Source organism: Salmo salar, chromosome 03 (genome assembly GCF_965601325.2).
Source record: "Salmo salar chromosome 03, fSalSal1, whole genome shotgun sequence".
NCBI classification, from domain to species: Eukaryota; Metazoa; Chordata; class Actinopteri; order Salmoniformes; family Salmonidae; genus Salmo; species Salmo salar.
In genome coordinates this window covers 2018620-2090708 of record NC_138293.1, presented here as the reverse complement: position 1 = coordinate 2090708, position 72089 = coordinate 2018620, and the positions used below count along the sequence as shown (strand labels likewise).

General features: G+C 42.3%; 1 protein-coding gene across 1 annotated transcript; it reads right to left on the bottom strand.

Annotated features, from left to right (window-relative positions):
• Nucleotides 1-15820: 15820 nt before the first annotated feature.
• LOC106596196 (macrophage mannose receptor 1) lies at nucleotides 15821-68957 on the bottom strand. Its single transcript, XM_082973171.1, has 32 exons — nucleotides 68826-68957; nucleotides 65008-65343; nucleotides 64041-64214; nucleotides 63302-63457; nucleotides 62196-62309; nucleotides 59196-59333; nucleotides 58245-58421; nucleotides 58016-58158; nucleotides 54907-55020; nucleotides 51549-51664; nucleotides 50266-50414; nucleotides 47474-47673; nucleotides 44351-44472; nucleotides 42998-43082; nucleotides 41633-41783; nucleotides 36218-36256; nucleotides 35394-35557; nucleotides 34632-34696; nucleotides 32236-32336; nucleotides 31799-31941; nucleotides 31477-31585; nucleotides 31039-31166; nucleotides 28950-28994; nucleotides 26880-26915; nucleotides 26597-26690; nucleotides 26207-26439; nucleotides 25366-25531; nucleotides 24408-24578; nucleotides 23340-23456; nucleotides 20525-20686; nucleotides 18062-18088; nucleotides 15821-17768 (listed from the first exon to the last, which is right to left on the bottom strand). The coding sequence occupies exons 1-32, from the start codon at nucleotides 68890-68892 to the stop codon at nucleotides 17494-17496; spliced, it is 4317 nt and encodes a 1438-aa protein (XP_082829297.1). The 5' UTR covers nucleotides 68893-68957; the 3' UTR covers nucleotides 15821-17493.
• Nucleotides 68958-72089: the final 3132 nt, after the last annotated feature.

The following is a 72089-nucleotide window of genomic DNA, read 5'->3' as shown; positions in this document are numbered from 1 at the left end:
GTTCGTATATACGGGGTTGCTGTGTCACCTCGCAGGGCCTAACAGGGGTTGTTTTGGAATTTCAAGAGAGCGGCATTAGCTCTACTGTGGTACAAAACCACAATCTTGATGTTCAGAAAGTTTTCAAATTTGACTATGTCAGAGAATGCCACAGCATCCTGCATGCCCAGACCGACAGCATTTTGAAGCTCTCTAGCCTTTTGTAACGCCTCTTGATCCGTACATCCAGGGTTTAGTAAATGTGCTAGGCCTATTGCAAAGCATAGCTTATTACCGTGATTGTGAACGTTTATGAGGCATGCCCTTTTATTGTTTATGATTTCTGATTGCATTAGGTTATCTAGCTTCCTTCTCTGCCCCCCACCACCCAGGGGTTGCAGTATTATTTGCACTACATGCTCTAGCAACCTATCGGCTATGACGGATAAATTTGATTGAACAAGTCGTTCCAGCAGGGCTATAAATTGTTCAAGATCTGCTTCACCATTGGGTAAAATAAGAGATACAGTGTTTTGCATGCTATCTCCACAAATTTCCAACTGTAAGACATCACGAGGTTCACCATAATCTCTTGCCCTGTCTAACAGTTCGTTCAGTGTCCAAAATCATCACGTAAAAAAAAAACCCACATAGAGATTTTGATTCAACCATGTGAAATTGAAAAACTGTCTAATCACTGTATTGCTGAATTTATTTCTGTACACAACCCTGACACTTCTATCAAGACCATCTCCCTCCTGATTTATTAGACAATTTTCCAATTCCTCAAAAACATATTGCGTTACAGACTGTTCTGACATGGGCGTTAATGGCGGGGTGTCACGATCGTCTAAAGGAGTAGACCAAGGCGCAGCATGCTTAGAGTTCCACATGTTTAATAAATATGAAAACTCACCAAAACAATACAGATGAAGACGGAGCGTGACGTTCTGCTCACAGGCAGCTACACAAACACAAGATCCCACAAAGCACAGGTGGGAAAAGGCTGCCTAAGTATGATTCCTAATCAGAGACAACGATAGACAGCTGCCTCTGATTAGGAACCCTACTCGGCCCAAAACAAAGAAATACAAAAACATAGAAAAAGGAACATAGAACGCCCACCCATGTAACACCCTGGCCTAACCAAAATAAAGAACAAAAAACCCCTCTCTATGGCCAGGGCATTACACGGGGTGTGTGCGTGTTCCGGTGTAGAAGATCTCATTCTCTCGTTCATCTGGTTTATTATAAAAAACTAGGGCGGGCGGGATTTGCGATAAATGGTTTTCATAGGTTGTTCCTGACTAGTTCATATGTTTAATTATTTCAATCAGGTCGGCGGAAATCTGGGATAACAGCTTTCGTCTATCGGAATTATGTCCGTTACCCCATCCTCGTTCATCCGTTCAATTAAAGCTTTTAGATCGGGTGGTATTTGGGCCAACAGGCTTTCAACTGTCTCAATTATGTCTATTGGCTCGTCCATTTCGGTAACTACTGATGTTGGTTCTTGGCGTATTCAGGAAAGATCCATGTTACATATAGGTTTTTTTAGCGCCTGTATTTTCGTTTTTTAAACGGTTTGTTGCTTAATCAGAACAACAATTTTCAGCTGTGCTAACATAATTGCATAAGGGTTAGCCTTTTAAAATGATAAACTTGGAGAATATAAAATATAGAATATATTTTCATTTGTTTAACACTTTTGTTTTTGGTTACTACATGATTCCATATGAGTTATTTCATAGTTTTGATGTCTCCACTATTATTCTACAATGTAGACAATAGTTAAAATAAATAAAAAACATTGAATTTGTAGGTGTGCCCAAACAATTGACCGGTACTATATATGCATTGTGGAGGAGAACTGATCCTAGATCTGTACAAAGGCATAACATCGACAGCAGAAACAACTGTCTCTGTGTTAAAGTTATTACCCCCCTAAACAGGAATGTGAAATTACATTTATGATCTTTCTTACCACTATTACTTTGGGGTTCTAATCGCCCTCTTTTAGAATCCTATTACTTTGGGGTTCTAATCGCCCTCTTTCAGAATCCTATTACTTTGGGGTTCTAATCTCCCTCTTTCAAAATCTTATTACTTTGGGGTTCTAATCGCCCTCTTTCAGAATCCTATTACTTTGGGGTTCTAATCGCCCTCTTTCAGAATCCTATTACTTTGGGGTTCTAATCGCCCTCTTTCAGAATCCTATTACTTTGGGGTTCTAATCGCCCTCTTTTAGAATCCTATTACTTTGGGGTTCTAATCGCCCTCTTTTAGAATGCTATTACTTTGGGGTTCTAATCGCCCTCTTTCAAAATCGTATTACTTTGGGGTTCTAATCGCCCTCTTTCAGAATCCTATTACTTTGGGGTTCTAATCGCCCTCTTTTAGAATGCTATTACTTTGGGGTTCTAATCGCCCTCTTTCAAAATCCCCACTGTGACCAAATCTGTAACATTCATGATCCTTCCCATATAGTTTAACCCTAAACCTCCCACAATAACTATTGTCTATTGTTAGTCTCAGTGACCTTACTGACAATATCAACGTTTTATACATATCTAAATACATTGTTGGAGACAGTTTTCATGTCTTTCATTATGCAGACATTTGTTAGATTATATTTCTCATTAAGAATACTGTTGTTTTAATTCTATATGGGTCCTGCTTTGCCTTGGTCCCGTGTTCTCTTAGGGGTCCTTGTTTTTAATTACAATATAGAAATTATGTTCTCGGCTCAATTACTTATAAGGTGGTTGTGGTCCCAGCCCTCCAGTGTGTTCCCAGGTCCATATTTGGGAACCCCCTATACTTTCAGGATGTAAGGCTTACTAGTTATGTCAAATGTTAGGTAGACCTGTTGGTTGTAACAAAAACAAAACAAAACATTACAAAAAATACATTTGACCCCATCTTTTCACATACTTTTTATTTGGGTCTTTTTAATTTAGCCTGCTGTTTGGCTCCAGCCACTTGGAGGCTCTGTGCATGTGCAAAGAAAAAAGCTCCCAATTCAACCATTGATGGATTGGAGCTAAAATAATGACAATGCATGTAGTCATGTTAAGGTTTTCATTGTTTTCTTGTCGGAGTTCTATGGTTTTGCATATGACTATGCATTATATTCCAGTGTTTTACTTGCTATATTGTATTTACTCTGCCACCATGGCCTTTTTTGCCTTTACCTCCCTTATCTCACCTCATTTGCTCACATTGTATATAAACTTATTCCAAATTCCAAATTGAGCAGCAGCTGAAAAATGAGCTCCTACAAATATTGAAATTTACATGGTTTTTAGAGTGAAGTACATCGGAAAAAAGCAAAAGAAAACTGCAAGACTGAATAGGAGACAAAACAAGCAACAAACAAAGAAGATAGGCTTTTGAAAAAGTAACTATTTTTCATAAAATTGTACAGTTATCTTAGCTAGCTGAATTGTTTACCAGTTGCTAAGCAGTTGCTAGGGCCTCTACTGGAAGAAGCTAGCTAGCTAACGAAGAATAACAAATAATATCTAGTTAACAGAAGAAAAGAAAGACAAAATCAGGACAGAAGAAAAAGGACATCAAAGTGAAACAGTCCTCTAAAGACACAAGAGACAATAATACAAGAAACAAGGCTTCTATTGCAACATTGTGGCCAACATCACCAGCGTTGCTATGGAAATTGTTTACCCACCAGACATCCAAACAGAGAAAGCTAAGAAAAGTTTCAAAGGTTTGTTGATGAGACAGAACCATGAATGCCTGTTTGCAGATCTTACCAGTTGCAAAACAAGAGCAAATTTAATTTTTAATACCAAACGAGGGCACATATGGAAAAGGGTTATTTGCAACCATTTCCCTTTCTCAAAAAAAGAGAGGCATCAGCCAAGCATTTGCATCAGCATTTTTGAAGAAGCTGACCAGAGCAACACGTATCAAACAGTGAACTTATATAATAATGGAACTGTATTGATACAAGGCAATGATTCAAGCCTCCAGGCCTTTGAGAATAGGTTTGTTACCCTAAAAGCAGAAGCCCTCAGTGTCCCTCTACCTACCTCACCTGCAGCAGACAGAGCCAAGGACATGCCTACAACACCAAGAACACCTGCTATGCAACGTTTCCACAACACCCTCTCTCTAGTCGAAGCAGAGGTCATAGAACTCAGAGAGAACAAGCTTCAAGAGGAGGACACTGTCCAGAAACTAATAGAAGAGATGAAACAGTTCAGGGAGGAGAGCAGAGCATCTATTGCTAAATTACAAAGCAGAACGGACAAACTGAGTCAGACAAATGATGACCTCAGAGACCTTCTGAGCACAACGAGAGAGGAGCTAGAACAAAGAGAGAGGTACATTGACACCCTCAACCACCAGCTAGTCATTATGTCCTCTGCATCTAGAGAACATGTCGACCAGCTTGGGATAACACAAGCAGAACCTGAGACCAGCATGGCCTCCACCACACAGCCTGATGACACTGCACCAGTCTCCCAGTCTGCTCCAGCCCAACCAACCAGCCTCCCAGTCTGCTCCAGCACAGGTCAGAATACCAGCCTCTCAGTCTGCTCCAGCCCAGGTCAGAATACCAGCCTCCCAGTTTGCTCCAGCCCAGACAATCACCCACAACTGCAATCCTTATTGATTCAAATGGGAAGTTCTTAGTCCAGGGAAGATGATTCCCTAGACACCAGGTGTATAAGTTCTGGTGTCCTACAACTGACAGGGCAATGCAGCTACTCAGTCAGACCAGGATTGACACCCCCGACAACATCATCATCCACACTGGCACAAACGACCTTCATGCCAAAAGTGAAAATGTATCTGGGGCAGTGAGAAGAGTGGCAGAACGGGCACAGGCTCGGTTCCCAACAACCAATATAGTTGTGTCAAACCCTCCTACCAAGAAAAGACTTCCCAGGACAGTTGAACAACTGGCAGTAAATTTCCAAAAAACGAAAATCATGATTTTCCAAAAGAAAACCAGATGTCAGAAACACAAATATAAATTCACCCTGAACAACACCATAATTGAACACACTAAAAATTACACCTACCTTGGTCTGATCATATCTGCATCGGGAAACTTTAATATGGCAGTGAACGCACTCAAAGAAAAAGCCCGCAGAGCATTGTATGCAATAAAAATGAAATTATTCAAAATCAACATCCCAATTAGAATTTGGACCAAAATATTTGACAGTGTAATCATACCAATAGCTCTTTACGGAAGTGAGGTTTGGGGGCCACTCAATAAACTGGACTTTAAAATGTGGGACAAACATCCAATTGAAGCCCTACATGCAGAATTCTGTCGGAAAATCCTACAAGTCCAGAGAAATACACCAACTAATGCATGTAGGGCAGAATTGGGCCGATTTCCAGTAATAATGAAAATACAGAAAAGATCATAAAAATGTTGGCTACATCTAAATTCAAGTCCAAATTCAGGTCTGCAATTTAAAGCACTCCAAACCCAAGAGCTGAGCCCAGAAACGAGCGCTCTCAGTCAGCTGGTGTTGGACCTCACCAACCAAGCTGACACCAGCACTGCTTCAAAAGAAAGAATTCAAATAAAGAAAATCATGAACCAATCAAAGGACTCATATTTACATTTACATTACATTTTAGTCATTTAGCAGACGCTCTTATCCAGAGCGACTTACAGTAGTGAATGCATACATTTCATACATTTTTCCCCCCGTACTGGTCCCCCGTGGGAAACAAACCCACAACCCTGGTGTTGCAAACACCATGCTCTACCAACTGAGCCACACGGGACCAGAGATACGAAGCAGAGACAGATTCTTACCAAGTACAGGCTGAGTGACCACCGATTGGCAATAGAAATCGGCAGACATAAAAAGACATGGCTACCCAAAGAGGAGCGTGTATGTGGTCACTGCACGACATGGGAGGTAGAGACAGAGATGCACTTTCTCCTTTACTGTGATAAATATTCCTCACAAAGAGATTCATTATTCACAGAAATGACTACATTTATTCCAAATTTGAACTTATTAAACCCAGAGGAAAAACTAAAAATACTCATGTGCGAAGGAGCAATGGCTCCTCTTGCAGCCAAATATGTATTTGCCTGCCACAGCCTGAGGGACACTGAATAATAACATCTGCATAGTAAGCAGTAACTTACTGATAATTATTGATAATTGCCTAAAATTGTATGTCATTGTCTTTCATAAATGTTGCAATACCGAATGTTGAAACGTTGTTAAATATTTGCTACTTTGGTATACATTGAGTGAAAGGGTATACATTGAGTGAAAGGGTATACATTGAGTGAAAGGGTATACATTGAGTGAAAGGGTATACATTGAGTGAAAGGGTATACATTGAGTGAAAGGGTATACATTGAGTGAAAGGGTATACATTGAGTGAAAGGGTATACATTGAGTGAAAGGGTATACATTGAGTGAAAGGGTATACATTGAGAGAGAGAGTAATATTACACACTTAAATAATAGATTATCACACACACACACACACACACACACACACACACACACACACACACACACACACACACACACACACACACACACACACACACACACACACACACACACACACACATCCCTGGCTTCATAGTTGTTCATAGTTTATTATCATAGTTTGCTCATCGTTTGTTGTAGTTTAAAATGATTGTTTCTAATCACAGTTTGAACATAGTTGTCATAGTTTCTAATCATACTTTTTAATCATACTTTCTAGTGTGAGAGGTTTGATATAATAAGCGGGTCAGATAGACCCTAAGAGGGCAGAAGCTACTGTTTACAAACTGTATGAATGAAAAAACTATGGCTCAATGGTTAAATAGCCTTCATTTTTAAAAAACATACACGTAAATGCCAAGAATGAATACCTATCATTCTTAAATAATATATATCTATATACAAACATCACATTGAATATTCAACTCCCCTTCAAAAAAAGTTCCATGAGGATGGATTCACAGATGATCTATTAGCTCGGCGGTTCTGGGCTGTTGGCTGGTGTTTGGAGTTAGGGTAAGGCCTGTTGGCTGGTGTTTGGAGTTAGGGTAAGGCCTGTTGGCTGGTGTTTGGAGTTAGGGTAAGGCCCGTTGGCTGGTGTTTGGAGTTAGGGTAAGGCCCGTTGGCTGGTGTTTGGAGTTAGGGTAAGGCCCGTTGGCTGGTGTTTGGAGTTAGGGTAAGGCCTGTTGGCTGGTGTTTGGAGTTAGGGTAAGGCCTGTTGGCTGGTGTTTGGAGTTAGGGTAAGGCCCGTTGGCTGGTGTTTGGAGTTAGGGTAAGGCCCGTTGGCTGGTGTTTGGAGTTAGGGTAAGGCCTGTTGGCTGGTGTTTGGAGTTAGGGTAAGGCCTGTTGGCTGGTGTTTGGAGTTAGGGTAAGGCCTGTTGGCTGGTGTTTGGAGTTAGGGTAAGGCCTGTTGGCTGGTGTTTGGAGTTAGGGTAAGGCCCGTTGGCTGGTGTTTGGAGTTAGGGTAAGGCCTGTTGGCTGGTGTTTGGAGTTAGGGTAAGGCCTGTTGGCTGGTGTTTGGAGTTAGGGTAAGGCCTGTTGGCTGGTGTTTGGAGTTAGGGTAAGGCCTGTTGGCTGGTGTTTGGAGTTAGGGTAAGGCCTGTTGGCTGGTGTTTGGAGTTAGGGTAAGGCCTGTTGGCTGGTGTTTGGAGTTAGGGTAAGGCCTGTTGGCTGGTGTTTGGAGTTAGGGTAAGGCCTGTTGGCTGGTGTTTGGAGTTAGGGTAAGGCCTGTTGGCTGGTGTTTGGAGTTAGGGTAAGGCCCGTTTGTACAAAACCGTAGAATACCATCTGTTTCATCTGCTCCTCCGAAGTCGTTCAGAGTCCCTAATGCATCGTGCATCCCTGTTTGTTGGCTGTCCGCTGTAAACACAAAAATATCTTTTTAAAATAGGGTGCCCACTTTTTGTTTTTTAAATGTATAAATATTATTATGGATTTTATTTTTGGACTTATGTCGAAAATAGTGTGATGGTGAAGGGTTACGTAAAGGAACGGGCGCAGTTTGCTTCTGAGAATCCCCATCTAACGCTGTCGGTACCCAATCAATTATGCCCAGGTAGCCTCTGGGTATCATACAGACGTTAGATAATATTAACAGGTACTTATATGAAATATATACACTTAACTTATAATAATACGTGCATTTGGCCTGAAATACATACCTAAAAAATCATTGTCCCCAGTTTAACAAACCATATCACGACGGTTTTATATCCAAACAATTCCCTGAAAAAATCTAACCTACATATCTAATATATTATCTATCTATTATTTTCAATAACTCACCTTCAGAATGCTCCATTAGGACGGATTCATCGATGATCTTTTAGCTGTTCTGGGCAGATAACTCTTCTGGCTGTTGGGCTGATGTTGCGCTTTAGCCTTTCGTACAGACTGGCTAGTTTCACTATTCAGCAATGAGTTTACAGAGCTGGGGAGGTGCCGTTTTTTCGGGCGATATCCTGTATGCATAAAAGGGTCATATAAAGTACTCCCGAATGTCTAGAGACCCAAAAACCACAGGCGGGTGTCTCGACATATTCGGTCTGCCGATATTGTATTTATGCTTCATAGCACAGCTTTGGGGGGCGCTGATTAGAAAATAACATATGTTTTAAACCCTTAGGAGGTCGTCTAGACAAGATATCTTATGCCTGGGCTTTTTGACTTTTTTTTTTGCCCCCCACATCCTTGGGGGTGAGATAAATACGTATTTGAAAGGCTTGTGTGGTAATAAAATTGAAAGTGCCTAGCCCAATTGAAGCGACGCAACCAATCCTAAACAAACTCACACACACTTTTTCTGGTTTCAAAAAGCCACCCATGCAGAGACACACCCCCCTTTTTGTTTTGAAACACACACACTCACGCACACGCACAAAACCCCCAGCGCACGCACACGTCGTTCCGGAATCTTTTTTTTCTTCGGGCCATGCTTGGAGATGGCTCGAAAATGCATAGTCCCTCCGGTAAAGGTGAGATACAGCTTTAAAACCTTTTATTTAATTGTAAATATTTAGTACAGACCTTTTTAAACATGCAATAATCACTTAAAATGTTTTACTGTGCAATATTGTAACATGCCTTAATGTTTTTTATGTATAAACAATGTTTGTACAGCAGGTCAGCAACCATTACCGGGCACAGTACTACACTTTTTAATAACCTTTAATGTTTCTAACATGTTGTTGTAGGAAAGATTATTCTTATAAAATAAGACATTGCATTTCTCCGCCACAGACCCTGGCGAGAGAGAAATGACAGATTCCCGTTCGTTAAGGGGTAGCTTTAAAACCCTTTATTCAATTCATAATATTTAGTACAGACCTTTTAAAAAACATTTTGTTTTACTTTTCCTTTCTTACAGATAAAGGTCCCCCTGGTTAAATGGTTGTCACTGAACCCCACCATTGTCTGTTTCCAATTCCCCAGCGTCAAGACTCGGTAAGTTTTCACTCCAGGGATAGATCATATGTCTTGCATGTAGACTCTCGCCCGTGTGTCTTAACCTGTTATGGCTAGGGGGCAGTATTTTCACGGCTGGATAAAAAACGTACCCGATTTAATCTGGTTACTACTCCTGCCCAGTAACTAGAATATGCATATAATTATTGGCTTTGGATAGAAAACACTCCAAAGTTTCTAAAACTGTTTGAATGGTGTCTGTGAGTATAACAGAACTCAAATGGCAGGTCAAAACCTGAGAGATTCCTTTACAGGAAGTGGCCTGTCTGACCATTTCTTGAACTTCTTTGCCATCTCTATCTTTTACAAAGGATCTCTGCTCTAACGTGACACTTCCTACGTCTTCCATGGGCGCTCAGAGCCCGGGAAAAACCTGAATGTCGTCATCCCAGCCCCAGGCTGAAACACATTATCGCCTTTCTCAAGTGGCCGATCAGGGGACTGTGGGCTTAGGCGCGTGCCCTGGCCGCCCCCGTCTTTGTGATTTTTCCTTTGTTTGCCGAAAAGGAGATTCCCGGTCAGAATATTATCGCTTTTTTACGAGATAAATTGCATAAAAATGGATTTTAAACAGCGGTTGACATGCTTCGAAGTACGGTAATGGAATATTTAGAAATTCTTTGTCACGAATTGCGCCATGCGCGTGACCCTGATTTACCATTTCGGATAGTGTCTGGGACGCACGAACAAAACGCCGCTATTCGGATATAACGATGGATTATTTGGGACCAAACCAACATTTGTTATTGAAGTAGCAGTCCTGGGAGTGCCTTCTGACGAAGACAACAAAGGTAATAACATTTTTGTTATAGTAAATCTGATTTTGGTGAAGGCTAAACTTGCCGGGTGTCTAAATAGCTAGCCCGTGATGGCTGGGCTATGTACTTAGAATATTGCAAAATGTGCTTTCACCAAAAAGCTATTTTAAAATCGGACATATCGAGTGCATAGAGGAGTTCTGTATCTATAATTCTTAAAATAATTGTTATGCTTTTTGTGAACGTTTATCGTGAGTAATTTAGTAAATTGTTAGTAAATTCCCCGGAAGTTTGCGGGGGGTATGCTAGTTCTGAACGTCACATGCTAATGTAAAAATATGTTTTTTGATATAAATATGAACTTGATTGAACAAAACATGCATGTATTGTATAACATAATGTCCTAGGTGTGTCATCTGATGAAGATCATCAAAGGTTAGTGCTGCATTTAGCTGTCTTCTGGGTTTTTGTGACGTTATATGCTAGCTTGAAAAATGGGTGTCTGATTATTTCTGGCTGGGTACTCTGCTGACATAATCTAATGTTTTGCTTTCGTTGTAAAGCCTTTTTGAAATCGGACAGTGTGGTTAGATTAACGAGAGTCTTGTCTTTAAAATGGTGTAAAATAGTCATATGTTTGAGAAATTGAAGTAATAGCATTTCTAAGGTATTTGAAAATCGCGCCACGGGATTACACTGGCTGTTGCGTAGGTGGGACGCTTTACAGCACCCCTGCTCCGTACTCACCGCTTCCCAGGGCCAGGACTTAGTACACACTGTGTCATGTCTCCCTGCGGGGGGGCACGGGGCCTCCTGCCCCCGGCGCGACTGTCAACCGGTCGAACTCTGTTAATTGGCGCCAGGGGTCAGCGGAAATGTCGGCAACCCACCCGAGCCGTCTTGAAAAACGAACCAAGGAGTCTAACGAGCGCAAGTCAGAGGGTTTTCTCCGAACACACCCCGTGGCGCAATGAAAGTGAGGGCCGGCGCACCCGCTCTGTCTCGCCCGCTCTGTCAGGGAGGTGGAGCGTGAGCGTGTGCGATAGGATCCAAAAGATGGTGAACTATGCCCGGGCATAGTGAAGCCAGAGGAAACTCTGGTGGAGGTTTGTAGTGGTCCTGACGTGCAAATCGGTCATCCGACCTGTGTATAGGGGTGAAAGACTAATCGAACCATCTAGTAGCTAGTTCCCTCCGAAGTTTCCCTCATGATAGCTGGCGCTCGAAGTCTCACAGTTTTATCTGGTAAAGCGAATGATTAGAGGTCTTAGGGCCGGAACGATCTCAACCTATTCTCAAACTTTAAGTGTGCGTGTCCTGGTTCGCCTGGTGGGCGAAGTTATAGAGGGGGGGTGCCCCTAGCTGGGACTCAAGCCGAGAGAGAGGTGTGTTACCCGGGCAGGTAGTGTAGGCCAGAGAGGCCTGGATGTCTGTAGTTCCAGGGAGTAAGCTCTACTCTCAGGCCCAGAGAGAGGGGTGTTACCTGGGCAGGGAGTGAAGGCCTAGAGACCTGGAGGTTCGTAGTTCCACTGTCCTTCAGAGGGGCAGAGCTGTTAGCCTCTGTGGAGGTTGGCTGCTTTGTCCCCCTTTTTTTGGCCTACTGGGTGAGGGCTGGACCCTGGAGCCATTTCCCCCAATCAACACCTGGTAACCCGTTCAATCACCAGGTGCATGGCTGGATATAGTCTCTGGAGCAAAAGTTGAACTTTGGATATGAACTTTGGAAGTTTGGATATAGTCTGATTTTTTAAGATTTTCTCAAGACCTCCAAAAATGACCAGGGGCACCCCCCAATGACTTGGGCCAGGTGTGGGGTGCTCCCTACCCGGTAATGGACCCACTGCACCCCCCTAATTGCATAAAAAGCATTTTCAATATCCACGCCTGGTAACCCGTTCAATCACCAGGCTCACAGCCAAACATAGTGCGATTTCTGAAAAGTCTGGATTTTTTGTAAACCTCCTACAATGACCAGGGGTGGCCCCTATTGACTTGGCCCTGTAGTGGGGTGCTCCCTACCCGATATTGGACCCACCAGCAACAATGAAATGAAACAATGAAAGCCCTGTAACCCTGGAATGTCAGAGACAAGACGTTGATACTTTCTATCAGCGACTTGTTCAGAAGGAAAAATGTTATTGCAACCTCTCTGCAATAAGGAACTGAGACCAAACCCTCCAGAGACGTTTCAAGTGTTTAATACCAAAGATACAGTCAGTGCATACATTTAGAAAGATCACAACACATCATGTACTTTTCCCTCCTTTTGGTCACCACCCTCTTGTAGACATCACCTCCTCAGCTATACATTTTATGACCCCAATGAGTTTCCCTCCTTTCCCCTGTCCATGGTCCTCTCTTTGTTTAGCCAGATGTCAGAATCACACCCATCCATCTTCTGTCCTGAGCCTGACCCTGCTCTCTGATCCTAGGCCATTTCCTCTTATCTAAGTCATGGTTTCTAAACCAGCAAACACACAGTTTCATGACCTAAACTGCATTAATACTCACAGTAATCATTCACTAAACAGGATACAAACAAACTACAGTTTAACTTGAAACGTGTTACATTTTAATAGAATCCATATCAGATTGAAGCAGAAGTGCATTGAACTGGGCCTGGCAGAATGTTCAACTCGTAGTAAACAGCTGATCTTACTGTAGAGATGGGGAGACCATACTATAACATACTGGACAATATCAATGTTCAGATGACAGCCAGGTTTGGACAATATCAATGTTCAGATGACAGCCAGGTTTGGACAATATCAATGTTCAGATGACAGCCAGGTTTGGACAATATCAATGTTCAGATGACAGCCAGGTTTGGACAATATCAATGTTCAGATGACAGCCAGGTTTGGACAATATCAATGTTCAGATGACAGCCAGGTTTGGACAATATCAATGTTCAGATGACAGCCAGGTTTGGACAATATCAATGTTCAGATGACAGCCAGGTTTGGACAATATCAATGTTCAGATGACAGCCAGGTTTGGACAATATCAATGTTCAGATGACAGCCAGGTTTGGACAATATCAATGTTCAGATGACAGCCAGGTTTGGACAATATCAATGTTCAGATGACAGCCAGGTTTGGACAATATCAATGTTCAGATGACAGCCAGGTTTGGACAATATCAATGTTCAGATGACAGCCAGGTTTGGACAATATCAATGTTCAGATGACAGCCAGGTTTGGACAATATCAATGTTCAGATGACAGCCAGGTTTGGACAATATCAATGTTCAGATGACAGCCAGGTTTGGACAATATCAATGTTCAGATGACAGCCAGGTTTGGACAATATCAATGTTCAGATGACAGCCAGGTTTGGACAATATCAATGTTCAGATGACAGCCAGGTTTGGACAATATCAATGTTCAGATGACAGCCAGGTTTGGACAATATCAATGTTCAGATGACAGCCAGGTTTGGACAATATCAATGTTCAGATGACAGCCAGGTTTGGACAATATCAATGTTCAGATGACAGCCAGGTTTGGACAATATCAATGTTCAGATGACAGCCAGGTTTGGACAATATCAATGTTCAGATGACAGCCAGGTTTGGACAATATCAATGTTCAGATGACAGCCAGGTTTGGACAATATCAATGTTCAGATGACAGCCAGGTTTGGACAATATCAATGTTCAGATGACAGCCAGGTTTGGACAATATCAATGTTCAGATGACAGCCAGGTTTGGACAATATCAATGTTCAGATGACAGCCAGGTTTGGACAATATCAATGTTCAGATGACAGCCAGGTTTGGACAATATCAATGTTCAGATGACAGCCAGGTTTGGACAATATCAATGTTCAGATGACAGCCAGGTTTGGACAATATCAATGTTCAGATGACAGCCAGGTTTGGACAATATCAATGTTCAGATGACAGCCAGGTTTGGACAATATCAATGTTCAGATGACAGCCAGGTTTGGACAATATCAATGTTCAGATGACAGCCAGGTTTGGACAATATCAATGTTCAGATGACAGCCAGGTTTGGACAATATCAATGTTCAGATGACAGCCAGGTTTGGACAATATCAATGTTCAGATGACAGCCAGGTTTGGACAATATCAATGTTCAGATGACAGCCAGGTTTGGACAATATCAATGTTCAGATGACAGCCAGGTTTGGACAATATCAATGTTCAGATGACAGCCAGGTTTGGACAATATCAATGTTCAGATGACAGCCAGGTTTGGACAATATCAATGTTCAGATGACAGCCAGGTTTGGACAATATCAATGTTCAGATGACAGCCAGGTTTGGACAATATCAATGTTCAGATGACAGCCAGGTTTGGACAATATCAATGTTCAGATGACAGCCAGGTTTGGACAATATCAATGTTCAGATGACAGCCAGGTTTGGACAATATCAATGTTCAGATGACAGCCAGGTTTGGACAATATCAATGTTCAGATGACAGCCAGGTTTGGACAATATCAATGTTCAGATGACAGCCAGGTTTGGACAATATCAATGTTCAGATGACAGCCAGGTTTGGACAATATCAATGTTCAGATGACAGCCAGGTTTGGACAATATCAATGTTCAGATGACAGCCAGGTTTGGACAATATCAATGTTCAGATGACAGCCAGGTTTGGACAATATCAATGTTCAGATGACAGCCAGGTTTGGACAATATCAATGTTCAGATGACAGCCAGGTTTGGACAATATCAATGTTCAGATGACAGCCAGGTTTGGACAATATCAATGTTCAGATGACAGCCAGGTTTGGACAATATCAATGTTCAGATGACAGCCAGGTTTGGACAATATCAATGTTCAGATGACAGCCAGGTTTGGACAATATCAATGTTCAGATGACAGCCAGGTTTGGACAATATCAATGTTCAGATGACAGCCAGGTTTGGACAATATCAATGTTCAGATGACAGCCAGGTTTGGACAATATCAATGTTCAGATGACAGCCAGGTTTGGACAATATCAATGTTCAGATGACAGCCAGGTTTGGACAATATCAATGTTCAGATGACAGCCAGGTTTGGACAATATCAATGTTCAGATGACAGCCAGGTTTGGACAATATCAATGTTCAGATGACAGCCAGGTTTGGACAATATCAATGTTCAGATGACAGCCAGGTTTGGACAATATCAATGTTCAGATGACAGCCAGGTTTGGACAATATCAATGTTCAGATGACAGCCAGGTTTGGACAATATCAATGTTCAGATGACAGCCAGGTTTGGACAATATCAATGTTCAGATGACAGCCAGGTTTGGACAATATCAATGTTCAGATGACAGCCAGGTTTGGACAATATCAATGTTCAGATGACAGCCAGGTTTGGACAATATCAATGTTCAGATGACAGCCAGGTTTGGACAATATCAATGTTCAGATGACAGCCAGGTTTGGACAATATCAATGTTCAGATGACAGCCAGGTTTGGACAATATCAATGTTCAGATGACAGCCAGGTTTGGACAATATCAATGTTCAGATGACAGCCAGGTTTGGACAATATCAATGTTCAGATGACAGCCAGGTTTGGACAATATCAATGTTCAGATGACAGCCAGGTTTGGACAATATCAATGTTCAGATGACAGCCAGGTTTGGACAATATCAATGTTCAGATGACAGCCAGGTTTGGACAATATCAATGTTCAGATGACAGCCAGGTTTGGACAATATCAATGTTCAGATGACAGCCAGGTTTGGACAATATCAATGTTCAGATGACAGCCAGGTTTGACCACCTTCCTTGGCTTATTATTATTATTTTTAAATGTCGAAAAAGTTTGACATCAGTAAACGAGAGCCTGTCAAAATATACCAAGATTTCATCACACTTAAAGGGATACTTAGGTATTTTGGCAATGAGGCCCTTTATCTACTGACCCAGAGTCAGATGAGGTCCTTTATCTACTGACCCAGAGTCAGATGAGGTCCTTTATCTACTGACCCAGAGTCAGATGAGGCCCTTTATCTACTGACCCAGAGTCAGATGAGGCCCTTTATCTACTGACCCAGAGTCAGATGAGGCCCTTTATCTACTGACCCAGAGTCCCGTGCATGCAATTTTAATATCTCTGCATGCAGTTTGAAGGAAGTTGCTAACTAGCGCTAGCGCAATGACTGGAAGTCTATGGGTATCTGCTAGCATGCATTAGCGCAATGACTGGAAGTCTATGGGTATCTGCTAGCATGCATTAGCGCAATGACTTCAAACATAGTTTTACTTTTTAATGTCTTCTGTGCCCATATGAATAACCCCTATGATGTAACTGGAATAATGAGATCGATGTTCTTCTTCTATGTTTATGTTTTATTTTTTTACTGCCATACTGTGTTGGATCTTGTCTAGCTAGCTTGTCTCCAGAGTATCACAATGGAAATAAGTCCCAGACTTCATAGTGTGTTGTCCTCTATGATTTTATTCATGAATGTATGGCTTTTTCAAGTTTTATGTGAGCTTGTTTTTAAAATGGTCGAATTAATAAACTAAACGACTGGAAGTCTATGGGTATCTGCTAGTATGCATTAACGCAATGACCAATCCTTATAGATAGCAGATACCCATAGACTTACTGTCATTGCGCTAATGCATGCTAGCAGATACCCATAGACTTCCAGTCATTGCGCTAATTCTAGTTAGCATTGGCTCGCAAAACTACATCTAACTTCCTTCATACTGGACCTAGAGACATAAAAATGGTATCAATCATTGTCAAAATCCTGAATCATCCTTTTAAGGCTGATCTTGTGGGATTGTAAAGTTCACAAACGGAGACAAATCACCTAGACAGCTTCTCAGCTTCTTGTTCCAGCATGACCTGACACGCACTGTCCCCAATGCAAGAGAGTTACTACAGCTGGTCCAATAGAAAGTGCCTAACCGGCCTCAGACCTCACCACACATCCCCTGATTTCTAGGTTCAAAATGTGAAGGTCGAGACAAGAGGATTCTAATATCCCAGAAGTCTTTGCATAAATGGGGTAAAAATTGAAACATCAGCGAAGCTAGTTTGCTAATTCATGCTAGCAGATACCCATAGACTTCCAGCCATTGCGCTAATTCATGCTAGCAGAAACCCATAGACTTCCAGTCATTGCATTAATTCATGCTAGCAGATACCCATAGACTGAAGCTAGTTCTTAACAGCGCTGGTCCAATGAATTTGTTTATTATTTTCAAAAGCTTGTGCACGTAAATATGACTTGTCCTAACCTGGGTTGGATCTTTAACCTTACTCCCCCCTTGACTCCCCCCTTGACTCCCCCCGATCACAAAGTGATCATTGGCTGAGCCTCCATATGGTTGACCAGCTGGCTAGTGTCCACCATGTTGGGCTCGACCTCGGTGACGGGCTCCATGTAGAGGGGGTTGTCGAAGGTACTCCGGCCTGCGCTGAAGTCCAGGGGGTTGGTGAAGGAGGGCAGGGGACGGCCGATCTTCTTGTAGAGCATTAAGGCTGTGAGGCCCATCAGACAAATGGTAGCCAATACCACCACCACTGCCAGGCCTGAATACACACGCCTCTGACCTCCCTTCAGAGACACTGCAGGATCACAGGAATAAATATTACAGTATGGCTATCATTGTTTGACTGATATGACTGATTGGTTAATCGACCGAGTGGTTAATCGACCGAGTGGTTAATCGACCGAGTGGTTAATCGACCGAGTGGTTAATCGACAGAGTGGTTAATTGACAGAGTGGTAATGGACTGATCATTCATGGACTGATCATTCATTGACTGATTGATTGATTAGTTGATTGAAGGATGGATGATGGGTTGACGGATGGATGGGTGGGTTCGTTGATTGATCGGCTCATTCATTCATGACTCACCTTGTGTTGGTGGTGTTTCTGGTAGAACTGGAGGTGGAATAGAGAGGATTATTAACAAGGTATTATTAAAAGGTCCAACGCTGTCTATTTAAAAAATATATATATTTCACCTTTATTTAACCAGGTAAACTAGTTGAGAACAAGTTCTCATTTACAACTGCGACCTGGCCAAGATAAAGCAAAGCAGTGTGACACAAACAACACAGAGTTACACATGGAATAAACAAGCGCACAGTCAATAACACAATAGAAAAAAAATTAAGTCTATATACAGTGTGTGCAAATGGCGTGAGGAGGTAAGGCAAAAAATAAATAAAAGCCCATAGTAGTGAAGTAGTTACAATTTAGCAAGTTAGCACTGGAGTGATAGATGAGCAGATGATGATGTGCAAGTTGAAATACAGGTGTGCAAAAGAGCAGAAAAGTAAATAAAAACAATATGGGGATGAGGTAGGTAGATTGGGTGGGCTATTTACAGATGGGCTATGTACAGCTGCAGCGATTGGTAAGCGGCCAAAGGACATGCACCTCAGGGCTCGCCAGTAGCTGCTGGCCTTCTCTTTGACACACTGCCCCCCCCCCCCCCCGCCAGCATCCATCCTGGCTGGCTCTAGCTTTCCAATCTTTAGAGATCTCGGACGATACGAAAGAAAGTTTGAACAGACTGTTAATAGGGGTTGCAACAATGGCGGCGGATAATTTTGGAAAAGAAAGGGTCCAGATTGTCTATCCCAGCTGATTTGTACGGGTCCAGGTTTTGCAGTTCTCAGAACATCTGCTATCTGGATTTGGGTGAAGGAGAATCTGGGGAGGCTCGGGCAAGTAGCTGCGGGGGGCGCGGAGCTGTTGACCGGGGTTGGGGTAGCCTGGAGTAAAGCATGTCCAGCCGGTGAGAAATGGTTATTGAAATTCTCGATTATCGTGGATTTATCCGTGGTGACAGTGTTACCTAGCCTCAGTGCAGTGGGCAGCTGGCAGGAGGTGCTCTTATTCTCCATGGACATTACAGTGTCCCAAAACTTTTTGGAATTAGAGCTACAGGATGCAAATTTCTGTTTGAAAAAGCTAGTCTTTGCTTTCCTGACTGACTGCGTGTATTGGTTCCTGACTTCCCTGAACAGTTGCATATCGTGGGGACTATTCGATGCTAGTGGAGTTCGCCACAGGATGTTTTTGTGCTGGTCGAGGGCAGTCAGGTCTGGAGTGAACCAAGGAATATATCTGTTCTTAGTTCTACATTTTTTGAAAGGGTCATGCTTATTTGAGATGATGAGGAAATTACTTTTAAAGAACAACCAGGCATCCTCGACTGACGGGATGAGGTCAATATCCTTCCAGGATACCTGGGCCAGGTTGATTAGAAAGGCCTGCTCGCAGAAGTGTTTTAGGGAGCGTTTGACAGCGATAAGGGGTGGTCGTTTGACCGCAGACCCATTACGGATGCAGGCAATGAGGCAGTGATCGCTGAGATCCTGATTGAAAACAGCAGAGGTGTATTTGTAGGGCAAGTTGGTCAGGATGATATCTGTGAGGGTGCCCATGTTTGTGGATTTAGGGTTGTACATTGTGGGTTCCTTGATAATTTGTGTGAGATTGAGGGCATCTAGCTTAGATTGTAGGACTGCCAGGGTGTTAAGCATATCCCAGTTTAGGTCACCAAACAGAACGAACTCTGAAGATAGATGGGGGGCAATCAATTCACATATGGTGTCCAGGGCACAACTGGGACCTGAGGGGGGTCTATAACAGGCGGCAACAGTGAGAGACTTATTTCTGGAGAGATTAATTTTTAAAATTAGAAGCTCAAACTGTTTGGGCATAGACCTGGAATATATGACAGAACTTTTTAGGCTATCTCTGGAGTAGATTGCGACTCCTCCCCCTTTGGCAGTTTTATCTTGACGGAAAATGTTGTAGTTGGATATGGAAGTCTCCGAATTTTTGGTGGCCTTCCTAAGCCAGGATTCAGACACGGCAAGGACAACAGGGTTGGCGGCGTGTGCTAAAGCAGTGAGTAAAACAAACTTAGGGAGGAGGCTTCTGATGTTAACATGCATGAAACCAAGCCTATTATCCTAATTGCTCAAATAATGCTTCATCACGCCCTTCATTTCCTACAGTTCTATTGACATTCATTTGTGCACTACACTATGGAGTGAGAAAGAAAGTTGTGTGGATATTGTAATAGATACATGGTGCCATGGTGCTCCCCTCTCACCCTTGTCTTTCCTACAGATGTATGGTCAGTCTCACCCTCGTCTTTCCTACAGATGTATGGTCAGTCTCACCCTCGTCTTTCCTACAGATTTATGGTCAGTCTCACCCTTGTCTTTCCTACAGATGTATGGTCAGTCTCACCCTCGTCTTTCTCACAGATGTATGGTCAGTCTCACCCTCGTCTTTCCTACAGATGTATGGTCAGTCTCACCCTCGTCTTTCTCACAGATGTATGGTCAGTCTCACCTTTGGGTTTCTTGCAGATGTATGGTTTACCACCCCAACGGGCAGTGCTCCAGGTCCCATCGGAGGATTGCATATATCCATAGTCATAGGAAGAGTCCTGAGGCTGTCCTTCTGCCCAGTTAATGTAGTCCAGCACTGTTTGGTCCAGCCACTTCCACTGACCTGCAACATGGTCTGTTGTTAGTCATGTAGTTACCTACACTCTTACAGAAAAAGGTTCTATCTAGAACCTAAATGAGCTATTCGGCTGTTACCAGGGTTCTCCATGGTGACAGTCGAAGAACCATTTTGGAACCCTTTTATTATAAAAGTGTAGGTGTGTTTTGTAAAGGTAGTTCCCTAGGTGTGTTTTGTACAGGCCTATCTAGAAGGATTGGTAGTTACCTAGGTGTGTTTTGAACAGGTCTATCTAGAAGGATTGGTAGTTACCTAGGTGTGTTTTGTACAGGCCTATCTGGAAGGATTGGTAGTTACGTAGGTGTGTTTTGTACAGGCCAACCTGGAAGGATTGGTAGTTACCTAGGTGTGTTTTGTACAGGCCTATCTAGAAGGATTGGTAGTTACCTAGGTGTGTTTTGTACAGGCCTATCTGGAAGGATTGGTAGTTACCTAGGTGTGTTTTGTACAGGCCTATCTAGAAGGATTGGTAGTTACCTAGGTGTGTTTTGTACAGGCCTATCTAGAAGGATAGGTAGGTACCTAGGTGTGTTTTGAACAGGCCTATCCAGAAGGATTGGTAGTTACCTAGGTGTGTTTTGTACAGGCCTATCTAGAAGGATTGGTAGTTACCTAGGTGTGTTTTGTACAGGCCTATCTAGAAGGATTGGTAGGTACCTAGGTGTGTTTTGTACAGGCCTATCTAGAAGGATTGGTAGTTACCTAGGTGTGTTTTGAACAGGCCTATCCAGAAGGATTGGTAGTTACCTAGGTGTGTTTTGAACAGGCCTATCTAGAAGGATTGGTAGTTACCTAGGTGTGTTTTGAACAGGCCTATCCAGAAGGATTGGTAGTTACCTAGGTGTGTTTTGGTACAGGCCTATCCAGAAGGATTGGTAGTTACCTAGGTGTGTTTTGAACAGGCCTATCCAGAAGGATTGGTAGTTACCTAGGTGTGTTTTGTACAGGCCTATCCAGAAGGATTGGTAGTTACCTAGGTGTGTTTTGAACAGGCCTATCCAGAAGGATTGGTAGTTACCTAGGTGTGTTTTGTACAGGCCTATCCAGAAGGATTGGTAGTTACCTAGGTGTGTTTTGTACAGGCCTATCCAGAAGGATTGGTAGTTACCTAGGTGTGTTTTGTACAGGCCTATCCAGAAGGATTGGTAGTTACCTAGGTGTGTTTTGAACAGGCCTATCTAGAAGGATTGGTAGTTACCTAGGTGTGTTTTGTACAGGCCTATCCAGAAGGATTGGTAGTTACCTAGGTGTGTTTTGTACAGGCCTATCCAGAAGGATTGGTAGTTACCTAGGTGTGTTTTGAACAGGCCTATCCAGAAGGATTGGTAGTTACCTAGGTGTGTTTTGTACAGGCCTATCTAGAAGGATTGGTAGTTACCTAGGTGTGTTTTGAACAGGCCTATCCAGAAGGATTGGTAGTTACCTAGGTGTGTTTTGTACAGGCCTATCCAGAAGGATTGGTAGTTACCTAGGTGTGTTTTGTACAGGCCTATCCAGAAGGATTGGTAGTTACCTAGGTGTGTTTTGAACAGGCCTATCCAGAAGGATTGGTAGTTACCTAGGTGTGTTTTGTACAGGCCTATCCAGAAGGATTGGTAGTTACCTAGGTGTGTTTTGAACAGGCCTATCCAGAAGGATTGGTAGTTACCTAGGTGTGTTTTGTACAGGCCTATCCAGAAGGATTGGTAGTTACCTAGGTGTGTTTTGAACAGGCCTATCCAGAAGGATTGGTAGTTACCTAGGTGTGTTTTGTACAGGCCTATCCAGAAGGATTGGTAGTTACCTAGGTGTGTTTTGAACAGGCCTATCCAGAAGGATTGGTAGTTACCTAGGTGTGTTTTGTACAGGCCTATCCAGAAGGATTGGTAGTTACCTAGGTGTGTTTTGTACAGGCCTATCCAGAAGGATTGGTAGTTACCTAGGTGTGTTTTGTACAGGCCTATCCAGAAGGATTGGTAGTTACCTAGGTGTGTTTTGAACAGGCCTATCTAGAAGGATTGGTAGTTACCTAGGTGTGTTTTGTACAGGCCTATCCAGAAGGATTGGTAGTTACCTAGGTGTGTTTTGTACAGGCCTATCCAGAAGGATTGGTAGTTACCTAGGTGTGTTTTGAACAGGCCTATCCAGAAGGATTGGTAGTTACCTAGGTGTGTTTTGTACAGGCCTATCTAGAAGGATTGGTAGTTACCTAGGTGTGTTTTGAACAGGCCTATCCAGAAGGATTGGTAGTTACCTAGGTGTGTTTTGTACAGGCCTATCCAGAAGGATTGGTAGTTACCTAGGTGTGTTTTGTACAGGCCTATCCAGAAGGATTGGTAGTTACCTAGGTGTGTTTTGAACAGGCCTATCCAGAAGGATTGGTAGTTACCTAGGTGTGTTTTGTACAGGCCTATCCAGAAGGATTGGTAGTTACCTAGGTGTGTTTTGAACAGGCCTATCCAGAAGGATTGGTAGTTACCTAGGTGTGTTTTGTACAGGCCTATCCAGAAGGATTGGTAGTTACCTAGGTGTGTTTTGAACAGGCCTATCCAGAAGGATTGGTAGTTACCTAGGTGTGTTTTGAACAGGCCTATCCAGAAGGATTGGTAGTTACCTAGGTGTGTTTTGAACAGGCCTATCCAGAAGGATTGGTAGTTACCTAGGTGTGTTTTGTACAGGCCTATCCAGAAGGAAGAGTAGCTGTCTTTCAGAAACTCCAGGTTGCTCTTTATGAAGTGGAGTTCGGCAGGATCCTCGATGCTCACCAGAGACGCCCCTTCACACACAATATTCGTATTAATGCTTCTCCAATTACTTTCTTTACGGTTTGTTCTGTCCAAAGAAGTGCAGAGTTCATGGAATACTGGATCCCAATTCCAGTTGTCTCCTTTTCTCCCTGAAGCGTTCACCATCTCACTCCACGCCAGGATGTAAAAGCATTAGATAGGTGTAACAGTCTGTGTCCTAAAGCATTAGATTAGTGTAATAGTCCATGTACTACATCATTAGATAGGTGTAACAGTCTGTGTACTACATCATTAGATAGGTGTAACAGTCTGTGTACTACATCATTAGATAGGTGTAACAGTCTGTGTACTACATCATTAGATAGGTGTATCAGTCTGTGTACTACATCATTAGATAGGTGTTTCAGTATGTGTACTACATCATTATATAGGTGTAACAGTCTGTGTACTACATCATTAGATAGGTGTATCAGTCTGTGTACTACATCATTATATAGGTGTAACAGTCTGTGTACTACATCATTAGATAGGTGTATCAGTCTGTGTCCTACATCATTAGATTAGTGTAATAGCCTGTATCCTAAAGCATTAGATAGGTGTAACAGTCTGTGTCCTAAAGCATTAGATAGGTGGGACACAGACTGAAACACCTTTCTTCCAACAATCCAGTCAACCAGTATACACTTGGAGGAGAATGGGAGATGGGCAAAGGCCAAAATCGCACAATTTTTAAACGGCACCCCGTATAGGGCCTTGGTCAAAGTAGTGCATAGTGTAGGGGCCACTAAGTACTATGCCCTTGGATCTAAGATGAAACTTGCTATCAAATCTGGCATTTTGAACCCTGAAGAGTTCTGAATGAAATGTGTTACATGGCCTCTCGTCTCGTCTCTCTCCTGCCAAGTCAACTTATCAGAAATCACGGGTATTCAATAGGGCGGCATTTTTTGAGACACCCTTGGTTTTGAGGCTCCTCCTACCTTTACGTATACAGCTGGTGGAGGCGTCGGCCCACCTGACGTTGTTAATGACGAAGCTGTAGCAGTGCCCTCGGAAAGGCAACCAGGACCAGGGGCTGTTCCTACCACTGATATCCTCCTCCTCCTGGACACATACCCCGGGGTACTGGGGCGGGGCCGTGGGCGGGAAGGCTATGGGGGGAACCAACCAATAGGATTACAGCACTGCATAGGGATCCACCAATAGGATCCTTCCCTCCCTGCTGCTTTCATACACTGGGGTAGGTGACTGCCTCACATGGTGACTACTAACACACTGGGGTAGGTACCTGTCTCACCTGGTGACTACTAACACACTGGGGTAGGTACCTGTCTCACCTGGGGACTACTAACACACTGGGGTAGGTACCTGTCTCACCTGGGGACTACTAACACACTGGGGTAGGTGCCTGTCTAGCCTGGTGACTACTAACACACTGGGGTAGGTACCTGTCTCACCTGGGGACTACTAACACACTGGGGTAGGAGACTGTCTCACCTGGTGACTACTAACACACTGGGGTAGGTGCCTGTCTCACCTGGTGACTACTAACACACTGGGGTAGGTGCCTGTCTCACCTGGTGACTACTAACACACTGGGGTAGTTGCCTGTCTCACCTGGTGACTACTAACACACTGGGGTAGGTACCTGTCTCACCTGGTGACTACTAACACACTGGGGTAGGTACCTGTCTCTATCTGGAGACTACTAACACACTGGGGTAGGTACCTGTCTCACCTGGTGACTACTAACACACTGGGGTAGGAGACTGTCTCACCTGGTGACTACTAACACACTGGGGTAGGTACCTGTCTCACCTGGTGACTACTAACACACTGGGGTAGGTACCTGTCTCACCTGGGGACTACTAACACACTGGGGTAGGTACCTGTCTCACCTGGTGACTACTAACACACCAGGTTCAGTCACTGTCTCACCTGTGGACTGCTTGCACACACTGGGGTAGGTGTGGTTACAAAGGGCTGTCTTCCAGGTGCCTTCCACATCCAGGTAGACACAGGACCGGTCTCTGCTGGGCTCGCCTGGGGCCCACCGGGCCAGGCTTAAGGGCCAGCCGTCCATCCACCTGAAGTAGCCTTGTGTCTGAAAAAACAAACCACTACAGCTGTAAGTCAGTTGGTAGAGCAAGGCGCTTCCAACTTCACTATCGTCGGTTTGATTCCTGCTGGCGCCACTCATACCAAAAGGTATTCACGCATGACTGTAAGTCGCGTTGGGATAAAAACATGTTATATTACAGTACACTAGCCTTTCCTGACAATCTGAACACCATGTTATATTACAGTACACTAGCCTTTCCTGACAATCTGAACACCTAGGCTTTATCTCAGAGGAACACCGTTTTGTGGTGCTGTAGACGACCCAGTGGTTGAAACCCACCCGTATCCCTTACAGCAGTCCCGTGACTTCCTCCCATCCACCCAGCACATTCCAAAGCCATCTGGCTCCTACAGATAACCATTAACTTCTATCAATTCTATTTATGAAGCCCTTCTTACATCAGCTTACGTCACAAAGTGCTGTACAGAAACCCAGCCTAAAACCCCAAACAGCAAGCAATGCAGATGTAGAAGCACCTTGTTACTTCTGATGTAACAACCATTCTCTATCACCCCTCAGATACTATAGTATTACTTCTGATCCATCATGTCTCTAGTATAGCAGTGTTCAAAGTTTCACCCAGAATCCAACAGTACCAATAACCTGCCTATTCTGATGAGGAGTCTGTGGCACCTGAAGATACAGCTTGTACTGTACCTCATTCCTATTGAGTCCAATCCACAGTGGTGTCTGCAGCTTCAGAGCCTGCAGCTCCAGGTAGGCTGCTGACAGTTCATCCAGGGTGCTAGCCAGCTGGCCCTCCTCAGCCTCACACTGCATCCGGGCTTCGGGCCATGTACAGTTCTGGGGCAGCACCTTGTAAGAGTCGTTGGCCAGCTTCACCCAGCCTCTAGGTAACACTGTCGGGGCCGGGACTGGGATGCCTGAGTCTAGGAGGGCAGAGCAACACTTAGTCACATTACAAATCAGAGGGCTGAGGATGGAGACCAGAAGAAGGATGAAGAAGAGGATGAAGAGGAGGAGAGAGAAAGAAGAGGAGATGGAGGAGAAAGAAAGAAGAGGAAGTAGAAGAATGTCTTTGCTCACCAACTTTGCGCTGACAGATGAAGCCGTATGTGTCGTTGCAGGACCTGGTTTCCCATTTTCCCAAGATGGAGGAGGAACTGGCCATCACAACACACTGTGGGACAAAGATTATCAATAATGGACAACATTCACAGTCACAGACTTAATTCTGTCATATAGTAGAGCTTTGAGCAAAATGTAAGGCTAACACTTTAAATAATACATTTTTAATATATTATTATATCCAATTTATTGTGTGTATTTCTCATTTTGAATGGTGATAGTTCGTTTAAATGGATCTTACCTGACTAGCCCGAGAGGAAAGCATATCCATGTACCACTACAATTAGAAAACCAAATGGTATTTATTAAGACATTGTTCTAGAGATAGAATAAGCAAAGTAAACGACAGGGATTTATTTAATGTGTTTCAGTATAATATGTAAACGATGGGGATTTAGTCAATGCGTTTCAGTATAGTATGTAAACGATGGGGATTTAGTCAGTGTGTTTCAGTATAATATGTAACCGATGGGGATTTAGTCAATGCGTTTCAGTATAGTATGTAAACGATGGGGATTTAGTCAATGTGTTTCAGTATAATATGTAAACGATGGGGATTTAGTCAACGTGTTTCAGTATAATATGTAAACGATGGGGATTTAGTCAGTGTGTTTCAGTATAATATGTAAACGATGGGGATTTAGTCAGTGTGTTTCAGTATAATATGTAACCGATGGGGATTTAGTCAATGTGTTTCAGTATAATATGTAAACGATGGGGATTTAGTCAATGTGTTTCAGCATAATATGTAAACGATGGGGATTTAGTCAGTGTGTTTCAGTATAATATGTAAACGATGGGGATTTAGTCAACGTGTTTCAGTATAATATGTAAACGATGGGGATTTAGTCAATGTGTTTCAGTATAATATGTAAACGATGGGGATTTAGTCAATGTGTTTCAGTATAATATGTAAACGATGGTGATTTAGTCAATGTGTTTCAGTATAATATGTAACCGATGGGGATTTAGTCAATGTGTTTCAGTATAATATGTAAACGATGGTGATTAAGTCAATGTGTTTCAGAATAATATGTAAACGATGGGGATTTAGTCCGTGTGTTTCAGTATAATATGTAAACGATGGGGATTTAGTCAGTGTTTCAATATAATATGTAAATGATGGTGATTTAGTCAATGTGTTTCAGTATAATATGTAAACGATGGGGATTTAGTCAATGTGTTTCAGTATAATATGTAAACGATGGGGATTTAGTCAATGTGTTTCAGTATAATATGTAAACGATGGGGATTTAGTCAATGTGTTTCAGTCTAATATGTATCTAAACATATGTACAGTAGGCCTGTCGGTGGGTGTTTGTGGATATCTGTGTTTGTGTATAAATGTGTGTATACAATATGTGTAAAATACAGTCGCTAGTGAAAGTCTTCCCCTTGCACAGTATTCACATTTTGCTCCCTTAAAATGACATCTAAAAGAGATTAAGTTAGATTTAAAGTTTTTTTTAAATGATTGACAATTTTCCTAGGCTATCTTGTCCCTGGGACAGTCCCAGGGTTTCTTGTCCCTGGGACAGTCCCAGGGTTTCTTGTCCCTGGGATAGTCCCAGGCTTTCTTGTCCCTGGGATAGTCCCAGGCTTTCTTGTCCATGGATAGTCCCAGGCTATCTTGTCCCTGGGATAGTCCCAGGCTTTCTTGTCCATGGATAGTCCCAAGCTTTCTTGTCCCTGGGATAGTACCAGGGTTTCTTGTCCCTGGGATAGTACCAGGGTTTCTTGTCGCTGGGATAGTACCAGGGTTTCTTGTCCCTGGGATAGTACCAGGGTTTCTTGTCCCTGGGATAGTCCCAGGGATTTTCAGAAGACGGAGGTACGCTTTCCTTTTCTTTTTTACCTGGGCTCTTCTCAAGTAATGTATTTTGAAGTATGAACTCTGGGGCGTTTCCACCAAGTATGAACTCTGGGGCGTTTCCACCAAGTATGAACTCTGGGGCGTTTCCACCAAGTATGAACTCTGGGGCGTTTCCACCAAGTATGAACTCTGGGGCGTTTCCACCAAGTATGAACTCTGGGGCGTTTCCACCAAATATGAACTCTGCGGTGTGAAGACATACACAATCAATACATCTTTCTTTTTTTATTTTATTTTATTTTATTAATAAATAAAATCTCCAACTTTCTTTCACTTTGAATAGGTTTGTGTAGATCGGTAGGAAAAAAACATGTAATTTAATTCCTTTTTCACTTCATTTTAAGGCAGCAAAATGTGAAGATTGCAAAGCGGATGTAGACTTTCACTAGGTCCTGTGTGTGTACGTCTGTGTTTACTTAAGGTTTAAAGGGACTTTACCTGACGATAGTGACGCCGTCGCCATGGGGACATCTGCGACAGTCTCTACAATTGAGAAACAAAATATTATATATTAGGGGTATTTATTAAACATTACTGGTTTAGGGATACAATTTGCAAATTAAACTCAAAGTAAACTAATACATCATGTCCAGTGTGCCACACAGTGTTCCAGGCTGTAATGTATGTGTATATTATGTGAAATGTTTACTCAATTTTCACCACTAAGCAAATTTAAGGTCTGCTTTGCGCAAACTTGAAAGTTGTGAAAATTATTTGCAACTTCCAGCGCACGTTTACTGTGAACACTGTACCTACTTTAAGTTACAGTTTTAACAGTGGACAAGTAGGCAACTCTGGCTCTTTGATCATAATGTAGGCCTACCAGAGAGGCCTATCATCAAAAACAATGGAGAAAATGCATCCCATAACATTTGAACATGGAAATAGCTGTTCTATCATTCAGTCTACAGTAGCAGCAAATGTTTGGTGTTCAATATAGGCCTACATTCCATGAGACTTGCAGGACTTAACATTAACCTGTTCATCCACTTGTCCTTCAGACAAGGTGGTGACTGAATGTGTTGTTTGATGCCAGAAACATCTTGAGTTATTATTCCCATACAATTATTACATAGAATCAGACAAATTATTCTTCGCTCTGGTACTATCCCAGGGACAAGAAACCCAAGAAACCGCCTCAAAATACAACACCGCCCCTTTAAGACATAAAAAAGCTCTTTACCTGACTGGCTTTTCAAAGATGGCTAGAAATGCACACATTTTGTACTTTTGTAGGAAGAAACCACTGCCCCATTGTTTTTATTTTATTTCACCTTTATTTAACCAGGTAGGCCAATTGAGAACAAGTTCTCATTTACAACTGCGACCTGGCCAAGATAAAGCAAAGCAGTGTGAGCAAAAACAACACAGAGTTACACATGGAATAAACAAAACATACAGTCAATAACACAATAGAAAAATGTGTATACAGTGTGTGCAAATGAAGTAAGGAGGTAAGGCAATAAATAGGCCAATAGTGGCGAAGTAATTATAATTTAGCAGATTTACACTGGAGTGATATATGCAGATGAGGATGTGCAAGTAGTGACACTGGTGTGTAAAAGAGCAGGAAAACAAAACAAATATGGGGATGAGGTAGGTAGTTGGTTGGATGGGCTATTTACAGATGGACTATTTACAGCTGCAGCGATCGGTAAGCTGCTCTGACAGCTGACGCTTAAAGTTAGTGAGGGAGATATAAGCCTCCAAACTTCAGTGATTTTTGCAGTTCGTTCCAATAATTGGCAGCAGAGAACTGGAAGGAGAGGCTGCTAAAGGAGGTGTTGGCTTTGGGGATGACCAGTGAAATATACCTGCTGGAGCGCGTGCTACGGGTGGGTGCTGCTATGGTGACCAGTGAGCTGAGATAAGGTGGGGCTTTACCTAGCAAAGACTTATAGATGACCTGGAGCCAGTGGGTTTGGCGACGAATATGTAGCGAGGACCAGCCAACGAGAGCATACAGGTCGCAGTGGTGGGTAGTATATGGGGCTTTGGTGACAAATGGTGACCACTCGTACTGTAGCCTAAACACAGTGAACGGCACATATCCATATATGGCTATTTGCATATAGGCCTACTGCAACTCTGATTGGTAATGGGGCAGCGGTCTGTGTAGAGTACAGGCTGAGTCCTGCCTGTCAATAGAATCCTACTCCAATGAGCTCTGCCTACAAGAAAATCTCTTGCACCATTAGTTTTGCATACTAAGTCTTGCATAGTTCGTTTTGTGTCGGTATTTTACATTAAAATTGGCTAACATTGCGCTGATTCGACTACAATTCCCACAGTAGAGCGAAACACTGTTAACTGAAGAGGAAAACTAGAGAAAGGTGAGTGAAGTTCAATCTCGTGCTTCTCTGCAGTTTAGGCGGGAACATTGATTATGTCTTATGTAAATGTTTTGTTTATGTTTAAATGTGTAAATGTCTGCTTGGTCGTCATGCCTACGACCAGCTGTGGTATATTGGCCGTGGAACACAACCCTCGGCCCTCATTGCTTAGGTAAATGTGTGTACATGCGTACCTTCTTGAAATCGAAGTTTAAGTATTTGACTGCCTGGCCATCGGTCCAAACAAACGCGAACCGGTTTAAGTTACTCAGTCCAATCCACAGGTCAGTAGCACCAGAAGTCATCTGGGTCGTCAGAAACACTGCAACCATAGAGATAGATAGAGGACTCATCTTTAGATCTGTGTCATTATAGAGTATGTGACAGCATGAGCAGCTCCATAGAGATAGATAGAGGACTCATCTTTAGATCTGTGTCATTATAGAGTCTGTGACAGCATGAGCAGCTCCATAGAGATAGATAGAGGACTCATCTTTATATCGGTGTCATTATAGTCACTGTGACAGCATGAGCAGCTCCATAGAGGTAGATAGAGGACTCATCTTTAGATCTGTGTCATTATAGAGTCTGTGACAGCATGAGCAGCTCCATAGAGGTTAAAATAATCTCACCTTGCTCCTGCCTATTGGTGATGGACGCCAGGTTAGCTCCCATCGATTGGCAGAACGATCTGGCCTCGAGCCAGGTTCTAGGTACCCGGTATCCAGTCAGTTTGTAGCACTATAAACAAAAATAAGTAATTAATCATGTTGATTGATTATAGGCAAACACTTTGAGTTAGACTTCTGTTCTCAAAGCATGTTGTAAAACTGTATCGTCTGTTTGCATGTGAAAGACATTTAAAATATTATTATCACATAACCATGATTATATCACTCCTCCTGTGTAACCTTTGATCTCTGACCTTAGGATCAATTCTCGCCTCTTACTGACCTTAGACTGGTAGAGGATCCATTCCGGGGGGCAGCCTCCTGTGGGGGGGGCAGTAGGGGGCACGGTGCTGTTCACTGGGGGGGAACCACTCCTCTCACAGATGGACCTCATTTCAGTGCCACAGTTATAGTCATGCCAGAAACCTGAACACACAGTTATAGTCATGCCAGAAACCTGAACACACAGTTATAGTCATGCCAGAAACCTGAACACACAGTTATAGTCATGCTAGAAACCTGAACACACAGTTATAGTCATGCCAGAAACCTGAACACACAGTTATAGTCATGCTAGAAACCTGAACACACAGTTATAGTAGACCTAGTCATGCCATTGAGTTATGTGGTAACCAGCCCCAAGATTCAGAATGAAAATAACTCAATGGAAGTTCTTATAAAAGAGGATTTTTTTTTGGCCTCATCTCATCTTTAGCTCACCAATGGAGCTGGCCATGGCAACACAGTTCTCATCGTTGTTCTTGAAGTCCGGCTGGTTGTTGTCCCATCTCTGGAATACTACTGGGGAACTGTCCATCCAGCTGGACAGAACACAGGACACAATAACTCAGAACACAAAACATAAGATATTGAATATCCCTTTGAGCATGGTGAAGTTATTAGTTACACTTTGGATGGTGTACACCCAGTCACTATAAAGATATATGCGTCCGTAACTAAGATGCTGGAGAGGAAGGAAACCGCTCAGGGAGTTCACCATGAGACCAATGGAGACATTAAACCAGTGTAATGGCTGTGATAGGAGAAAACTTAAGATGGATCAACAATCACAATACTAACCTAAATGATATAGTGAAAAGAAGGAAACCTGTACTGAATAAAAATAAGGCAACAAGGCACTAAAGTAATTTGGCAAAATTTGGGCAAAGAACTTAACTTTTTGTCATGAATACAAAGTGTTATGTTTGGGGAAAATCCAATACAACACATCACTGAGTACCACTGTCACGCCGCCGCCGTAAGGAAGTCCCACCCGGACCCTCCCCTTTAGAGTCAGGTATTGCGGCCGGAGTCCGCACCTTTGGGGGGGTACTGTCACGCCCTGGCCATAGAGAGGGTTTTGTTCTCTATTTTGGTTAGGCCAGGGTGTGACTGGGGTGGGCGTTCTATGTTCCTTTTTCTATGTTTTTGTATTTCTTTGTTTTGGGCCGAGTATGGTTCCTAATCAGAGGCAGCTGTCTATCGTTGTCTCTGATTAGGAATCATACTTAGGCAGCCTTTTCCCACCTGTGCTTTGTGGGATCTTGTGTTTGTGTAGCTGCCTGTGAGCAGCCCAGAACGTCACGCTTCGTTTTCATCTGTATTGTTTTGGTGAGTTTCATATTTATTAAACATGTGGAACTCTAACCACGCTGCGCCTTGGTCTACTCCTTTAGATGATCGTGACAACCACTCTTCATATTTCAAGCATAGTGGTGGCTGCATCATGTTATGGGTATGCTTGTCATCGTTAAGGACTGGGGAGGTTTTCAGGATAAAAGGAAATGGAATGGAGCGTAGCACAAGCAAAATCCTAGAGGAAAACGTGGTTCAGTCTGCTTTCCACCTGACACTGGGAGATGAATTCCCCTTTCAGCAGAACAATAACCTAAAACACAAGGCCAAATCTACACTGGAGTTGCTTACCAAGAAGACAGCGAATGTTCCTTAGTGGCCGATATTAAAGTTTTGACTTAAATCTACTTGAAAATCTAGGGCAAGACCTGAAAATGGTTGTCTAGCAATGATCAACAACCAATTTGACAGAGCTTGAATAATGTTTGAAAGAATAATGGGCAAATGTTGCAGAATCTAGGTGTGGAAAGCTCTTAGAGACTTACCCAGAAAGACTCACAGCTGTAATCGCTGCCAAGTGTGATTCTAACATGTATTCACTCAGAGGTGTGAATACTTATGTAAATGAGATATGTCTGTATTTCATTTTCAATAAATGTGTAAACATTTATAAAAACAAGTTTGTACTTTGTCATTATGGGGTATTGTGTGTAGATTTGTGTGAGAAAAAATACTATTTAATCCATTTTGAATTCAGGCTGTAACAACAGAATGAAGAATAAATCAAGGGATATGAATCCTTTCTGAAGGAACTGTATGTGTATGGTGGTGGGGTATCCCTGGAACCCACTGCATTTTTCAACATTTCTGATAAGTCAGGAAGCAATACAAACAACAAATCAAAATAATTTATTTCAATTTTTATATTTTAAGCCAGCCTTATTGGGTGGGCCAGTATTCAATCTGGCAGGGCCACTGCCCAGCCTGGCCCTGCCGTGGCTTCTCCTCTGCACGAAACATGGAACACAGAACTCAGAACACACAAGACATAGAACACAGAAAGAACACGGACAATACACAGAAAATATGCTGCGTTCATGACATGCCGGAATGTTCGGAAATACAACTACTAAACACGGAGCAATGAGTTGTGTGCATTCACATGCTTTGAACTGACTGAGAACGCCAACTGGCTAATGTCTAAGAAGCTACGTCAACCATGAACAAAAAGCGCAGCCATCACGCTCTCATCCAAATTATAGTGTTAAAAAAAGGTCCAAATAAATTGATTTGGATAAATAATGTTTTGTCAAGTTATGTTCTTGGTAGGTGACGTCAGAGTTCAGCATGTCTGAAAAGTCTCCAATTGGAGGGCCTTTTAAATTGATTTCTCCCAGAAAGGAAGCTTGTATTTCAGAGTTTCTAAAATGTCATGAACGCAGCAATAGAACAGCAGTTTGACACCACTAGTTTAGAAGTGATATAAAAAACGTTGTATTTTTATTTGTTTGATAATCTTCTTTTACTCGTTTTATACTCACCCGAAAGAGCGATCAAGATCAACTGTTAGCCCAATGTAATGGTTTCCCAAACGCTTTTTATTGATCTGAAAAAAGAGCAATTAACATTAGGGACTAGCTGTCTTGGAGTCAACATGGGCTACCGTCCGTTTCGACACCTTGTAGAGTCCAAGCCCCGACGAATTGAGGGCAAAAGGGGGTGCAACTCAATGTTAGAAAGGTGTTCTTAATGTTTTGTGGATTCAGTGTATATCAGTGGTGGGAAAATTGCCCAATTATCATAATTGAGTAAAAGTAAAGATACCTTAATATAAAATGAGAGTCACCCAGTAAAATACGACTTGAGTAAAAGTCTTAAAGTATGTTTTTTTAATATACTTAAGTATCAAAAGTATTTATCAAATTCCTTATATTAAGCAAAAATTTTGTATTTACGGATAGCCAGGTGCACACTCCAACACTCAGACATAATTTACAAAGGAAGCCTTTGTGTACCGTGAGGCCGTGAGTCCGTCAGATCAGAGGCAGTAAGGATTACCAGGGATTGATTAGTGTGTGAATTGGACCATTTTCCTGTCCTGCTAAACATTCAAAATGTTACTTTTGGGTGTGAGGGAAAGTGTATGGAGTAAAAAACACATCGCTTTCTTTAGGAATGTAGTGAAGTAGAAGTACTTAAGTAGTACTTTAAAGTATTTTTACTTAAGTACTATACACCAATGGTGTATATAGCTCTGCCAATGTGTTTGAAAGCAGGACTATAGCGAAACTATAGGTGTTTACCTTTTTCCACAGAAATGTATTTTCTGTTAGTCCGTTGATAACAACAAGGTCCCCATGCCTCTGTTGACAGTAGTGTCTGGCGCCCTCCATGGCCAGCAGTTCAGTATTAAAGAAATATTGAGAGCCTCCAAACTCCAGCCAGCCATCCTCTGTCACATTATACTCTAGACAGGATTAGAAAATACTCAAATAAGTTATCTGCTTGGTCTAGACTAGAGACCAAAGCAGCATAAGTCCCCTCTAGAGACCAAGCAGATTTGTCCCCTCTAGAGACCAAGCAGATAAGTCCCCTCTAGAGACCAAGCAGATAAGTCCCCTCTAGAGACCAAGCAGATAAGTCCCCTCTAGAGACCAAGCAGATAAGTCCCCTCTAGAGACCAAGCAGATAAGTCCCCTCTAGAGACCAAGCAGATAAGTCCCCTCTAGAGACCAAGCAGATAAGTCCCCTCTAGAGACCAAGCAGATAAGTCCCCTCTAGAGACCAAGCAGATAAGTCCCTTCTAGAGACCAAGCAGATAAGTCCCCTCTAGAGACTTATCTGCTTGGTGTAGTCTCCACAGAAGCGACTTATCTGCTTAGTGTAGTCTCTAGAAGGGGGCTTGTCCGCTCGGTCTCTCGAGGGGACTTGTCATAGGCCGTTTGGACTGCGTTCCAAAGTTCACACTAGCATACCACAATGCGTCCTCAAAATATTTATACTTTTAATGTGGTGAGCTCATTCATTTATTCATTAATTTAAGAGTGATAGACAACTCATCAACACTTGCCAATATTTTCCAGGGAGTCCTGGGAGCTATGGGATGCGTACTGTCAAGGAAACTTACCAGGGACGGTGTTGTTGGGAGGAGGTAGTGGGGTCACTCCTGTAATGCCACAGAGAAAAGAGGAGGAGAATGGAGAAGAGAAGAGGAGAGAGAAGTCTGTTTTAGCTCACCAAGCTAAAGCCTTCTGGTCCCAGTAAGGTTACTAATCATGCACGTGAGGTCGACTAAAATACTTCCGTCCCACAGACAGAGGCGCTACATCCTGAATGTCTTCCTTTTATAGTGTTGCACTTTTGACCAGAACCTCATGGGCGGCGCACCTAGTGGCCGGAGACTTTAATGCAGGGAAACTTAAATCAGTTCTACCTCCTTTCTACCAGCATGTTACATGTGCAACCAGAGAAAAAAAACACTAGACCACCTTTACTCCACACACAGAGACGCGTACAAAGATTTCTCTCGCCCTCCATTTGGCAAATCTGACCATAACTATCCACCTGATTCCTGCCAACAAGCAAAAACTAAAGCAGGAAGTACCAGTGACTCACTCGATTTGGAAGTGTTCAGATGACGCAGATGCTAAGCTACAGTACTGTTTTGCTGCACAGATTGGAAAATGTTCTGGGATTCTTCCGATGGCATTGAGGAGTATACCACATCAGTCAATGGCTTCATCAATAAGTGCATCGACGACGTCGTCCCCACAGTGACCTTATGTGCATACCTCAACCAGAATGATACATACCTCAACCATGGATTACAGGCAACATCCGCACTGAGCTAAAGGGTAGAGCTGCTGCTTTCAAGGAGCAGGACTCTGTCATGACGTTGCCCTCTTTGAGTACAGGGAGGACAGTTGACGCCCACCCCCTTGCACCATCCCCCAACCTACCTCCCCCCACCCAGGCCCTGTGTGAAGGGGTCGTAAATTTCTAAAGGAGAATGTCCTGCCGCATGGGCCAGTTGAGACACAGAGGGGTTTCATAGAGAGACAAAGGAAATTCTTCCAACTCACAAAATTGGGGAACCGAACGACATTTATGTTCTGGAGAAGGTATAAAAGATCGGTGAAGAATCCAGCTACGAACTGGTCCGCTTGGTACAATTTTGTGATACTCAGAAGAGACAATATAGCCATATTACCATAATACTGTTTATATAATAGCCTCAGCTATGCGACTTGCATCTAAATGGTTGTATAAAATGTATTAATAAGAATAAAGCTATTTGGAATACGTTGAGATGCTATGTACTGATGTTGATGTGATAGAATGTATTTCTGTTCAAAGCTTAAATCAGTCATCGGCACTCCCCCCAGGGACACAGACAGGACCAGGCGTCATGTGACAAGCCTGTTCTATGTTCACGTATAAAATCCCCACCCTGATTTTCCTTCATCAGACCAGGCCTCCACTCCATTACGAGTTGGCCAATAGGTTTGACCATCCAATTCCTCTACTGAAAGTTAACTACACCACGTGGTTAACTTTTAGTCTATCGATACCGACAGAATAAGAACAAGTCTTTGATATTAATTATTAGTCTGCAGCTAAGTACTCGATATCATCGAACGCGAAGACCGACGAAACATCCATTCTATAACGACATTAATAAATGTCGCTTTGAAAGATGCATTCTAACCAAGAGAGAGAGAACGCGGACAAAAACTCTCCAACAGGACAAAAACTCTCCAACAAGGATCCCGACAACACACTGAGTGTAAATATATATTGATTGCAATTGTTCACAAATGAGTGAGCGTTCATGTGCAAAGGATTAGCATATCAATTGTTAATATTTATGAACTCTGTAGTGTCTTCTCAGCTGCCCTTTATGACCCTTTGTTTTAACAAGACACCAGCCATGCCAGTTTAGCCCACTAGGGCACATTACTCTACCAATTCTTTGTGACGATAATTACTGTTTGTATGCTTTCTGTGAATTACTTAGTTTAGTAAATAAATGATTTTAAGACAATTGATGTATGGATGACTTTTAGTAAAGGCTGGGTTCGTGCAGATACAACAATTTACGATGTTTGGAATGAGACTGGACGCGAGGTAAAATACACCATTTAAATCAGAAGATAATCGGCCTATACTATAATATAATATAATGTTATGATATAGGAAAGTTATATTAGGAAAATTATAACTTTGTTATCTGAATATTTTCCTTGGTGCCCCGATCTCCTAGTTAATTACAGTTAAACGATTAATCAGTTTAATCGCGTGATAATAATTACAGGGAGTTATTTTGATAAACATGTCTTCAGTTAATGGTGCCCAAAGACACGACAACTCTAACCCGGAAACTTATAACAAATCCCGCTATGCCCTTCAATGAATCATCAAACAGGCAAAGCATCAATACAGGACAAAGATTGAATCCCACTACACCGGCTCCGATGCTCGTCGGATGTGGCAGGGCTTGCAAACTATTACAGACTACAAAGGGAAGCACAGCTGCAAGCTGCCCATTGACGCAAGCCTACCAGATGAGTTAAATTGCTTCTATGCGTGCTTCGAGGCAAGCAACACTGAAGCATACATGAGAGCACCAGCTGTTCTGGATGACTGTGTGATCACACTCTCCGTAGCCGATGTGAGTAAGACCTTTAAACAGGTCAACATTCACAAGGCCGCAGAGACAGATGGATTACCAGGACGTGTACTCCGAGCATGCGCTGATCAACTGGCAAGTGTCTTCACTGACAATTTCAATCTGTCCCTAACCAGGTCTAACATGAAACATGTTTCAAGCAGATTGCCATAGTGCCTGTGCCCAAGAACACCAAGGTAACCTGCCTAAATGACGACCGACCCGCAGCACTCACGTCTATAACCATGAAGTGCTTTGAAAGGCTGGTCATGGCTCACATCAACACCATTATCCCAGAAACCTTAGACCCACTCCAATCTGCATACCGACTGAACAGATGACGCAATCTCTATTTCACTCCACACTGCCCTTTCCCACCTGGACAAAAGGACCACCTACGTGAAAATGCTATTCATTGACTACAGCTCTGGATTCAACACCATAGTGCCCTCAAAGCTCATCACTAAGCTAAGGACGCTGGGACTAAACACCTCCCTCTGCAACTGGATCATGGACACCCTGACGAGCCACCCCCAGGTGGTGAGGGTAGGCAGCAACACATCTGCCACGCTGATCCTCAACACAGGGGCCTCTCAGGGGTGCAGTCCCCTCCTGTACTCCCTGTTTACCCAATACTGCATGACCAAGCATGACTCCAACACTATTATTACGTTTGCTGACGACACAGTGGTAGGCCTGATCACTGACAACGATGAGACGGCCTATAGGGAGGAGGTCAGAGACATCGCAGTGTGGTGCCAGAATAACAACCTCTCCCTCAACGTGATCAAGACAAAGGAGATGATCGTGGACTACAGGAAAAGGAGGGCCCAGCACGCCCCCATTCTCATCGACGGGGCTGTAGTGGAGCAGGTTGAGAGCTTCAAGTTCCTTGGTGTCCACATCACCAACAAACTATCATGGTCCAAACACACCAAGACAGTCGTGAAGAGGGCACGACCACTGCTATTCCCCTCAGGAGGCTGAAAAGGTGTGTCATGGATCCTCAGATCCTCAGAAAATTCTAATGCTGCACCACCAAGAGCATCCTGACTGGTTGCATTAACGCCTGGTATGGCAACTGAGATGCAGTGCCTTAGACCGCTGCGCCACTCAGGAGCCCCATATAGCCTCGCTACTGTTATTTTAGTGATGTGCATTAAAACCTCTTCAGCGTCTGATCCCGTTAGCGGGATCAAAATCCAGCGAAAAATCATATCGCCAATTAGCATTAAAAAAAAATCATAATAAAAAAAAAATAATAATAATATATATATATTTTTTTATAGATACACCTCTCCTGAATCGACCCACGTCGTCCGATTTCAAAAAGGTTTTACAGGAAAAGCAAATCATTAGATTATATTAGATGAGTCCATCGTAAAAAGCAGCTTCATAGCCATTTTCCGACCAACCACTTGCATCACATATAATCAAAAAACAGCTAAATGCAGCACTAACCTTTTACAAACTTCATCAGATGGCACCCCTAGGACATCATGTTATACAATGCATGCATTCTTTTGTTCAATAAAGGTCATATTTATATATAAAAACAGCATTTTACATCTCTGTCTGACGTTGACTACATAATTTCCCCTCAAAAGCGTCCCGGTAAACAATGCTACATTTCCCTAAATTACTATCCTATAACGATTTTTTAAATGTATATTGTCAATCTAACATTTATAGATGAATATCTCTTGAGAACACCCGTCATACCAGATTTTAAATTAACTTTACTGGGTAATCACACTTTGCGATAAAAGGAGATGCGATACTCAGAAAATTAGCTAATATACAGAGCTCGGCGCCATCTTGGAAAGAATCTCATGTCACATCTTATCTTGTATAATATTGTCAATAATCGCCTACCTTTAGTTGTCTTCATCAGAAAGCATCCCAGGTCCACAACAGATGTATTTTCGGTCAAAAAGTCCATACTTCACGTTCCATTAGCCTGATGTTGGTAGCGCGTCCTATGGCTCTCTCCAAGCGCAGCTCTGAAGTTCATAATAAATGCAATGCTCGCGCATGTAGGTTCGTTCAAACATGTCAAACGTTGTATAAAATAAATCTTCAGGGCCTCTAACACCAAGAGAGCCAATAAGATTCGAGGGGGATGATGTCATGGCCTTTAAAACCGTATCCAAAGGTGGGGGCAGACATGGCCGCCGGCGTCATAATGGTGATGGCCCATCCCCTGTGACCAATTTCAAACTCGTGTCATTCACTGAGTTTTGACTCTATAAGGCTCAAACCACTGTGAAAGGACTGGCGACATCTAGTGGAAGCAATAGGAAGTGCTCACTGAACCATGGTTAACGGTGTGATTAATAAGGAAAGATGAGAAGTCAAGTCCACAATTCAGAATTCCACTTCCTGTTTCAATCGGTCTCGGGGTTTTGACTGCCATTTGAGTTCTGTTATACTCACAGACACCATTCAAACAGTTTTAGAAACTTTAGAGTGTTTTCTATCCATATATAATAAGTATATGCATGCCCTATCTTCTGAGTTTGATTAGTAGGCCGTTGAAAATGGGAACGATTTTTTTTCAAAATGCGCTGTGGCGCCCCCTATCCTACGGTATCCTCAAGAGGTTATTTTTAAATGTTATTTTTTTCTTCTTTTTTAATTAAATGTTTATTTAGTAAATACTTTCTTAAAACACTTATTTTAAACACTTACTTTAAACTGCATTGTTGGTTAATTAAGGGCTTGCAAGTAAGCATTTCCCTTCAGGGATCTCACACAGCCAGTCATTGAGCCATACATTACAGTACCTTTAGGGATCTCACACAGCCAGTCATTGTAGACCTCACAGTACCTTTAGAGATCTCACACAGCCAGTCGTTGTAGCCCTCACTGTACCTTTAGGGATCTCACACAGCCAGTCGTTGTAGCCCTCACAGTCTACATCGTTCCAGGATCCCTTTTCATCCCAGGTAGAGTAAATCTCAGCACAGGACTCCACGCTGTTGTAGTTGTCTGGTTGCCCCTTCATCCAGTGTTGGAAGGACAGCTGAGGACAAACATATTTGTAATAGAAATACCTTTCCCATGAGGTAGACTTCTGATCAACAATACTTCCAATCTATCACAGACAATCATGAACATTCCTTGAGGAAAAACATCAGCCAACATGGGAGGCAGTTCAGTTGGAAGTGTTCAGGAACAATACCAGCAACACATTATTATAATTAGCAGTAGTAGTAGTAGTAGTAGTAGTAGTAGTAGTATTACTAGTAGTAGTAGTAGAAGTACTACTAGTATTACTAGTAGTAGTAGTACTAGTAGTAGTAGTAGTAGTAGTAGTAGTACTAGTAGTATTACTAGTAGTAGTAGTAGTAGTATTACTAGTAGTAGTAGTAGTAGTAGTAGTAGCATTATAATTAGTAGCAGTATTTCTATGACTAGCAGCAGTAGTAGTATTACTATTATTATTATAATTAGTAGTAGTAGTAGTAGTAGTAGTATTACTATTAGTAGTAGTATTACTATTAGTAGTGGTAGTACTAGTAGTATTACTAGAAGTAGTAGTAGCAGTATTTCTATGACTAGCAGTAGTAGTAGTAGTATTTATATTATTATTATTAGTAGTTGTAGTAGTATTACTATTATTATTATTATAATTAGTAGTAGTAGTAGTAGTATATTAGTAGTAGTAGTAGTAGTAGTAATAATAGTAGTATTATAATTATAATTAGTAGTAGTAGTAGTATTATTACTATTTTAGTTGTAGTAGTAGTAGTAGGAGTAGTAGTGTTATATTAGTAGTAGTAGAAGTAGTAGTAGTAGTAGTAGGAGCAGTAGTAGTATTTCTATGACTAGTAGTAGTAGTTGTAGTATTACTATTATTATTATTATAATTAGTAGTAGTAGTAGTAGTAGTAGTAGTATTACTATTAGTAGCAGTAGTAGTAGTAGTGTTACTATTAGTAGTAGTAGTAGTAGTAGTGTTACTAGTAGTAGCAGTAGTAGTAGTAGTAGTATTACTATTAGTAGTATTACTATTAGTAGTATTACTAGTAGTAGTAGCAGTAGTAGTATTACTAGTAGTAGTAGTAGTAGTAGTAGTAGTAGCAGTATTACTATTAGTAGCAATAGTAGTATTACTATTGGTAGCAGTATTGGTATTACTATTAATAGTATTAGTAGTAGTAGTGTTACTATTATTATTATAATTAGTAGTAGTACTAGTATTATAATTCGTATTATTATGTGAACATAACTCACTGGTGACCCATCAGTCCAGGCGTAGCCAGCGTTTGGATCCTGAGCACTCAGGCCGATCCAGGAAGTCCCACCATGGCTACGGTATCTAAAACATTATATCACATTATTACCATGGCTACGGTGTCCAAAACAATATCATATTATCACCATGGCTACAGTATCCAAAACAATATCATATTATCACCATGGCTACGGTGTCCAAAACAATACTATATTATCACCATGGTTATTGTATCCAAAACAAAACTATATTATCACCATGGCTGGTTAATACAACTTCTATCAGTTTGAGTTAGCAGTATTACATTATTGGTATGTCTGGGGCCCCACCTAGTGGACCTTGTTTGAGAAAACTGGAAGAAGGTGGAAATAGAACTGTCATATACTGTAACAAACATGTTACTAAACCTTTATAGGTAACAAACATGTTACTAAACCTTTATAGGTAACAAACATGTTACTAAACCTTTATAGGTAACAAACATGTAATTTAACTTTTATAGGTAACAAACATGTTACTAAACCTTTATAGATAACAAACATGTTACTAAACCTTTATAGGTAACAAACATGTTACTAAACCTTTATAGGTAACAAACATGTTACTAAACCTTTATAGATAACAAACATGTTACTAAACCTTTATAGATAACAAACATGTTACTAAACCTTTATAGGTAACAAACATGTTACTAAACCTTTATAGATAACAAACATGTTACTAAACCTTTATAGATAACAAACATGTTACTAAACCTTTATAGGTAACAAACATGTTACTAAACCTTTATAGGTAACAAACATGTTACTAAACCTTTATAGGTAACAAACATGTTACTAAACCTTTATAGATAACAAACATGTTACTAAACCTTTATAGGTAACAAACATGTAATTTAACTTTTATAGGTAACAAACATGTTACTAAACCTTTATAGGTAACAAACATGTTACTAAACCTTTATAGATAACAAACATGTTACTAAACCTTTATAGGTAACAAACATGTTACTAAACCTTTATAGATAACAAACATGTTACTAAACCTTTATAGGTAACAAACATGTTACTAAACCTTTATAGGTAACAAACATGTTACTAAACCTTTATAGGTAACAAACATGTTACTAAACCTTTATAGGTAACAAACATGTTACTAAACCTTTATAGGTAACAAACATGTTACTAAACCTTTATAGGTAACAAACATGTAATTTAACTTTTATAGGTTGACTCTTTGGATCCTAGAATAAGTCCTGTCGAAGATTTTTGGGGGTCTGGAATCGTTGCTAATCGATAAAGGTGTGTGTTGGAATATCTGAGTGTTTAAGTGAGGTTGTTTGTAGAACTTACACATGATGAATAGACTGGAGGTCCGTAGAGCTGTGTATGCTGAGTAGGTCTCCTCCAATCACCCTGCAGAAGTCCCGAGCCTCAATCCAGGTCTTCTTATCTGCGTGAGGCCATGTAAAGAACTGGACCAGACAGACAACCTATTCAGTGCACTACTTTAGACCAGAGCCCTATGGGTAGTGCACTACTTTAGACCAGAACCCTATGGGGTAGTGCACTACTTTAGACCCGAACCCTATGGGTAGTGCACTACTTTTGACCAGAGCCCCATGGGCACCACACAGGGAAAAGACTGTCATTTAGGACACAGACTGTCTCTGGATCATGATCTGTTACAGTTAGGAAGAGATCCTTATACTACAGACTGTCTCTGGATCCTGATCTGTTACAGTTAGGAAGAGATCTTTATTCTACAGACAGTCTCTGGATCATGATCTGTTACAGTTAGGAAGAGATCCTTATTCTACAGACTGTCTCTGGATCACGATCTGTTACAGTTAGGAAGAGATCTTTATTCTACAGACAGTCTCTGGATCATGATCTGTTACAGTTAGGAAGAGATCCTTATTCTACAGACTGTCTCTGGATCACGATCTGTTACAGTTAGGAAGAGATCTTTATTCTACAGACAGTCTCTGGATCATGATCTGTTACAGTTAGGAAGAGATCCTTATTCTACAGACTGTCTCTGGATCACGATCTGTTACAGTTAGGAAGAGATCCTTAAAACCTGTTAGGGCTAGGGGGCAGTATTTGCACGGCCGGATAAAAAAACGTACCCGATTTAATCTGGTTACTACTCCTGCCCAGTAACTAGAATATGCATATAATTGTTTGATTTGGATAGAAAACACCCTAAAGTTTCTAAAACTGTTTGAATGGTGTCTGTGAGTATAACAGAACTCATATGGCAGGCAAAACCCTGAGACAAATCCTGACAGGAAACTGAAATCTGATGTGTGGATATCACTTCAAACATTTGCCATTGAAACACACAGGGGCTTGTGATTCATTTAGCACTTCCTATGGCTTCCACTAGATGTCCCCAGTCTTTACAAAGTGGTTTGAGTCTCCTACTATCAAAATTGACTGAAAGAGAGGATGTTTATCTTGGTCACAGGGGATGGGCCATTACCATTGTGACGTCGGCGCCCATGGGTACTCTCCCTTTTCGAAACATTTTGAAAGACAATGCAACCGTCCCAATGGAATATTATTGAAGCCCTGGTTGAAAAAGCCCCTAAAGATTTATGTTATACAACGTTTGACATGTTTGAACGAACTTAAATATATATTTTTTGCTCATTCCTGACGACAAGTCAGACGCACACGGTACATTTTCACTAGCCTTCGGAGCGCGCTAACACTATTGGGACATAAATTATTAACTTTTTTGAACAAAACTACATTTGTTATGGACCTGGGATTCCTAGAAGTGCCTTCTGATAAAGATAATAAAGGTAAGGGATTATTTACAATAGTATTTTTGATGGTTGATCGTTCCAAGATGGCTCCAACATTTATAGCCTAGACTTTTTTTCTGGGCATACCACGTCGTTTATTGCAAAGTGTGATTTCCCAGTAAAGTTATTTTTAAATCTGGCAAAGAGATGGCATTCAAGACATGTTAATCTATAAGTCTTTGAATGACAATATTACATTTTAACAATGTTTTCGAATAGTAATTTTGTAAATTGTAGCGCTGATCCATCGGAAGCATTTGAGGGAAAATATTTTCTGAACGTCATGCGCCGATGTAAAATGCTGTTTTTATATATAAATATGAACTTTATTGAACAAAAAATGCATGTTTTGTGTAACATGATGTCCTAGGAGTGTCATCTGATGAAGGTTGTCAAAGGTTAGTGCTGCATTTAGCTGTGTTTTGGGTATTTGTGATGCATGCTAGTTGCTTTGAAAATGGCTGTGTGATTATTTCTGGCTGGGTACTCTGCTGACATAATCTAATGTTTTGCTTTTGCTGTAAAGCCTTTTTGAAATCGGACAACGTGGTTCGATTCAGGAGAGGTGTATCTATAAAACGGTGTAAAATAGTCATATGTTTGAGAAATTGAAGTTATAGCATTTATGAGGTTTTGCATTTAGCGCGACGCAATTCCACTGGCTGTTGATTAGGGTGGGACGCAAGCGTCCCACTGGCCCAGACAGGTTAAGTGACGACAAACCAGGTCATTATCCTAAATGACTTATAACCTCTGTAGATCAGTTGGTAGGACATGGTGCTTGCAAGACCAGGACAGTGGGTTTGATTCCCGAGACCAGCCATACTGTAAAATGTACGCATGCATGACTGTGGATAAAAACGTCTCCTAAATGGCAGATATTATTATTATGTTGTTATATTGTAGAACCTTGCTGTATAGATGTCAAATGAGGAGAACAACATTAAAATGTCTTCGGGATAGGTGTACCTTCCACGGGACGGTTGAGCTAACGTAGGCTAATGCGATTAGCATGAGGTTTTGAGTAACAAGAAAATTTCCCAGGATACAGACATATCTGATATTGGCAGAAAGCTTAAATTCTTGTTAATCTAACTGTACTGTCCAAGTTACAGTAGCTATTACAGTGAAAGAATACCATGCTATTGTTTGAGGAGAGTGCACAATTTTGAACATGAAAAGTTATTAATAAACAAATTAGGCACATTTGGGCAGTCTTGAATTTTGAACAGAAATGCTATGGTTCTTTGGATCAGTCTAAAACTTTACAATACACTGATGCCATCTAGTGTACAAAATCTAAATTGCACCTGGGCTGGAATAATAAATTATGGCATTTCTCTTGCATTTCAAAGACGATGGTACAAAAAAATACAAAAGAACGGTTAGGTTTTTCTTTGTATTATCTTTTACCAGATCTAATGTGTTATATTCTCCTTCATTAATTTCACATTTCCATAAACATCAAAGTGTTTCATTTCAAATGGTACCAATAATATGCATATCCTTGCTTCAGGGCCTGAGCTACAGGCTGTTAGACTTGGGTATGTAATTGTAGGAGAAAATAAAATAAGGATCTAATCTTTAAGAGGTTTTAACTCCTCCAGAGTTTGTTACTACAGTCATAATACATATTAGTTTCATTCTAAGTTATGTCTACCTTGAAGCAGAAGTTCCGAGACCCCACAGGATACCAGCCCTCATGGCACCTGGGAGGGACAGTTGTGATTGGTTCTGGTGTTGGCCCCGCTCCTTCTGCGAGGTGTTTACAGATATACTTCTCCTGATTGGTGCAGCTCAGCACATCCCATAATCCAGCTAAAGTCCCTGTTGTCATGGCCACACAACCCTGTCTACTGCCTGAGGTCAAAGTTGATGCAAAGAGAGAACACAAATACAGAGCAACATTCAGGTTCACAGCTAAGAGCACCTATAAGCATGTTCAATGATATTCAGTTATATGGAACAGTAGTATGAGACTCCTACTATAGAACTGTAGTGAGACTCCTACTATAGAACTGTAGTGAGACTCCTACTATAGAATTGTAGTCAGACTCCTACTATAGAACTTTAGTGAGACTCCTACTATAGAACTGTAGTCAGACTCCTACTATAGAACTGTAGTGAGACTCCTACTATAGAACTGTAGTCAGACTCCTACTATAGAACTGTAGTCAGACTCCTACAATAGAACTGTAGTCAGACTCCTACTATAGAACTGTAGTGAGACTCCTACTATAGAACTGTAGTCAGAATCCTACTATAGAACTGTAGTCAGGCTCCTACTATAGAACTGTAGTCAGACTCCTACTATAGAACTGTAGTGAGACTCCTACTATAGAACTGTAGTCAGACTCCTACTATAGAACTGTAGTGAGACTCCTATAGAACTGTAGTGAGACTCCTACTATAGAACTGTAGTCAGACTCCTACTATAGAACTGTAGTGAGACTCCTATAGAACTGTAGTGAGACTCCTACTATAGAACTGTAGTCAGACTCCTACTATAGAACTGTAGTGAGACTCCTACTATAGAACTGTAGTCAGACTCCTACTATAGAACTGTAGTCAGACTCCTACTATAGAACTGTAGTGAGACTCCTACTATAGAACTGTAGTCAGACTCCTACTATAGAACTGTAGTCAGACTCCTACTATAGAACTGTAGTCAGACTCCTACTATAGAACTGTAGTCAGACTCCTACTATAGAACTGTAGTCAGACTCCTACAATAGAACTGTAGTCAGACTCCTACTATAGAACTGTAGAGAGACTCCTACTATAGAACTGTAGTCAGGCTCCTACTATAGAACTGTAGTCAGACTCCTACTATAGAACTGTAGTGAGACTCCTACTATAGAACTGTAGTCAGACTCCTACTATAGAACTGTAGTGAGACTCCTATAGAACTGTAGTGAGACTCCTACTATAGAACTGTAGTCAGACTCCTACTATAGAACTGTAGTGAGACTCCTATAGAACTGTAGTGAGACTCCTACTATAGAACTGTAGTCAGACTCCTACTATAGAACTGTAGTGAGACTCCTACTATAGAACTGTAGTCAGACTCCTACTATAGAACTGTAGTCAGACTCCTACTATAGAACTGTAGTGAGACTCCTACTATAGAACTGTAGTCAGACTCCTACTATAGAACTGTAGTCAGACTCCTACTATAGAACTGTAGTCAGACTCCTACTATAGAACTGTAGTCAGACTCCTACTATAGAACTGTAGTCAGACTCCTACTATAGAACTGTAGTGAGACTCCTACTATAGAACTGTAGTCAGACTCCTACTATAGAACTGTAGTCAGACTCCTACTATAGAACTGTAGTCAGACTCCTACTATAGAACTGTAGTCAGACTCCTACTATAGAACTGTAGTCAGACTCCTACTATAGAACTGTAGTCAGACTCCTACTATAGAACTGTAGTGAGACTCCTACTATAGAACTGTAGTCAGACTCCTACTATAGAACTGCAGTGAGACTCCTACTATAGAACTGTAGTCAGACTCCTACTATAGAACTGTAGTCAGACTCCTACTATAGAACTGTAGTGAGACTCCTACTATAGAACTGTAGTGAGACTCCTACTATAGAACTGTAGTGAGACTCCTACTATAGAACTGTAGTCAGACTCCTACTATAGAACTGTAGTCAGACTCCTACTATAGAACTGTAGTCAGACTCCTACTATAGAACTGTAGTCAGACTCCTACTATAGAACTGTAGTCAGACTCCTACTATAGAACTGTAGTGAGACTCCTACTATAGAACTGTAGTCAGACTCCTACTATAGAACTGTAGTGAGACTCCTACTATAGAACTGTAGTCAGACTCCTACTATAGAACTGTAGTCAGACTCCTACTATAGAACTGTAGTCAGACTCCTACTATAGAACTGTAGTCAGACTCCTACTATAGAACTGTAGTCAGACTCCTACTATAGAACTGTAGTGAGAGTCCTACTATAGAACTGTAGTCAGACTCCTACTATAGAACTGTTGTAAGACTCCTACTATAGAACTGTAGTAAGGCTCCTACTATAGAACTGTAGTCAGACTCCTACTATAGAACTGTAGTCAGACTCCTACTATAGAACTGTAGTCAGACTCCTACTATAGAACTGTAGTCAGGCTCCTACTCCTTCATAGACAGCGTACATCGTCTTGTATCTAAACATCACCATTCACCTTCTCCCCAAAGAATTACAACAGGTTTGATATTATATAAATATGCTACATTATCGTTATATAATATTGTAATGAAACAGATAGGGAGAGTGAGCTTATCCGCAGTGGTCGGTGAACCCTCAACTCTCTGGCCCTGCACTCCATCGAATCCCCCAAGAAAGCATGCTCCCTTGGGGGAGTTGATGAACATGCTTCTAAACGCATGGTCACTACAATATATAGTATTATTATATATCTCTATGGTTGTCCCTTACCTGGCATCTGTGTGTTCCAGTGGGTGTACCTGACCCTGTTGCTGTTCGTCCAGGTGAAGTCGTCGATGTGGTTCTGGTTGGAGAGTCCGATCCAGAAGTGTTGCTCTGGCCTGGACCCAACCAGGCTGATCAGGAAAGCATTATCCACCCTGGACACATTATTATTAAAACATTATCGTTATAACATTATCCACCCTGGACACATTATTATTAAAACATTATCATTATAACATTATCCACCCTGGACACATTGTTATTAAAACATTATCATTATAACATTACACACCCTGAACACGTTATTAATAAAACATTATCATTATAACATTATACACCCTGGACACATTACTATTAAAACATTATCATTATAACATTATCCACCTTGGTCACATTATTATGAAAACATTATCACTATAACATTATACACCCTAGACACAATATTATTAAAACATTATCATTATAACATTATCCACCCTGGACACATTATTAATAAAACATTATCACTATAACATTATCCACCCTGGACACAATCACATTATCATGGATCATTATCATCTATCATTATCATGGATCATTATCCACCCTGTACACATTATCGTGGAACATTATCATGTCACGTGATCTTGGATCATTATCATGACACATTATCATGGATCATTATCCACCCTGGACACATTATCATTATGACATTATTGAAACATTATGGTTAAAGGTATATTTTACTCAAAAACTATTTTTTAGCAGTTTGTCCTTTAGTCCACCCTAGACACGTTATTGTTAAAACATTATCATTATAACATTATCCACCTTGGGTGTATTATTATGAGACATTATCATTATAACATTATCCACCCTGGACACATTATCGTGGAACATTATCATGTCACGTGATCATGGATCATTATCATGGATCATAATCATGGATCATTATCCACCCTGGACACATTATCATTATGACATTATTGAAACATTATGGTTAAAGGTATATTTTACTCAAAAACTATATTTTAGCAGTTTGTCCTTTAGTCCACTGTTCCCCAAAATGGTGTCAGCAGCCGAGGGTTCAAGATGGAGCACTTTCAGTATAGAGCAAAAACTGTGATGACATAACAGTGGACCCAATAAGAAAAAACTATGTGTTTGTTTTTGAGTAGAAAATTATTTTAAACATTATAATGGAACTTCGTCCATCCTGAACTCATTATCATTAGACAATGTATTATCTAGACAAATTCATCTAGTCCACATTACTGATATAGAGAAGTACATCCCGGTTTCTCTCTTACCTGCTAGAAACATCAGCCAGATATGACTCTGAGCTCTTGCATGTCTCTTTGGCCTCATCAAAGGTCTTGATCTCTGGTCCAACAAAGTAACAGTAGGAGCCGTGCCTGGTCCAATGCTTCAGAGAGACAAACAGGGTCAGAAACAGCTGTTAGACTGTTGAGCTGGTCTAGGTGTAAGGCTGGTTATGTATCACATCAACACCATTATCCCAGAAATCCTAGACCGACTCAAATTTGCATACCAGACCCAACAGATCCACAGATGACGCAATCTCTATTGCACTACACACTGCCCTTTACCACCTGGACAAAAGGAACACCTATGTGAGAAAACTGTTCATTGACTAGAGCTCAGCGTTCAACACCATAGTGCCCTCAAAGCTCATCACTAAGCTAAGGACCCTGGGACTAAACACCTCCCTCTGCAACTGGATCCTGGACTTCCTGACGGGCCGCCCGCAGGTGGTAAGGGTAGGTAACAACACATCCGCCACGCTGATCCTCAACACGGGGGCCCCTCAGGGGTGCATGCTCAATCCCCTCCTGTCATCCCTGTTCACTCATGACTGCAAGGGCAGGTACTACTCCAACATCCTCATTAAGTTTGCCGACGACACAACAGTGGTAGGCCTGATCACCGACAACGATGAGACAGCCTATAGGGAGGAGATCAGAGACCTGCCAGTATGGTGCCAGGACAACAACCTCTCCCTCAACGTGATCAAGACAAAGGAGATGATCATGGACTACAGGAAAAGGAGCGAGCACCACGCCCCCATTATCATTGACGGGGCTGTATGGAGCAGGTTGAGAGCTTCAAGTTCCTTGGTGTCCATATTACCAACAAACTATCACGGTCCAAGCACACCAAGACAGTCGTGAAGAGGGCATGACAATGCCTATTCCCCCTCAGGAGACTGAGAAAATTTGGTATGGATCCTCAGATCCTCAAAAAGTTCTACAGATGCACCATCGAGAGCATTCTGACTGGTTGCGTCACCGCCTGGTATGGCAGCTGCTCGGCCTTCGCAAGGCACTACAGAGGGTAGTGCGTACGGCCCAGTACATAACTGGAGCCAAGCTTCCTGCCATCCAGGACCTCTATACCAGGCGGTGTCAGAGGAAGGCCCTAAAAATAGCCAAAGACTCTAGCCACCCTAGTCATAGACTGTTCTCTCTGCTAACCAAATGCTACCCGGACTATTTGCTTTGACCTACCCCCACCACCCCACACCCCCCACTTTCCCCCATTTTTACGCTGCTGCTTCTCTCTGTTTATTATCTATGCATAGTCCCTTAACCTCAACCTACTGTACATATTCCCTCAATTACCTCGACTAACCTGTACCCTCACACATTGACTCTGTACCAGTACCCCCTGTATATAGCCTCATTATTAACCTGTCTGAGCTAGGGGGCAGTATTTTCACGGCCGGATAAAAAATTTACCCAATTTAAACTGGTTACTACTCTTTCCCAGAAACGAGAATATGCATATAATTAGTAGATTTGGATAGAAAACACTCTAAAGTTTCTAAAACTGTTTGAATGGTGTCTTTGAGTATAACAGAACTCATATGGCAGGCAAAAAGCTGAGAAGATTCCATGCTGGAAGTGGGCTGTCTGACAATTTGTAGTCCTTCTGTTGCATCTCTATCAATATTTACAGCATTTGTGCTGTTACGTGACCCTTTCTAAGGCTTCCATTGGCTCTCTAAAGCATTCAAAAAGCAGAATTTCGCGTCTCCTGTCTCTGGGCAAAGTACAGCAGCAGAGTTTGTAAGTGGTCTGCCTGGGGACAGTAAGACTGGAGATGCGCGTTCACGAGACCTCACCATTTTTTTCTTTCACTCTTTGAATGAATACAACGTTGTCCGGTTGGAATATTATCGCTATTTTACGAGAAAAATTGCATAAAAATTGATTTTAAACAGAGTTTGACATGCTTCTAAGTACGGTAAAGGAATATTTAGAATTTTTTTGTCACGAAATGCGCTCGCGCGTTACCCTTCGGATAGTGACCTGAACGCACGAACAAAACGGAGGTATTTGGACATAACTATGGATTATTTGGAACCAAAACAACATTTGTTGTTGAAGTAGAAGTCCTGGGAGTGCATTCTGACGAAGAACAGCAAAGGTAATCCAATTTCTCTAATAGTAATTCTGAGTTTAGGTTGCCCCAAACTTGGTGGGTGTCAAATTAGCTAGCCGTGATGGCCGAGCTATGTACTCAGAATATTGCAAAATGTGCTTTCGCCGAAAAGCTATTTTAAAATCTGACATAGTGTTTGTATAAAGGAGTTCTGAATCTATAATTGTTATGTATTTTGTCAACGTTTATCATGAGTAATTTAGTAAATTCACCTGAAGTTTTCGGCTGGTATGCTAGTTCTGAACATCACATGCTAATGTAAAAAGCTAGTTTTTGATATAAATATGAACTTGATTGAACAAAACATGCATGTATTGTATAACATAATGTCCTAGGAGTGTCATCTGATGAAGATCATCAAAGGTTAGTGCTGCATTTAGCTGTGGTTTGGGTTTTTGTGACATATATGCTTGCTTTGAAAATGGCTGTGTGATTATTTGTGTCTATGTACTCTCCCACCTAGCCCAGAGAGGTTAACTGGTGCCTCCGCACCTTGACTCTGTACCAGTATCCCCTGTATATAGCCTCATTAACGTTATTTTATTGTTGCTCATAAATATATATATATATATATTTTTCATTTTTGGTTTAAAAAATGTATTTGTATTTATTTTTTTATTGTTTACTTCAGTTTATTTAGTAAATACTTAACACTTCTTTTTTCTTAAAACTGCATTGTTGGTTAATCATTTTATTGTCTACTCCTGTTGTATTCAGCGCACGTGACAAATAACATTTGATTTGATTCGATTTTTGATGTAAATGTTGATTATGTATCTACCTGCCCAGGGTCTACAGTTGACAACTAGCTAGCTGACTAAATCTGGCACATTTACAGAATGGTTTTTTTTCTACTTTATTCAGACACTTGGAAACAGAAGTGGAGAAGTGGGAGTGACATCAGGAAGGCTTGAATCGAGGCTTGAACCTCAGTCTCCGGTGCGGAGAGCCATATATGTGGCTGTTCCTGAGAACATCAGCGCTATAGAACATGACCTCTGCTCTCCCTGGCTGAACTCTGCTCCCCCTGGCTGAACTCTGCTACCCCTGGCTGAACTCTGCTCCCCCTGGCTGAACTCTGCTCCCCCTGGCTGAACTCTGCTCCCCCTGGCTGAACTCTGCTCCCCCTGGCTGAACTCTGCTCCCCCTGGCTGAACTCTGCTCCCCGTGGCTGAACTCTGCTCCCCCTGGCTCTCCACTCACCGGTTTGCAGCCTGGGTAAGTGTCCACCTGGTCCCCTGAGGGTTTGGAGGTAGATTTCTTCATACAGATGAAACCATGCTGGTTCTCACACACCTGGGTAGCCCACCTGCCCTGCTGCAAGACAGACACAGTCACACAGGACACCGTCAAGGAGGGAGAGGGTTGGTGTGGTTGTGAATGGGTGGTTTGGGTTAGGGTTAGGGAGTGTTAGGGTTAGGGAGTGTTAGGGTTAGGGGGTGTTAGGGTTAGGGGGTGTTAGGGCCAGGGTTAGGGGGTGTTAGGGCCAGGGTTAGGGAGTGTTAGGGTTAGTGAGTGTTAGGGTTAGGGGGTGTTAGGGCCAGGGATAGGGGGTGTTAGGGTTACGGAGTGTTAGGGTTAGGGGGTGTTAGGGTTAGGGAGTGTTAGGGTTAGGGAGTGTTAGGGTTAGGGGGTGTTAGGGTTAGGGGGTGTTAGGGTTAGGGTTAGGGGGTGTTAGGGCCAGGGTTAGGGGGTGTTAGGGTTAGGGAGTGTTAGGGTTAGGGGGTGTTAGGGTTAGGGCCAGGGTTAGGGAGTGTTAGGGTGAGGGGGTGTTAGGGCCAGGGTTAGGGAGTGTTAGGGTTAGGGGGTGTTAGGGTTAGGGGTGTTAGGGTTAGGGAGTGTTAGGGTTACGGAGTGTTAGGGTTAGGGAGTGTTAGGGTTACGGAGTGTTAGGGTTAGGGAGTGTTAGGGTTAGGGGTTGATAGGGCCAGGGTTAGGGGGTGTTAGGGTTAGGGAGTGTTAGGGTTAGGGGGTGTTAGGTTTAGGGCCAGGGTTAGGGAGTGTTAGGGTGAGCGGGTGTTAGGGCCAGTGTTAGGGAGTGTTAGGGTTAGGGGGTGTTAGGGTTAGGGAGTGTTAGGGTTAGGGGCAGGGTTGGGGAGTGTTAGGGTTAGGGAGTGTTAGGGTTAGGGAGTGTTAGGGTTAGGGTCAGGGTTGGGGAGTGTTAGGGTAAGGGGGTGTGAGGGCCAGGGTTAGGGAGTGTTAGGGTTAGGGAGTGTTAGGGTTAGGGAGTGTTAGGGTTAGGGAGTGTTAGGGTTAGGGGGTGTTAGGGTTAGGGGGTGTTAGGGTTAGGGGATGTTAGGGTTAGGGGGTGTTAGGTTTAGGGCCAGGGTTAGGGAGTGTTAGGGTGAGCGGGTGTTAGGGCCAGTGTTAGGGAGTGTTAGGGTTAGGGGGTGTTAGGGTTAGGGAGTGTTAGGGTTAGGGGCAGGGTTGGGGAGTGTTAGGGTTAGGGAGTGTTAGGGTTAGGGAGTGTTAGGGTTAGGGTCAGGGTTGGGGAGTGTTAGGGTAAGGGGGTGTGAGGGCCAGGGTTAGGGAGTGTTAGGGTTAGGGAGTGTTAGGGTTAGGGAGTGTTAGGGTTAGGGAGTGTTAGGGTTAGGGGGTGTTAGGGTTAGGGGGTGTTAGGGTTAGGGGATGTTAGGGTTAGGGGGTGTTAGGGTTAGGGGGTGTTAGGGTTAGGGGGTGTTAGGGTTAGGGAGTGTTAGGGTTAGGGGGTGTTAGGGTTAGGGGGTGTTAGGGTTAGGGGTGTTAGGGTTAGGGTCAGGATTAGGGGGTGGCAGGTAGCTTTGTGGTTAGAGCGTTGGGCCAGTAGGTTAGGTTGCTACATTTTACATTTTTTTCATCTAGCCTGTCTGGGCTAGGGGGCAGTATTTTCACGGCCGGATAAAAAATGTACCCAATTTAAACTGGTTACTACTCTTGCCCAGAAAAAAGAATATGCATATTATTAGTAGATTTGGATAGAAAACACTCTGAAGTTTTAAAAACTGTTTGAATGGTGTCTGTGAGTATAACAGAACTCATATGGCAGGCAAAAACCTGAGAATATTCCAAGTAGGAAGTGGCCTGTCTGAGAATTTGTAGTTCTTCTTTTGATTCTCTATCGAAACTACAGTATCTGTGGGGTTACGTAGCACTTTCTAAGGCTTCCATTGGCTCTCTAAAAACTTCAGAAAGCGGATTGAGGCGTCTCCTGTCTCTGGGCAGAGTATAGTTGCTCAGTTTCTCAGTGGTCTGCCTGGTGACAAAGAGATAGTATATGCGCATTCACGAGACCACACTGTTTTTCTTTTCCTCTTTGAATGAATACACTATTGTCCAGTTGGAATATTATCGCTATTTTATGAGAAAAATACCATACAAATGTATTTTAAACAGCGTTTGACATGCTTCTAAGTACGGTAATGGAACATTCAGAATTTTTTTGTCTTGAAATGCGCTCGCGCGTTACCCTTTGGATAGTGACCTGAATGCACAAACAAAACAAACGTTTTTGGACATAACTATGGATTATTTGGAACAAAAACAACATTTATTGTGGAAGTAGCAGTCCTGGGAGTGCATTCTGACGAAGATCAGCAAAGATAATACAATTTTTCGAATACTAATTCTGAGTTTAGTGTGCCCTGAACTTGGCGGGTGTCTGAATAGCTCACCGTGATGGCTGAGCTATGTACTCAGAATATTGCAAAATGTGCTTTCGCCAAAAAGCTATTTTAAAATCTGACATAGCAATTGCATAAAGGAGTTCTGTATCTATAATTCTTAAAATAATTGTTGTGTATTTTGTCAACGTTTATGATGAGTAATTTAGTTAATTCACCGGAAGTTTTTGGTGGGAATACATTTTCTGAACATCACACGCCAATGTAAAAAGCTGTTTTTTGATATAAATATGAACTTCATTGAACAAAACATGCATGTATTGTATAACATAATGTCCTAGGAGTGTCATCTGATGAAGATCATCAAAGGTTAGTGCTGCATTTAGCTGTGGTTTGGGTTTTTGTGACATATATGCTTGCTTGGAAAATGGCTGTGTGATTATTTTTTGGCTATGTACTCTCCTAACATAATCTAATGTTTTGCTTTCGCTGTAAAGCCTTTTTGAAATCGGACAATGTGGTTAGATTAACGAGAGTCTTATCTTTAAAATTGTGTAAAATAGTCGTATGTTTGAAAAATTGTAATTATTGCATTTTGGAGTTGTTAGGGTTAGGGGCAAGGTTAGGGGGTGTAAGGGTTAGGGGGTGTTAGGGCCAGGGTTAGGGCTTGTAAGGGTTAGCGGCAGTGTGGAGGGGGGGTGATGGTACCATACCTCTCCCCTGACCAGGACACAGTTGCCCCCCATTGGCATGGCTTCCTCCCACCTGGTGAAGGTGACAGCAGATTGGTCGCTCCAGTCAAACAGTAGTGACGTCTTGACATCGTTCATCCCGATCCACAGCTCGTCAGCAGCCGCTGGGACAGAGGAAGAGAGGTGGGAGAGTTGGAGTTAGCCTTTTCACTGACTGTCTAACGTGTGAGCGTATCTGTGTTTCACTGACCATATCCCAGCTGTGACATCACAAAGCTGTGCTGCTCAATGTTGTGGATGCTGGCCAGGTCGCCTCCGTCCTTCCGACATTCCGTCTGAGCCTCTGTCCAGGTCTTCTTAGTACGCTGGAGGAGGAAGCACCTGGCAGCGTAGGGAATCCACGGACTGGAGCAGAAACCTGTCTCTTCTGTTTATCACCAACACAGGGAAACACATTGTAGAAATACAAGAAATACACCGCCCATAATAAACAAAATAATACAAAAATGAACTGGACTAAAAAGGACTGAAAGTAATTAAAACAAACTGTACAAGATTGAAATGGACTAGACTAGACTGGACTAAAATGGACTGAACATAATTAAAACAAACTGTACAAGATTGAAGTGGACTAGACTGGATTAAATTGAGCAGAGTAGAACGGCGTGTTGGATCTGGGTAAACAGGGGTTATAGGGAGGTCTTTCTGACAGAACTACCTGGGTGAATGGGGGTGAAGGTGGGTCTTTCTGACAGAACTACCTGGGTGGACAGGGGTTATAGGTGGGTCTTTCTGACAGAACTACCTGGGTGGACAGGGGTTATAGGGAGGTCTTTCTGACAGACTTACCTGGGTGAATGGGGGGTTAAGGTGGGTCTTTCTGACACACCTACCTGGGTGAATGGGGGGTTAAGGTGGGTCTTTCTGACACACCTACCTGGGTGAATTGGGGGTGTAGGGAGGTCTTTCTGACAGACCTACCTGGGTGAATGGGGGTTATAGGGAGGTCTTTCTGACAGACCTACCTGGGTGAATGGGGGGTGTAGGTGGGTCTTCCTGACAGACCTACCTGGGTGAACGGGGGTTATAGGGAGGTCTTCCTGACAGACCTACCTGGGTGAATGGGGGTTATGGGGAGGTCTTTCTGACAGACCTACCTGGGTGAATGGGGGTTATACGGAGGTCTTTCTGACAGACTTACCTGGGTGAATGGGGGGTGAAGGTGGGTCTTTCTGACAGATGTAGCCATGTTTCTTGGAGCACAGGGAGCTCTGCCAGTAGGACTGCTGAGCTGGGTCAACCAGTCCACACATCTGACCAGGATCAGAGAGAGGGTGACCTACAGACAAACAACAACAACAGCAATGTCACTACATCTGAAGACTAACAGCTATGTCACTACATCTGGAGACTAACAGCTATGTCACTACATCTGGAGACTAACAGCTATGTCACAACATCTGGAGACTAACAGCTATGTCACTACATCTGGAGACTAACAGCTATGTCACTACATCTGAAGACTAACAGCTATGTCACTACATCTGGAGACTAACAGCTATGTCACTACATCTGAAGACTAACAGCTATGTCACTACATCTGGAGACTAACAGCTATGTCACTACATCTGAAGACTAACAGCTGTGTCACTACATCTGAAGACTAACAGCTATGTCACTACATCTGAAGACTAACAGCTATGTCATTACATCTGAAGACTAACAGCTATATCACTACATCTGGAGACTAACAGCTATGTCACTACATCTGGAGACTAACAGCTATGTCACTACATCTGAAGACTAACAGCTATGTCACTACATCTGGAGACTAACAGCTATGTCACTACATCTGAAGACTAACAGCTATGTCACGACATCTGAAGACTAACAGCTATGTCACTACATCTGAAGACTAACAGCTATGTCACTACATCTGAAGACTAACAACAGCTATGTCACTACAACTGAAGACTAACAGCTATGTCACTACATCTGGAGACTAACAGCTATGTCACTACATCTGAAGACTAACAGTTATGTCACTACATCTGGAGACTAACAGCTATGTCACTACATCTGAAGACTAACAGCTATGTCACTACATCTGAAGACTAACAACTATGTCACTACATCTGAAGACTAAGAGCTATGTCACTACATCTGGAGACTAACAGCTATGTCACTACATCTGAAGACTAACTGCTATGTCACTACATCTGAAGACTAACAGCTATATCACTACATCTGGAGACTAACAGCTATGTCACTACATCTGGAGACTAACAGCTATGTCACTACATCTGAAGACTAACAGCTATGTCACTACATCTGGAGACTAACAGCTATGCCACTACATCTGAAGACTAACAGCTATGTCACTACATCTGAAGACTAACAGCTATGTCACTACATCTGAAGACTAACAGCTATGTCACGACATCTGAAGACTAACAGCTATGTCACTACATCTGAAGACTAACAGCTATGTCACTACATCTGAAGACTAACAACAGCTATGTCACTACAACTGAAGACTAACAGCTATGTCACTACATCTGGAGACTAACAGCTATGTCACTACATCTGAAGACTAACAGTTATGTCACTACATCTGGAGACTAATAGCTATGTCACTACATCTGAAGACTAACAGCTATGTCACTACATCTGAAGACTAAAAGCTATGTCACTACATCTGAAGACTAACAGCTATGTCACTACATCTGAAGACTAACAGCAACAGAAATAGTAACACTATCAAATGTTTAATGTTCTCACCAGAGTCCCATCTAAAATGCCAAAGGGTTCACCTGGTCCCCTATATAGAGTAACTGACCCTGGTCATTTTCCCCTATATAGTGTAACTGAAACTGGTCCCCTATATAGAGTAACTGACCCTGGTCCCCTATATAGAGTAACTGACCCTGGTCCCCTATATAGTGTAACTGACCCTGGTCCCCTATATAGAGTAACTGACCCTGGTCATTTTCCCCTATATAGAGTAACTGACCCTGGTCCCCTATATAGAGTAACTGACCCTGGTCCTTTTCCCCTATATAGAGTAACTGACCCTGGTCCCCTATATAGAGTAACTGACCCTGGTCCCCTATATAGAGTAACTGACCCTGGTCCCCTATATAGTGTAACTGACCCTGGTCCCCTATATAGAGTAACTGACCCTGGTCCCCTATATAGAGTAACTGACCCTGGTCCCCTATATAGTGTAACTGACCCTGGTCCCCTATATAGAGTAACTGACCCTGGTCCTTTTCCCCTATATAGAGTAACTGACCCTGGTCCCCTATATAGAGTAACTGACCCTGGTCCCCTATATAGAGTAACTGACCCTGGTCCTTTTCCCCTATATAGAGTAACTGACCCTGGTCCCCTATATAGAGTAACTGACCCTGGTCCCCTATATAGTGTAACTGACCCTGGTCCTTTTCCCCTATATAGTGTAACTGAACCTGGTCCCCTATACAGAGTAACTGACCCTGGTCCCCTATATAGAGTAACTGACCCTGGTCCCCTATATAGAGTAACTGACCCTGGTCCTTTTCCCCTATATAGTGTAACTGACCCTGGTCCCCTATATAGAGTAACTGACCCTGGTCCCCTATATAGTGTAACTGACCCTGGTCCCCTATATAGAGTAACTGACCCTGGTCCCCTATATAGAGTAACTGACCCTGGACCCCTATATAGAGTATCTGACCCTGGTCCCCTATATAGAGTAACTGACCCTGGTCCTTTTCCCCTATACAGTGTAACTGACCCTGGTCCCCTATATAGAGTAACTGACCCTGGTCCCCTATATAGAGTAACTGACCCTGGTCCTTTTCCCCTATATAGTGTAACTGACCCTGGTCCCCTATATAGAGTAACTGACCCTGGTCCCCTATATAGTGTAACTGACCCTGGTCCCCTATATAGAGTAACTGACCCTGGTCCCCTATATAGAGTAACTGACCCTGGACCCCTATATAGAGTATCTGACCCTGGTCCCCTATATAGAGTAACTGACCCTGGTCCTTTTCCCCTATACAGTGTAACTGACCCTGGTCCCCTATATAGAGTAACTGACCCTGGTCCCCTATATAGAGTAACTGACCCTGGTCCTTTTCCCCTATATAGAGTAGACTGACCCTGGTCCAAAGTAGTGCAGCATGAAGGGAATAGTGTGAAGGTGAGGACTCACCAGAGTCCCAGCGGAAGTAGCGTAGAGGCTTCCCACTGTTCCACTGCCACCCACTGTCCTCTTCCAGAGCATTCAGCCCCGTCCACAATGGAGCACCCTGTCTACCATACAGGCCTGTGTGTGTGTGTGTGTGTGTGTGTGTGTGTGTGTGTGTGTGTGTGTGTGTGTGTGTGTGTGTGTGTGTGTGTGTGTGTGTGTGTGTGTGTGTGTGTGTGTGTGTGTGTGGGTGTGAGTGTGGTGTGAGTGTGGTGTGTGTGAGTGTGTGTGTGTGTGTGTGTGTGTGTGTGTGTGTGTGTGTGTGTGTGTGCATAAGAGAAGGAGATAAAGTTGCATATGACATAAATAGTCCATGTACACAAATAGTACACAAATAAACACACTAGTACATGAACAGTACACTAATAAACACACTAGTACATGAACAGTACACAAACACACTGGTACATGAACAGTACACAAATAAACACACTGGTACATGAACAGTACACAAATAAACGCACTGGTACATGAACAGTACACAAATAAACACACTAGTACATGAACAGTACACAAATAAACACACTAGTACATAAACACTACACAAATAAACACACTAGTACATGAACAGTACACTAATACACACACTAGTACATGAACAGTACACAAACACACTGGTACATGAACAGTACACTAATAAACACACTAGTACATGAACAGTACACAAACACACTGGTACATGAACAGTACACAAATAAACACACTGGTACATGAACAGTACACAAATAAACGCACTGGTACATGAACAGTACACAAATAAACACACTAGTACATGAACAGTACACAAATAAACACACTAGTACATAAACAGTACACAAATAAACACACTAGTACATGAACAGTACACTAATACACACACTAGTACATGAACAGTACACAAACACACTGGTACATGAACAGTACACTAATAAACACACTAGTACATGAACAGTACACTAATAAACACACTGGTACATGAACAGTACACTAATAAACACACTGGTACATGAACAGTACACAAATAAACACACTGCTTGAGTTTGACACGCCTGATGCGTGTGAATGTGAGCGTGGCCACCGGGTGGCGCTACCTGCTACGAAGGTCTGCTCGTGGGGTTCGGTGATTGAGGCCAAGTCTGCTCCCTGCTGTTGGCAGCTGGTCCGAGCCTGGTGCCAGGTCAGGGCAGAGTGGAGGTTCACCTGGTAGAATGTACCTGTGACCGGGTTCTTATGCCAATGCTCCATAGCTGCAGAGGGATGGGGGGGAGAGATGTACAGATTCAGTGAGCATAGCCTTGTTATTGAGAAAGGTTGCCGTAGGCAGACCTGGCTTTTCAAGAGAAGACAGGCTATGTGCAACACTGCCCACAAAATGAGGTGGAAGCTGAGCTGCACTTCCTAACCTCCTGCCAAATGTATGACCATATTAGAGACACATATTTCCCTCAGATTACACAGACTCACAAAGAATATCTATTGGGTGAAATAGATTTGTGACCTGTTGCCACGAGAAAAGGGCAACCAGTGAAGAACAAACACCATTGTAAATATTTTCCCTTTTCTACTTTAACTATTTGCACATCGTTACGACACTATATATAGACATAATATGACATTTGAAATGTCTTTATTATTTTGGAACTTGTGTGAGTGTAATATTTACTGTTCACTTTTTATCCATTTCACTTCCCTTGGCAACGTTAACATATGTTTATCAAGCCAATAAAGCCATTGAATTGAAGAGAGAGAGAGAGAGAGAGAGAGAGAGAGAGAGATGCATCTAACAACTGTGTAGATTGACACACAGTAAGTAACAGATGTAATACTCACATTTGGATGGACAAATGCCCCACAATTCATTGTCTTGGTAGTTTGTTTCAATGGCACACCAAAGCCGTCTATCAGAGGAGTCTATCGAGGTGCAGTCTCCATACCATTGGTCTTTGTACCGGAAAGGAAACTGACAGGGACGGCCAAACGCGTTTCCTTCGATGGTAAAGAGCTCTGAAAAGGGGATAGTGGTTACTGTGGGTACTGTATGTAGCTCAGTGTGACGTGGGACCCCAAGGATTTTACTATATTAGTGTGTCTGCCATCTTGCCTCCCTGTGTGACCTTGTTGGGGAACACGGCCTTCTATACTAACACTCTTACGGGACTCTGGCTGTGAGTGTGTCCCTGTGTTACTGTACGTTGTGGATTCACAGGGAAAAATGACGTTTTTTTTCAATAAAATGTACTGTCTGATGAAGTTATATGTAACCTGTAAAATATACTGTCTGATGTAGTTATATGTAACCTGTAAAATATACTGTCTGATGTAGTTATATGTAACCTGTAAAATATACTGTCTGATGTAGTTATATGTAACCTGTAAAGTATAAAATATACTGTCTGATGTAGTTATATGTAACCTGTAAAAATATACTGTCTGATGTAGTTATATGTAACCTGTAAAGTATAAAATATAATGTCTGATGTAGTTATATGTAACCTGTAAAATATAAAATGTACTGTCTGATGTAGTTATATGTAACCTGTAAAGTATAAAATATACTGTCTGATGTAGTTATATGTAACCTGTAAAATGTACTGTCTGATGTAGTTATATGTAACCTGTAAAGTATAAAATATACTGTCTGATGTAGTTATATGTAACCTGTAAAGTATAAAATATACTGTCTGATGTAGTTATATGTAACCTGCTTCTTTTGAAGTGTGTTGAGACTTGGTCCATTTTGTCCAAAATCCATTTTACAATCCTAAACAATGAGAACCTTGTGATTGTAATCCCGTACCTCTGTGGGTCCTTGAGCAGGGGCCGTCCGTTGTACCAGAGATGATCCAGCGACTCCGAGGCCCCGTGTCTCTGGACAGCACCAGATCATTGTTGTCGTTGACGTGGAGGTACAGAGTCTGTCCTTTCAGGGTGAGCAGTGTGTTGTTACTACACTCCCACTGCTGAAGGTGGCTGTTCTCATCACAGTCAGAATTCACCAGGGTACTACCCTCTGTCTTCCCAGAAACCCCAGCACACTTCCTAATGTTGGTGTAGTAGAGACGTCCCTCTGACACCCAGCGTGCCAGCTCCTGTCTAACGCCACTTGCTGCATTGAAGAGATTGAAGGGACCGTCTACAAAGAAAAATTACAACAATCACTAACCAGCATTGAAGAGATTGAAGGGACCGTCTACAAACAAAAATTACAACAATCACTAACCAGCATTGACATAATAGGCAAACATTTGAACACTTTAATTGAACCCTCTTTCATGAGGACTTTTTAACAGTCGTAGGGCTACATAAAACTGTTATAGGGCTACATAACACTGTTATAGAGCTATATAACACTGTCATAGAGCTATATAACACTGTCATAGAGCTCCATAAAACTGTCATAGGGCGCCATAAAACTGTCATAGGGCTCCATAGCACTGTCATAGAGCTATATAACACTGTCATAGAGCTATATAACACTGTCATAGAGCTATATAAAACACTGTCATAGGGCTACATAACACTGTCATAGGGCTACATAACACTGCCATAGAGCTCTATAACACTGTCATAGAGCTACATAACACTGTTATAGAGCTATATAAAACACTTTCATAGGGCTACATAACACTGTTATAGAGCTATATAACACTGTCATAGGGCTACATAACACTGCCATAGGGCTACATAACACTGTCATAGGGCTACATAACACTGTCATAGGGCTACATAAATCCTATTAAGGCCAGGCACCACACCCTCATAGGATATTATTTTTCCTTAATCAATATCACAATCAACTTTTACCAGTTGAATGTAAACACAAATCTACTACTTTTAAGTATAAAGAAAATCTGCAGTATGCTATTAACATATGCAAATTAGGCATTCTCAATAAATATGTGCATATTTGCATATGGTGGAAATCCATTTTTCTGGACACTGGATGAAGTCAGACTAAATATTTAGTTTTTTGTTTTGTTAAGACACTCCAGAACCGGACTTGTTCAGAGCAGATACTGAAAACCAACTTAAAAGATACCAAAAACAATTTAGTCCAATCAATGTTGGTAAAAATCATGTGGCAATTCCTTGGAACTGATTTCTGCGGGGTGTGTGTGTGTGTGTGTGTGTGTGTGTGTGTGTGTGTGTGTGTGTGTGTGTGTGTGTGTGTGTGTGTGTGTGTGTGTGTGTGTGTGTGTGTGTGTGTACTTGCGCAACAATGAACAAGCTAAGTTAGCTAGCTAGTTAACATCAGCTTACGAGGTTACATCCAGGCTACGTATTGAACTTCCTCTCAGGCCAGTGGAACAACATAGTAACGTATGGTTAGATCAGACTCGCTGTTTCTCTCATTCAGGTGTTGACACAGAGGGGCGCTGTTTCCCATGCTAGGATGTTTTCCCTGGGAGATACATTCAGCCACTTGTGAATTGAATGAAAATTATGAAAACACAGAGAGACTAAAGATAAAAATGATAAAATAATGTATTTTTTGTTGGTAAATTATTTGGTGAAGCGTGGCTTCCCTTGGCATCCATGAATACACGTCATTGCCCACACATACAATACAATTGTCTGTAAGGTCCCTCAGTCTAGTAGTACATTTAAAGCACTGATTTAACCACAAAGACCAGGGAGGATTTCCAATGCCTCGCAAATAAGGGCACCTATTGGTAGATGGGTAAAAAAAAAATAGCAGACATTGAATATCCCTTTGAGCATGGTGAAGTTATTAATTACACTTTGGATGGTGTATCAATACACCCAGTCACTACAAAGATACAGGACTCCTTCCTAACTCAGTTGCCGGAGAGGAAGGAAACAACTCAGGGATTTCACCGTGAGCCGAATGGTGACTTGAAAACAGTTACAGAGTTTAATGGCTGTTATAGGAGAAAACTGAGGATGGATCAACAACATTGTAGTTACTCCACAATACTAACCTAAATGACAGAGTGAAAATAAGGAAGCCCACAGAGAATAAAATATTTCAAAACATGCATCCTATTTGCAGGCACTAAAGTAATACTGCAAAATATGTGGCAAAGAAATAAATGTTTTCTCCTGAATACAAAGCGTTATGTTTGGGGCGAATCCAACACAACACATCACTGAGTACCACTCTTCATATTTTCAACAATGGTGGTGGCTGCATCATGTTATGGGTATTTTAATTTAATTTTTTTATTTAACAAGGCAAGTCATTTAAGAACAGATTCTTATTTACAATGACGGCCTACCATGGCCAAACCAGTGCACCGCCCTATGGGACTCCCAATTACGGCCTGGATTTCAACCAGGGACTGTAGTGATGCCTCTTGCACTAAGATCTAGTGCCTTAGACCGCTGCGCCACTCGGGAGCCCACTCGGTATGCTTGTAATCGTTAAGGACTTGGCAAAACTCAGAAACTTTTTGTCAAAAAATTATGCAGAAAATGTATCCATGCTTTTGACACTTCTAGATTACTGGAATGCTCTACTTTCCGGCTACCGGGATAAAGTACTAAATAAACTTCAGTTAGTGCTAAACACGGCTGCTAGAATCTTGACTAGAACCCCCAAATGTTATCATATTACTCCAGTGCTAGTCTCTCTACACTGGCTTCCTGTTAAGGCAGATTTAAAGGCTTAACTGTTAACTTACAAAGCATTACATGGGCTTGCTCCTACCTATCTCTCTGATTTGGTCCTGCCGTATATACCTACACGTACACTACAGACACAAGACACAGGCCTCCTTACTGTCAGTAGAATTTCTAAGCAAACATCTGGAGGCAGGGTTTTCTCCATGTGAGACACAGACTCTGTCTCGACCTGTAAGTCTTTACTTTTTTTGAAGACTCATCTCTTCAGTAAGTCCTATGACTGAGTGTTGTCTGGCCCAGGGATGCGAAGGTGAACGGAAAGGCACTGGAGCGACGAACCGCCCTTGTCTCTGCCTGGCTGGTTCCCCTCTCTCCACTGGGATTATTTGCCTCTGACCCTATTACGGGGGCTGACTCACTGGCTTACTAGTGTTCTTCCATGCTGTCCCTAGGAGGGGTGCATCACTTGAGTGGGTTGAGTCACTGACTCCTTGCTGTCCCCAGTCCACCTGGTGCTGCTGCTGCTCCAATTTCAACTGTTCTGCCTGCGGCTATGGAACCTTGACCTGTTCACCGGATGTGCTACCTGTCCCAGACCTGCTGTTGTTGACTCCCTCTCTCTACCGCACCTGCTGTATCTAACTCTGAATCCTGAGGTGCTGACCTGTTGCACCCTCGACAACCACTGTGATTATTATTATTTCACCCTGCTGGTCATCTATGAACGTTTGAACATCTTGGCCATGTTCTGTTATAATCTCAACCTGGCACAGCCAGAAGAGGACTGGCCACCCCTCAGAGCCTGGTTCCTCTCTAGGTTTCTTCCTAGGTTCCTGCCTTTCTAGGGAGTTTTTCCTAGCCACCGTGCTTCTACATCTGCACTGCTTGCAGTTTGGGGTTTTAGGCTGGATTTCTGTATAGTACTTTGTGACATTGGCTGATTAAAAAGGGCTTTATAAATACATTTGATTGATGAACAACATTCCTGTTTCAGGTGTAAACTAATAACCAATGAGATAAACAACATACCTGTTTCAGGAGCCCCCAGGGTGGTTTGAATGAAGAGCATCAGTACAGTTATCATGATGGTTGTCATGGTCCCAGTAGGGTTGTGCCTGACATACAGACCTCCTACAGCAGAGTGGAGTGTTCTGTGCGACTGGGTCTGCTATTTATTAACCATCAAGTTCTCTGTCACATGACATCTTTTTTTCTTCTCTATCAATGGATGTTGTGACATTTCAACACTTTTCTGGTGAATGGGAGGTGCACTGACACCCTCGATCAGCCAACATGTACTCACTACGTCAGGGTTTACGATTCGCTGAAAACACTGTGGTGTTGAAAATAATATATACCACAAGTCATGAGTCAATAGTCAATTTCTGGGCCCCGAATGGCATCCTATTCCGATATAGAACCCTGTGGGCCCTGGTTAAAAGTAGTGCACTACAAAGGGCCCTGGTTAAAGGTAGTGCACTACAAAGGGAATAGGGTGCCATTTAGGATGTAAATCACTAACCAATGTCTGTTCATCCCAACAGGTTAGATGGTTATTACAACAATGTAAAGTAAGCCTACGTGTCATCTCATTAGCTACAATAACCAGCACAATAGGAGCATCCCAAATGGCACCCTATATAGTGAATAATAAGGTGCCATTTGGGACGCTAACCTATACCTGGCTAACGGCTAGCTGTCAGACTATACCTGGCTAACGGCTAGCTGTGAGACTATACCTGGTAACGGCTAGCTGTCAGACTATACCTGGCTAAGGGCTAGCTGTCAGACTATACCTGGCTAAGGGCTAGCTGTCAGACTATACCTGGCTAACAGCAAGCTGTCAGAATATACCTACTAACGGCTAGCTGTCAGACTATACCTGGCTAACAGCTAGCTGTCAGATTATACCTGGCTAACGGCTGGCTGTCAGACTATATCTGGCTAACGGCTAGCTGTCAGACTATACCTGGCTAACGGCTAGCTGTCAGACTATACCTGGCTAACGGCTAGCTGTCAGACTATACCTGGTAATGGCTAGCTGTCAGACTATACCTGGCTAACGGCTAGCTGTCAGACTATACCTGGCTAACGGCTGGCTGTCTGTTTCATAATTGTCACTCTTTCAGGAATTTGACCCTGACCTCAGGGAGTGAAAATAGTCTAACGGCTGGCTGTCAGACTATACCTGGCTAACGGCTAGCTGTCAGACTATACCTGGCTAACGGCTAGCTGTCAGACTATACCTGGCTAACGGCTAGCTGTCAGACTACCTGGCTAACGGCTAAGGAGGACAAAGATCAGCTTATGAAAACATTACTTGCGGACAGCTCTGATTCATCCTTGAGCACACAGAAAGAGAGGGGTGTGTGTGTTTGAGAAAGAAGAAGTGGTACCATGGGGCCCCAGGGAGCTATGGCCTCTACCACCACACACCCTCGAAGACGGGAAGAACAGAGGGGACGTGATTCACCAGAACACAGGAAGCAACTGGCTGAGTGCTAAGGAGGACAAAGACCAGCTAGGTCTACTATCCTACTGGAACCTATAGACCAGCTTGGTCTACTATCCTACTGGAACCTATAGACCAGCTAGGTCTACTATCCTACTGGAACCTATAGACAAGCTAGGTCTGCTATCCTACTGGAACCTATAGACCAGCTAGGTCTACTATCCTACTGGAACCTATAGACCTACAGCTAGGTCTACTATCCTACTGGAACCTATAGACCAGCTAGGTCTACTATCCTACTGGAACCTATAGACCAGCTAGGTCTACTATCCTACTGGAACCTATAGACCTACAGCTAGGTCTACTATCCTACTGGAACCTATAGACATACAGCTAGGTCTACTATCCTACTGGAACCTATAGACCTACAGCTAGGTCTACTATCCTACTGGAACCTATAGACCTACAGCTAGGTCTACTATCCTACTGGAACCTATAGACCTACAGCTAGGTCTACTATCCTACTGGAACCTATAGACCAGCTAGGTCTACTATCCTACTGGAACCATAACCAGCTAGGTCTACTATCCTACTGGAACCTATAGACCAGCTAGGTCTACTATCCTACTGGAACCTATAGACCAGCTAGGTCTACTATCCTACTGGAACCTATAGACCAGCTAGGTCTACTATCCTACTGGAACCTATAGACCTACAGCTAGGTCTACTATCCTACTGGAACCTATAGACCAGCTAGGTCTACTATCCTACTGGAACCTATAGACCAGCTAGGTCTACTATCCTACTGGAACCTATAGACCTACAGCTAGGTCTACTATCCTACTGGAACTATAGACCAGCTAGGTCTACTATCCTACTGGAACCTATAGACCAGCTAGGTCTACTATCCTACTGGAACCTATAGACCAGCTAGGTCTACTATCCTACTGGAACCTATAGACCAGCTAGGTCTACTATCCTACTGGAACTATAGACCAGCTAGGTCTACTATCTACTGGAACCTATAGACCAGCTAGGTCTACTATCCTACTGGAACCTATAGACCTACAGCTAGGTCTACTATCCTACTGGAACCTATAGACCTACAGCTTGTGAAATGTGAAATGTAGGACAACAGCAATGGAAACTTCAGGACTATCAACCATCTTCTCATTTGTTTGTTAATAGTCTATATGGCTAAAGCAAAGCCAATAACACAGGATGATTAACACCAGTGCATTTGCTTCAACGGATAGAGTGATAGATTGGTACTGATTAATTGATAGAGTGGTAGATTGGTACTGATTAATTGATAGAGTGATAGATTGGTACTGATTCGTTGATAGAGTGATAGATTGGTACTGATTCGTTAAGATGGTACGATTCGTGATAGAGTGGTACTGATTCATTGATAGAGTGGTAGATTGGTACTGATTAATTGATAGAGTGGTAGATTGGTACTGATTCATTGTTGAGTGGAGATTGGTACTGATTCTTGATAGAGTGATAGATTGGTACTGATTCGTTGATAGATTGGTACTGATTCGTTGATAGAGTGATAGATTGGTACTGATTCATTGATAGAGTGGTAGATTGGTACTGATTCATTGCGTCAACGCTTACGGTGCACAAAGACAGAGCTGCATTATCATCAAAACCACAGTTGGGCAATATTCAGGCAAACGCAATTCTCGGAAACAACCAATAATACAGGGACCCCACCCACACAGCAGAGAAATTCATAAGAAATGCGTGATGCTCTCTCATCTATCAGTATCACTTTCCTTTATGTGTCGTCTGATTTCCCACTACATTATAGGTTGTTCTTAGAATTGTGTCTG

What these genes read in the sequence shown, in the direction of transcription:
- LOC106596196 (XM_082973171.1), bottom strand. Translation starts at nt 68,892, where the DNA reads ATGACAACCATCATGATAACTGTACTGATGCTCTTCATTCAAACCACC. An exon ending in CACCAGCTGTATACGTAAAG is followed by an intron (nt 23,457 to 24,407) that starts GTAGGAGGAGCC and finishes TTGTGTGTGAAG; the next exon opens with GGGCGTCTCTGGTGAGCATC. An exon ending in AGAAACACCACCAACACAAG is followed by an intron (nt 17,769 to 18,061) that starts GTGAGTCATGAA and finishes GTGATCCTGCAG; the next exon opens with TGTCTCTGAAGGGAGGTCAG.